Below are 60,948 nucleotides of genomic sequence, written 5' to 3' on the forward strand. Positions count from 1 at the left end.
GTTTAAGCTTTTCTTTAAGCACTCTTTGTGTGTTCTCAAGACTTTTTGACATTGTAAAGTCTGTAATGTATGTAAGACACAAGACTAAATCTATTAATGACATTTATTTAAAGCATAAGAACAAGGTTCTTTAAGTGAAACAGGACTATAGGCAAATTCACAGACAAATAAAAAGGTTTTAATATTGTGGAAACAGAAATGATAAAACAATAGCAAAAATAAAAGCTTATTTTAAATAAACCTGTCATCCATGCCTGACATCTTGGATTTGCTAGTGTGCATGCATGTACATGTATTTGGGCCTTTGTGAAGACCAAAAAGGGCCAGACCACCATGGTGTTATAGTGCCAGATTTTTCTAATGCTAATCTGGAGATTGTTAGCCCAAATGACAGTGATAAGAAGTATATCTATGTATGTAGTTTGTTTGCTCCTTACTGCTCTCACAATGCTGCTATACAAAGTTTGGAAAGATTGGACAAAATGTGTATTAGAGGAAGCAAAATCTTGTTTGGAAAAACATCACACATCTTTTACACATTCCATGGAATTAAGAGAAAGTGGAATCGTGATTGTCAGCTAAATGTTATGAAGTTTTATGTATTTTGGAACAAGGTTCATTGCTTATCTACAATGTTTGGTGAAAATCCTTTACACCATTGCTGAGATATGCCTTCACTGCCTTTTTGGTGACTTTGCAAGTTTGTTTCATTATGGATGAACCATCAATCATACTAAAAATCTGAGAGACAACTTTTGTTTAGGTTGGTCTATTAAATTTCATGTTTATCCTACAAATATTGTGGTAGAAAAAGACTAACACTTTTTTACTGTTGAAAAATCACAAATTCCTTAGTTCAACACTCAGAACCTATGTGAATCAATAGAAAGAAGAAACTTGATTTGATGCTGAACGGTTCGTTACATTACGTTTACAGCAATTGGCAGACGCTCTTATCCAGAGCGACTTACAATTTATTTCATTTTTTTAATACAACTGAGCAATTGAGGGTTAAGGGCCTTGTTCAGGGGCCCCGCAGTGACAGCTTGGTGGACCTGGGATTTGAACTGAAGACCTTCCAATCAGTAGTCCAACACTCTAAGTTGGACTAAGTTACCACATCCACAAAAATGTTAAAGAAAGTTAAAAGCAATTTTGCAAATTTTTAAATAACAGCACTACATAGAGGAAATTTAGGCATGTCCTGAAAACCCTTAGCATGAGGTCCATCAGTTAATCTACAGAGTTTGTAAATATGTAACATTGCTGACATATGCTCTCACTTCCCATTTGGCAGCTTTGCCACTTTTGGTTTGATGCTTTACGGTTAATTTTGTGTGCAGTTTATGGAGATCCATCTGATAGCTTTCAAGTAGATTTTTTCTGAAGATTATGTCAGCCAAATTTAGTGAAGATTGAACAAAAACTGTGGGTTGTAAAAAATGTTTTCATTCAAAATGGCAGGAAAATTTATCAGGTGAAAAATAGCATAGGCTGTGTTTAACACTGCTTCATGATTTACGATGTTGGAAAATTAATTTCAAACCTACATCAAAAATGTTAAAAAGATATAATTATAAATGTACCTTGATGTACATATAAACAATTAAATAAGAACACAGACAAGCAAAATAGGTGCCTGTGTTCCTAGGTGCCTAAATACATTCGGTGCATGGCCCCAATCTGACATATCCTTTAGTCTTTAGCCTCATTTAGTTAAAAATTACTTTGCTGCACTCTGCTGGTCCACCCACAAAATAGCTTGTGTGTGTGTGTGTGTGTGTGTCTGTGTGTGTGTGTGTGTGTGTGTGTGTGCCCACTGATATTTGAAATGTTGGTGATTAATTTCCTGTCAGAGAATACAAATGCATGGGGAGGAGAAGAAAGTGTGTTAGGAGCCATGATTACCTATATTGCAGTTGATTTGTTGCTCTAAAATATCAGTATGGTGCACTTCCTACCTTTTGTTTTGACTCTATTGGTGAATAATTAAAGCTCTTGGAAATACCCATGCCAGGACACTACAGACTATTTCATATATAATATGTGTAATCAAATGTTCCCTCAAAAAAGAATTTAAAACAGGTTTCCTCTTGATTCTTTTGACGCTTAATATCTTCCTGCCTCATTTAACCAATCCAAACTCAGGCAGCTTCTCATGCCTGATGCAGCTCAGCCAATCAGATGGTGAGGAGTAGCCGGAAAGGCTGGAGCAGCCAGAGCTTATGTGCACCAGGCCAATGATTCCGTGGAAAACAGGGACTGCTCAAGCATGACTTGAAGTTGTCATGGCTATGCCTATGTACAGCTGATCCTGCTCAGAGAATGTCAAGAGTGGAAAGGTATGGCCAGAGCCCAAACACCCGGTGTTTTTAATCAGTTCCAAAAGCACACACAATTTCATTAATAATTTTTTTGTAAATTTTCTGTCAGTCTTAATCTTCTGGGTGTTCAATTCAGTTCAATGTATTTGTATAGCACTTTTAATGGACATTGTCTCAAAGCAGCCTTGCAGAAGTATAGAAACATAAAAAGCCTAGTAAATGATGTAAATGTAAATAATGTCCTTTCTTCAACAGTTTATATTTGCATGCAGTTGTGCAACAAAGAGCCTCTGAGGAACTAATAGGTCAGTGTAATTTCTGAGTTTATTATAGACTTAGCACTCACAGGAACCTTCCTGCCAAATGCTGATTGATGCAGCAGTAGTAGTTCAAGGACAGATAGCCTCTGAGAGTTCTATCCATGGCAGTCTATCCTTGGTCATAGGCAGTCCATGCAGGATTAAGCAGGTCTGGTAAGAAGAAGCGGTCACCCTGGAAACTCAGAACACTGAGCGCTCAGGAGTGGGACATATAGTTCAAAAGAGAGAGAGAGAGCATGAAAAATATGATCATTTGATGGTCAAAGACAATGCACATTATGTGCAAAGAGCAGACAGGAACTCCAAGTCTAGCTATAACAGCGTAACTAAAAGGGAGAGCCAGAAGGAGACACAGACATGAGGGCTTCTTGGGACATAAAGTGTCCAACCACTTCACAGTCAGCAAACCTGAGCTGCTTGTGAGAGTGGTAAGGTGACAGCATCCAAACATCCCAGTACACCAGTCTATGCCCATGATCCCTCCAGACCTGTTCCTTTACCTAAGAAAAATGATACATAGAAACCTTGACTAAACAAATATGGTTTCAGCCTGGACTTAAACACTGAGACTCTCTCTGTCTGAATCCCGAACACTAATTGGAAGGCTGTAACATAACTGTGCCCCTGCCCCCTGCTGTAGCCTTTGCTGCTTGTGGTACTACCAAATAGCCTGCACCATTTTGATCGGAAAATAATATCTGCATTATGTGACAAGAGCAGGAGGCTGACAGATGAGCTGGCTGTGGCCTGTAGATGTGGTGATAAATGTTGTATAAGTGGTGGTTGTGTGAATAAAGAATCATGAGGTCAGTGTTGTATCCGTCCTGCTGCAGGTGCTGGTACAATTGATGGATTAGACTTTGGAGAATGGACTGTGTATAAGCAACAACATGCACCCCAGGATGCTCCTTCTGGCCTCTGAGGACTAGAGAAGAAGAGCAGAGTAAGACATACAAATGTTCATTAACACACATTAAATTAATAAGTAAAGAATAGATTGTGTCAAATTCATAATATACGGTATATGGTCAATCGTATGTGGACACCTAACCATATAGTGAAAACAATATTGTAGGTACACATTTGCCCTTTTTCATCAAAATAAGCACATACTTTAGTATGCAACATGACATATGAGGATGCAATCTGTGTAGTCCTTATTTTCCTAATATATGCATGCAGTAAACCTGTATTAAACACACCTTAGTTTAAGCAGGTGTTTGTAAAACTTAGCCAATAAAAGAAAAGCAGACTCAAGTAAAACCTTTCTGATGTACTTTGAATCTTTGTCCTGTTGTATGACAGGTGAAAAAAAAGAAAGAAAAAAAAGCATGATAACATTAAAATGAAAATAAATGAATCTGTGAAACTTATGAAGTAGGAAAATGTTTCATTTAGAAAAATATGAAGCATGAGTACTTTCTCCAAAGGCAAGAATTTATTTTGGTTTACCTTGTTGAGCAAGCTTCAGTCAAAACGCATACTATTATTAGGCAGCATTACACTACACCACTAATATTAACCACTGAGATTAATAATGCTTACAGAACAGCTTTTCTACTCCAAGAGCAGCAGCATTAACCTACACCACCAACAATAACCACTTGAAAATATTATAGACAATGTGAAGTCCAGCAATGGCTAACAGCTACACACACCACTGAACAGATATGATTTCAAGCCCTGTTACAACAGCACCATGCTCCTGACTTTACTTCCTCAGATTTGAGTCGTTATCTTCCAAACTTTTGCCGGTACATCAGTTAGCTGCAATCTAACATGTTCTATGATTTTGATTACTGGTGCTTCAGTTAGCTGGAATCTACATGCTCATTTACATTTCTGGCATCTGGCTCTTATCCAGAGCGACATACATGTTTGGGGAGTTTGTTTTGTTATCTCTTTGAACCAAAAAGTTTTCATTCTCAGGACATGTTTATCTAAGTAAAACTCCCATATGCTCCATGAAAGCCACACTGATTCAGTCTTTTTTGATTGGGCTGTCATGAACATAAATATTTAATATGCTTACAGAGGACTGTAGGTTATATGATGTAGATCTTGGGATTTTTAGGGATTGTATCATTAAAAACGGACATTAAAAATTCCTACCTTGGACTGAATTTGCTGAATATTTGCCCATTCCTGTCTTGAGGAAAGGTATACTTTCTTTTTCACATGATGTGTATATATACTCACTCAGGACTTTATTAGGAACACCTGTACACCTACAGTACTCATTCATGTAATTATCTAATCAGCCATTTGTGTGGCAATAGTGCAATGCATAAATTCATGCTGATACAGACTTGTTAACTATCAATATCTAGCCTATGGCTTTAGCATCTGTGTTACTGTCACCCATACAATATCTATTTATGTAACCTTGCTTTTCAAACGTATGCATGTACTTTATATACTTAGCTCACTTACTAGCTTCCTGTGGTAAGTAGTAAGCCAGATCATATTATAGCATTGACTGTATAAACATACAATAGACAGCATGACAGTACTTGTAGAGTGAAGCTAAAGCTTCTCTGAGGCCCTCCAGTACCTGGTTCAGTCACATTTTATAAATGATCCAAAATGCTGCTGCACGACTTGTTTTCAACCTGCCTAAGTTCTCCCACCCCACCCCACCGCTGCACCGGAAGCTGCACACAGCAGATTCAAAACACTGATGCTTGCCAACAAAGTCAAAAATAGACCAGCACCATCTTATCTCACAGATCTTTTCACTCCTTGCACTGCCCCATGCTCCCTCCGATCTACTAGCACTGCTCGACTGGTCCCACCATCTCTCGGGTAAGAGGTAGGTATACATCAAGACTCTTTTCTGTTCTGGCACTGAGGTGGTGGAATGAACTTCCCCTAAATGTTCAAACAGCTGAGCCACTGGCCATCTTCAAATGATGGGTGAAGACCTACCTCTTTCTGAAACACTTAAACTAGCACTTATTTTTCCCTGCTTGTTTTATGTATTTATGTCCTTTTTTTTTTTTTTTAAAGAAACTGCGCTATAATACCTCCCAACAGTGTTTTAGGCTGATGGTATATTAAGACTGTGACCTAGTGAACCAGCGTTGTTGTATTCACTGATAGAAATTCAAAGTACTTTTGTATGTCACTCTGGATTAGGACATCTGCCAAATGCCATAAATGTAATGTATATGCATGAAATAAAAATCATGAAATCAAGCTGTAGGGTAGGTCAGAAAGGGAAACTTTGAATTTCTTAACATCAATAATTGAATCACTACAAAAATATGCTTGGGCTTTCTTTAAATTCTACTTTTAGCACAGATTCAATAGTATAAAAATGTTAAGATAGGAATACTATATGTGAGAAACACTTTACATGTTTTTTTTTATTATTTTTTTAGAATATATTTTCGACACAATGCAAGTGATAGATAGGAAACTAACAACTTTAGGTGGTTTGGTTTGGCAGGAATTCTCAACATACTTTTCACTGTGACAGAAAAACTGTTGGTCTGAGGATCAGATGGCCATCATTCAGTACAAATACTATTCCATGGCATGCCTTGGGTGCAACAAAGATCACTGTAGGTTTACCTTTATGGAATACTTTAAAAAACAATTAAGTACAAAAGTGGATTAGCCTAGATTCATCTTTCCAACATTCACCAAAGTGTGTAATTCTCCCACTTCCCCAGTTCATTTTTGGAGACACCCATTTCAGTTCTGCATCTTGTTACAGACCTGGAAAGTGGACCTTTAACCTGTTTACAATGGTACGGGGGCAGTCATGGGAATAAATCCTTTCTTAAGTATGCAAAACCTGAATGTACCTACACATGCAGCATACCATAACAGAAAGAAGTTCAGCTATAAGACAAGACCACTTCCACCTAAACAAAACACAACACCAAGTGGCCAAACAAACACTTAAAAATACTTAAAAAATAAGTCATTGAAAAAATACTTAACCATTGTGTAAGAGACAAAACCGTCTTGGTGTAGATTCTGCAGATTCCAACAGTATAAACACGGGCACTCTGTGACCAAATCTCACTGAACCCAAAGCAACCAAAAAAAGGGGATCCCAGGCAGGGCTCTGGGGAACAGTAGCATATGGAACTGTAGCAGATACTCATTTCAGGGTTCAAGTTCATGAGCCCTAAGAATTTTTTTTCTCCAGGACCCAGACCTAAATGTTTTTTGATCTCCAAAATAAACGGAACTACAAAGACATATTGAAAATGTTACTGTTAAAGTATGCAATAAATGTAATATAAATCAGTGAATTTGAGTTCAATGTGGGTTTATTATCAGTAATGAAGGTCATTACTTCATTCAAAATCATTAAAAAAAATATTTTTGTAAAGATATAACCGAATTTTCTTTCATGTCAAGATATTTTGCTTGCTTACACATTAATCAGTGCCTGCCCAGACCTACATACACACTCGTCTGTCTGGCGCCCCGCGCACACACACACACACAAATGAACAAAATACAGTTTTGATATATATATTAACAGTGTAATATATATAATTATTGTTAATGTGTTAAAGTAGCAGCCCCCTCTGGCTAACTTTAAGGTTCCTACTGACGGGCTGCCTCTGCTGGTGCAACAGAAAATCATAGAGTTTGCGGTTTGCGAGTTAAAATTCTGACAATACCAACACGTCTGTGAAAGCATGCCTTCTGGTTGGATGAGGATCATACTTTCTCTCACCTATCATAGCAACATACATGTAAAGTTCATATATGCAGAAGGGCAGACACAACCTTTCTCCAAATATATTGTGTGCTATGATCCAAAGGGAAAAAAAATCTAAAAATCATTTGGTCATTATAATGAAATGATACACATACATATGTAACATAACATAAATATGAAATGTAATTATAACATACATATGAAATGACTTTTAATGAGTGCACAGTCTCCTAAGGCATGTATGCAATTGTCTGGTGTCTTTTGTGTGCGATGTGAATACTAGATATTTGTATACACAGTGGTACTTAAGATTATTTATCCCTTTTTTTTTTTTACACCATTTCCCGCCCCGCGGAAGCACCGAGGAGCAAACGCTTAACTTTCGGCTTCGTCCTGAATGGAGTATCAGTGCACTACAACAGGAACTGCAGCTTTTGCACTCTATCACACTCACTGACATCTAGTGGTCACGCTACACATTACACGCCACACGCCAAGGTTGCCAGGTCGGCGATCTTTCAGCACAGCTAAAAAGAATTTTGTCTTGAAGGATTACATTGAAGGAGTTGTGAAAAATGGAATTAAATGTTTTGTTTTGCAAAATTGCAACTTTTGTTATTGAAACACCACCACTGTGATCAATATATTTACTTTCTCAAAACTGTGAATTGTATAGTCAGTTTTATAGATATAACCTGCAAATATGTGTGTTGATTGATCTAAAGCAAATGCAATTATATACAGCATAACTCGTTAATAAGACAAAAGGTTAAAAAAAATGGTACGTTATTTATTACTGATGATGTGAACACCCGACTCATCAATTTGGGGTAGTTGGGAGCAATAACAAGCAGCTAATATTAGAACGCTAACATTGATTTTCTTTTCACAGTGATTATTAGATTAAGTTAGATTAAGATCAATTTAACAAAATACACTGTCTATAGATGAATTGATCTAAAGCAAGTAGTGCTATAAACTCTACTGTTAGAGTGACGAGCCATATTAATTTGATGTCAATCTCTAAACTGGGAAGGAACTGTTAAAGTTTACCCCAAGTTGATGAGTTAAAAGGGGGTTAAAGGGACTGATTATTGCCTTAACCAGTTTGTTGTAAAGCTACTCGCTATTGTCTGCTGTTGCTGCTGTATTGCAATTTCAGTCCAAAATGTTGCATTAATGTTAAAATTCATACTAGTAAGCATTTAACTATGACTACTATGTACTATTTCCAAAAAGCAACGGGACTCCGGATTTTGGCCTAATTTGCCTGCTGTATTTGGCAACCGCGTCCGCAGGAGTTTACTATACCCACAACAGCCGGAATTCGACGTGCTTGAAGACCGAGCAATAAAGTCAAAGTCAACCGGGTTCTTGCTCATGTAGGTACGCTTCTTGACGTTAAATTCTTTTTCTGCAAAAAAAAGGCAAGCCTGAAAAAAGTAGTCGGTACATACATTACTAACACGTGTTCAGGGTTTTATAAGAGCAATGAAAGCTGTTTTTCCTGTTTTTTGGAAACACACCTGATTCAGGTAGTCCTAAGGGCGTTGAATCGACGCCATAGACATTGTTAAGGTAATTTTACTAGATTTTTTTTGAAGCCGCTGTCGTTTATCGTTATTGTTATTGGTTTTCTTTTGTTTTGTTTTGTTTTTTGGGTTTTTTTTTTTTTTTTTTTACAAAGTACACAACAGAAAGATTATATTTGGTTTGATTTTCAGGGAGAGAGGTGCGGTTTACCTTTAAGTTACAAATGGTTTAGATTTAGTAACTTTAGTACCTGAGATAGGTAACAGTGAAATTATTAAATATATGAAAGTGTGTGTGTGTGTGAGAGAGAGAGAGAGAGAGAGAGAGAGAGAGAGAGAGAGAGAGAAAGTGTGAGGGGAACAATGAGAATGAATAAGAGATGTAATATGGTGGGAATTTTCCAGCGCATTCGCACAGAAACCTAAGTCTGGACATAAAGCCAACTGTCCGATTTAGTAATCTGAAACATTGAGATACAATCACAGCTACATGTTTGCAGATTTCAATCATTTTTCATTCATAAAAGTGCAGTCTAAAGGGCATTGAATTCATAATATTGTAATATATAAGGTTGAAAACCACACATCAGTATTTAATTGTTTTGAATGAACATCTTTGATATTAATTATTAATTAATAATTTTAAGTTTTAAGTTCAGGTTTTCTTTTAAAAATGTACTCTAATATTTAAATTGACTTTTTCAGTCTTTACAAATTTAGATTTAATATTTCAGTTTTTAAACTGAAAAAACAGTTTTGGGCTGTTGATTTCAGCATTCAGATTCAGCCAGTCAAAATCAGATTACAACTACTGTGTTAGGCAAAGGCAATCGAGCCAGGAGCGCTGTTCTGCATCCCCAGCCATTAAATAACTCCCCATCTTAGTTCTACATTTCCCTTCCTTCCAGTGGTTTTATTTTGTAAGTAATTTGTGATTGGTTCCTGCTAAATGACTAACAAACATCTTATACGGCTGACAGCAAAATTGGAATAGGAATAGTAGCTTTACAGAGAGAGAGGGTATTCGGGATGCTTGTGGCCATGTAATAGGTAAGGACAATGTACATTGTGTGCAGAGTGCAAGCAGCTTGACTAACAAATGTGTTTTCAGCTTAGACCTAAACTCTAAGACTGTCTGAGTCCTGAATTGGACAGCTGTAACTGTAGGGATTTTTAAGAGAAAGATTTGCCCCCTGCTATAGCCTTTAATTCTTGAGGTGCCAACAAATAGCCTGCACCATTTGACCGAAGTAGATGTAGCAGATCATAGAAAAACAAAATGTTCTACACAAGACCATTCAGTGCTTTGTAGCCCAATAGTAGTATTTTCTAATCACTGTGAAGTTCAGGAGCAGAGAGTATGTAGTGTCAACGAGATGTGGTGATGTCATATCTTCTTGTTTTAGTTAGGGATCAAGCTGCTGCATTCTCAACTAACTGGAGCTTGATTATGCTCCTATTGGAACATGCAGACAGTAAGGCATTACAGAAATCCAACCTGGAGGTAACAAAAGCATGAACTAGTGTTTCTTCATCGTTTAGTGACATTATATTTCTTATCTTGGCAATATTTCTGAGATGAAAGAAGGCTATCCAAGTGATATTATCTATATGAGTTTCAAATTAAAGTGCAAGTAATCACTCCAAGGTATTCAACTGCTACACATGATTGAACAGAAAGGCCAACTTGCCACCTGGTTGCATGGTCATAGTACAAGTAATTCTGTCTTGTCAGAATTTATAAGGAGGAAGTTAATAAGTATTGACACTTTAATTTAGAATTGAATTGAATTTTATGTCTTGTTAATGGTTTTTAAAGCACTGCATTGCACCAAAATATATTTCCAATCTTTTAATACCCTATCAAAATTCAAGAAACACAAGATCATCTAGCCAAAACAAGGCTAATATCTAAGGGTGATGGGGCTTTTTCAGTGGCTGCTCCATGCTTATAGAACCCTCATTAAATCTGCTACTTCTGTAGATGCTTTTAAGTCAAGCTTGAAGTCTTATCTTTTTAGTGTGGCTTTTAAAACTGGCTAGAGTGTTTATATGTGGCTAGGTTTATATTGTCCTTGTGGTTGTTTATTATTCTATTGTTGTTTATTCTTTCTGTTTCAATGTTGCTTGGAAAGCACTTTGGTCAACAGTTGTTGTTTTAAATGTGCTATAGAAATAAAGTTTGTATTGTATTGTAAATTAGCAACTTTATTCTGAAAATTTGAATTATTGAAGTTGCATCTCTGACCACAGAAAAAATATACACTGTCCGTCCAAAAAAAAGTCACCACCTGGATAAAACTAAGCAAATAGATAAGAGCCTTCCACTGGATAATTACTGCATGGATGATTTATGTTTCAGCTGGCAACAAGTTATTTAACCCTAACTGATGCAAAGAGTAGTTTCTTATTTCTTAAACGACCATGTCGGAAGACACATCCTGTGGTCGTGGAAAAGATGTTAATCTGTTTCAGAAACGTCAAATTATTGGCATGCATCAAGCAAAGAATACATCTAAGGAGATTGCTGATACTAAAATTGGGTTAAGCACTGTCCAACGCATTATTAAAAACTGGAAGGATAGTGGGGAACCATCATCTTCGAGGAAGAAATGTGGTCGGAAAAAAATCTTGAATGATTGTGATCAGCGTTAAACGTTTGGTGAAATCAAATCATAAAAAAAAAAAAAAACATCAGAACTCACGGCTATGTTTAATAGTGAAAGTAAGAGCATTTCCATACTATGGGACTAAACACTGCACCAGAAGGTTGGCAAAAAGAACAGGTAGCGATTTTTTTTATTTATTTTTATTTTTTTGATTGGTAAAGTCTATGATCTAAACAACAGCTATTTGGAAATGTTGCATGAAAGAAGCTCTTCTTGTGAGAAAATGCATGTGAACCAAGCATCATTGGAAGTTCAGTTAGAAGTAAGTGTTGTCAGATGAGCCCACCATAGAACTTATTTGACTATAAAAAATTACCAGCAAAATCCCCAAAAGCCACTGTAACATTTTGGGACAGGTTCTTGGCAAGTGCTCTAAGTGCTTTTTAGATTGTTCTCTCTAATGTTCTATCATGAGCAATGCCATTAAAAATATACAGTTAAATTAAGCACATACTGTACTTCATTAAAATGTATAATCTTACTGGTAAATTTGCACTGATTTGAATAAATGCATATGGTGGAATATGAGAAATGGTTCAGTTTTTGAAATGTTTGATAATTGAGATGAAGAGAGAAAATGCAAAAATTGGAAATGGCACAAGCTTCAAAACTAATTAAGACAGAATATCAGTTTTGTACATGTACATCCCACAACTGTTACTGATTTATCACTGGAACAGTATATGGGAATGTATACATAAAAATACACAAATTCTATTTAATTGCAAAGCAGCTTTACAGGAATATATAAATTCAGGTTTTAAATGTTGTTTTAAATGTATCCAATCCCTAGGTAGTTTAGGCAACACCTGACACTGATCCTACAAAATCCATGACTTTTTGCAAGTGTACAAAGTGTGCAAGATGCTGGTTTGAAGCCAAAGGGTAGTCAGACCAAATACTGATTGGATTTAGATTTTTCTACAATATGCTTACTTTTTTGTAAATTGATAAAAAGTTTTAAAAAATTAAATTAAAAATTAATTAAAAAAATTAAAATCTATATTTTTGAACGCATTCTTACTTTTTCAGAATTTCTTCACACCTGCCTAAAACTTTTGCACAGTTCTCTCTCTCTCTCTCTCTCTCTCTCTCTCTCTCACTCTCTCTCTCTGTGTGTGTGTGTGTGTGTGTGTTAAAAATGGCAATAAGAGGTGTATATAAGATGTTACTACATTTGAGTATACAATGTGTTGAGTATCTATTAGAAAATATTTATTTCAGCTTTATTTGACTATCATCATGGAGTAAGTTTTAAACCAATGTATCTTTCTAATTAGTCTGGAAGATTATTTTTTAGAAGATTTAATAATTTATCACAACTAAGAATTGGAGAGTGCACCTGTTGCTCAAGATAGCTAGTGTTTTTGCCCTTTACAGCACTGCAAAATTCAAAGTACTGATAAGCTAAGATTGTGGACCTTCCCCAGACTGAATCATCCTCAGGAGCAATTTTCCAAACAGCTGGTGGTTCCCTAAACATCTGTACACACAACTGTACGGACAAGACACTGTATTGGTTTAAAAAACTGGTTGGTAAATTGGTAATGGAGACATTGGGGTGGTGACATCATGTTGAAAAAGGACTGGTGCACTTCAGAAATATAGATGGCATGGGGAAGGAGTAATGCTGAAGTTATTTAGAATACTGAAGCAAAACCTCAAGATATCAGCCAGACAGCTGAAACTTTGTCGCTGATGGGTCTTCCAGTAGGACAAAGTGAATTAACCGAATGGCTTAAAGGCAACAAATGAAAATATTGGAATGGCTATCACAAAGCCCTAACTGAATTCCTAGAATAACAAAATTGTAGACTGAAGCATATATGAGCCAGAAGGCTTACAAACCTGACTTTCACCAAATGATGAACAGGCAACAATTCTGGCTGTGTGTGTGTTAAGAATCTTGACGAAGGCTAGTCCAGTTGTTTTTTAGGCATCCCAAAAGATAAACAGTTAAAAGGTAAGGCCAACAAAATACTAACAAAGTGTAGGTAAACTTTTATCCTCTAAAAATTTGATATAGTAAATAAAAGCTGAAATAAATATCTTTAAAAAACATATTTTATTTTGGAAAAAAAAAACCTTCAACTCGTTAAATGTATGGAAAAATAAACTGTGGAGTTGCAAAAAATGAGAATTCAAAATGTCTATGTGCAATAGTGTTTAAAAAATAGTCCATGTTTCCACATGTAGATTGGATAAATAAGTTAACTCTTCACTTTCCTGCTTCATCAGTACCATATGATATTGTCATTCATACATCCAGTACAGCAATGATGCATTTTTATAAGTCATCCCATTTTATCTTTATCATATAATCATTATATAAAATCTTATTTTTCTTATGTTATTATGAAGCTTATTTTATTATTTCCATTAAAATGTTTGCATGGTTTGATTTTTGTCTGTGAACTAACTGACTACTCCTTTTCCACAGGTTCAGACTGTTTTAAACATTCTTCTCTGAGACTACTCTTTGGTGTGGTGCTGTGCCATGTGTTTAAGTGGGCAGCCACTGTGCTCAGGCAGGGGCCGTGTGCGATCTAACTCCTCTAGTGAGGGCAGCAGCTCAAGCTCTCAATATGCATGCTGTGCCCTGGGTGTGGGCCTAGTGGCACTTGGAGTTATCATGATTCTGTGGACTGTGGTGCCACTGGAGGTGCGATCGAATAACACAGGTGTGCAACATGATGACGTTTCCATTGATGAAACTAAGCAGAAGACCTCGTCTGTGGCTTTTGTACTGATTGGTGCTGGACTGGCCTTGCTGCTGTTGGCTGTGTGCCTAGGAGTGAGAAACAAGCACAGGAGAAACAGGGGGGCAACTACGGCCGCTGATACTCAGTACACAGACCGTGTGCCAGGAGAATCAGGAGAGATGTGAGTACATTTTGAGCTTGAATTACATTATTCTAAAAGTGAATTTGCATTGTTCCTCTCTAGTATTGTGATTAATTTGATGTATGCTATGTGTTTTCTGTTTTGTTTGTAATAAGTTTACAAAGTGATAAGTGCTACAAAGTATGATAAGTGCTACAAAGTATAAAAGCCATAATGTATAGCAAATTAATCACACACTACTACATCAAAAACAATATAAATTACGTTTTGTATCTAAAAAAAATTTAATTTATCTATTCTCTACATTTCATAGCTTTTCTCTTGGTTGCACTGCTTCCAGTAGTGTATATTTATGATAGTAGTATTTATCCAATCATATTTCAGCCAGTGGCTGACTTCATGTGTTGCCAGGGTCAAAGAAATCTGCCTTAAGGCCTTCAGAATCAAAAGTGCAGGCGCCCGTAGCTTAAAATAAGTGGCAATGAAATTGTTCCATTAACCAATCAGGTTTCGAGTTGGTGTCACTGGGGCCATCTAGCAGGCATACGATTACGTCAGCAATTTCCCGTCCTTTGATTGGATAATTGGAGTAGTCAGAGGCAGCAAACCACACAAACTAAATCAAATGTATATATTTTAACTGTGGCTGACAGAGGAGAAGAAATTGATTTGGTCGCAGACATCCTTACAAATGCATTTTCAAGGCAGACTGTAATAAAATTGACTATTCCTTGTGAGGTGTGAAATACTATAGCCTAATTTATTTTTTACTTTGCTATTTAACAGTTGATCAGTATTTATTGCCATGGTGTAATAATGGTATAGAGGTGGATTAACACAAGAAAGACACCAGTGAAGGCCTAGGTGTGAAATGCACGGCCAGCCACTGGTATATATACTACATAGAGGATGAGGAGGGAAATGGAATACATAATGCTTAGTTAATGTGCTGTCTGTAGCACCAACATTTTTATAGATCTGACAGTTCATAGATTAGGTAAAGAAGAATGTTACCAATAATGCAGCTTTATTGCTAATTATATTTGCTAATATTTTTAAAAGTTTTTGATTTTATATTATGAACACAGACAACTTGTGAACTGTGTATTTCTCTAACTATATAAAGTCATTTGATTGACCTGTGTGTTTGCCACAGCCCGGCACCTGCACCAAGTTATGATGTGCCTAGCTATGATGAGGCTGTGACTAGTGGGCGTTATCCTGTCCGCCAGAGTAACCTGCGCCAGAGTACCTCACAGCTCCCTTCTTATGAGGACCTGGTTGCTGCAGTGGAGAATGAAGGAGAAGCACAAGGGGCCGTAAACAGTCAAAATGCTTCTTCTCCTGGTCCTCATGTTGGTCCACCAGCAGCAGCAGCTGGTGCAAATGCCAAGCCAGCCCGTAGCAGCAGTCGAGCTAGCTACCTCCTCAGACCCCTCCGTGTGCGCAGGATTAAATCTGAGAAGCTCCATGTCAAAGATATCCGGCTAAAAATCCAGAGTCCTCCACAAGGGGGACGAGTAACCATTGAGCCCCTGACGCCTCCACCACAGTACGAAGACAAAGTGCTCGAGTTCCCCACAGAACCTGTGTGATGGAGTGAGCTGTGTATGAACACTGTCATGGTTGACATCTCTCTCTTAATTTGTGCTGTTGTTGCACTTGCGGTGTGTATGGCTTTGATACAGTGGTATAGGTCTGCTTCAAAGAATTGTTGTAATTGTGAAATGTTATATTTAATACTTCTTTCGAATATGAAAGTGTCCTGTGCTTCTTTTACAACAAAACACTAAAGAGTATTACTTTTTTATCTATATATGTTTATTTGCTTTCAAAAATAGTGCTCTTTGGCATGGTGTAGCTGATTTTGTAATGACTCTTTTGTGATATGTGATTAACTCTGTCATCACATCCGTACTCATACTCAGATGGTGGCTGTCTACCTGCTTATATGTCCTTATAGTGAGCTTTGAAGGACAAGCTTGAATTAACATTTAAGTTAATTTGCGGAACAATGAATGCTATTAGCAAGGTGCCACTTGCATAATGCTTATTGGTGGCTGTTAATCAATGTTAGTAATATTAGCATTTTGGACAGTCATTCATTGAATGGAAAATGGGCAACATGGATAGTTGACTTTTTTGAATCTGTGGAGATGTGCAGTCAGAATTTGAAATAGTAAACAATATTACATGCTGTGGCTATTTTTATAAAGGATCTGAAGGAAATTGAAAAGGGGAAAAAATCGGCAACAATACACAATTATACTAAAATACACACTGTGCTGTCATGTCTGAAGAAACTTCTTTTAGAAAAGTAATATACAATATGTACACCTTCACGTGCGATGAGATTTAAGGACAAAACATTGATTTATTTTAAATGTGGCTGTTTAAATAACGTGTATGTTTCCAATCTGACACTGTGCGGTGGTATGGGGGTTTATGTGACGTCAGTTTTTTTGGGTCTTGTATGTAATAAATGTATGTGTTTTTCTATTGTTCAATAATTGGGGAAAACATACTATAATTGGGGAAAAGATGAGGAAATATAAAATACTGATGATAAAAAAGCAAACAACTCCTATTATGTAGGATAATATAGAATGGATTTTTGTAAAGTCTACACACCCCTGTTAATATGGCAGGATTTTTATCTAAAAACATAATAAACTAAGATGTGTCATGTCAGACCTTTTTTCACCCTCAGTAAAATTACAGTGTATAAAAACATAAGTGAAAAACAATCCAAAAGTTAATTTGGGGAAATGGATGAATGGTGTGATTTGAAAATCGAACCGAGCGACACAGCCTCGGCAGATTTTGCAGATTTTTGTAGGGGAGGCTGAGACGAGCCTGCAAAATCTGGCAAGGCCGCGACACTCGGTTCGTTTTTCAAAACTGCAATAAAATCAAAACTGCATGAATATATTAAAAGTCAAATGTCCTGTTGACTTGTAGCTAGTTATGATTTCACTAAAACATGATGCTGCCACCTCCAGGAGTGGGTGTGGAGTTCTTTTGGTGGTCATCCTGTCCCCTACCACCACCTCTCTCACACACACACACACACACACACTAAACAGATCTTTTGAACTGGTTTAATTAGACCATAACACATTTTGCTGTTTATTATTTAGTTGAGCTTGGATATTTTTGTTTTTTGTGTGTTCCATTCTACATCTCATGTTTCAGAAATTCAATTATACCTTTTCTGGTATATCAATATCTTTCAAGAAGTGAGATATCCTCCATGATTTGTGCATTCTATCTGAGCTTTGGCTTTAAACCAAGAAGATATGAAACAATAATACAGGGACAGTTGATTTTTATTTGGGGTTTATGAGAATAATTTAATTGACAATATGGTTATACAATAACATTTAAAATGATCATCACAATTACTTTGCTCAAGGTTTTAATCATTAACCCTATTACCACCCTATTATTTCAATTATTATTAATTAGCATTAGTACAATTAGCTCAGCAGTGTAATTTGAGCATATGTTTACAGCCTTATCAAAACTTGTTATATATTTAACAGAAATACAATGTCACTATATTCAAAAGTAGAAAATGCAAAATTCTATCCAGTCCAATATGGAAAACAAAATTATTCGTTTGTGAACGAATTCTTGCCAAGTTATAGGCTTTTGGCTTGAGACATAATCTGTCTTTAGGGAAGACCACAAGCAAGAACAATATTCCCCCTGTACTACAGGTCCTCTCTGAAGGGGAACATGTGGCTGGCATGCACAAGTACTTTTTGCCACTTTTGAGATCCTTGGGTAGACCTTTTTGTGTTGCTTCTACTATCCTAGTGGATCCTCCTCACTTTTCAGTCTGTGTGGCTGTAGGTAGGCCTGCAGCTCAAGCTACATTTAGTTCATGGTTTGTTAAGTAGCTTTCAAGAAGCTTCCCAATGACTTCTTGTTCTTTGAAGTGCCTTCAACCTCAGTTGGGATGGCATCTACACTATGAAGCACATACTGTTTCATTACAATTTGGTTTAATGTATACACAACAGCAGATATTAGCATAATAATTATTAGCATCACTGCCACATTCTTTATCAACTCAGATTTCACTATGATCTCATATGTCTTATCGTGTCAGTTCAACTCATCTTAAATCAGGAATCTATAGCAGATTGTATGTACAACAGAGCCTGGGTTTGGTGGTCACTGGTTTCATTTAGGTACTTTAAGATTTTAGACTTTATCACTTCTAATAGGTCATCATCTTAACTTTTAAGACAGATGTGTTGAAAAATGAAGGACTGGGTTTACAATAGACAAGCTGACTCCTCACTAGACAGAACATCTGTAAATACGACTAGCTGGTGCAGGGATTTCTTGATAGCCTCCTGCACTTCAGTGTCTTGCCATTGTGGGTATAAGATTCTGGGTTTCCATTTGTGCTGCCAAAAGTTCCTTCTTTGTTAATTTGTTATATTTTTTTGGTAAATTATAGGTGCATTCAGTGATTTTTGTTGTTGTTGTTAATGTAATGTTTGTTAATGCATTTTAGTGTTAATTAGAACATTATTTTAAAGTACAACTCTATATCAGTCTTTCTTGCCTTATTGTGCTGGGTGTACATACAGTGCCTTGCAAAAGTATTCACCCTCTTGGCATTTTTCATGTTTTGTTGCCTCACAACCTGGAAATAAAATGGATTGAAGGTTTGCATCATTTCATTTACAGAACATGCCTACAACTTTAAAGAAAACTTTTTTTTTTTTAATTGTGAAGCAAACAACAAATAGGACAAAATAACAGAAAACTTCAGCGTGCATAACTATTCACCCCCCTAAAGTCAGTACTTTGTAGAGCCACCTTTTGCGGCAATTACAGCTGCAAGTTACTTTGGATAAGTCTCTATGTGCTTGTCACAGGCATTTTTGCCCATTCCTCAAGGCAAAACTGCTCCAGCTCCTTCATGTTGGATGGTTTCCACTGGTGAACTGCAATCTTCAAGTCTGACCACAGATTCTCAAATGGATTGAGGTCCCGGGCTTTGACTAGGCCATTCCAACACATTTAAATGTTTCCCCTTAAACCACTCAAGTGTTGCTTTAGCAGTATGCTTCGGGTCATTGTCCTGCTGGAAGGTGAACCTCCGTCCCAGTCTCAAATCACAGGCAGACAAACAGGTTTTGCTCAAGAATATCCCTGTATTTAGCACCATCCATCTTTCCCTCGACTCGGATCAGTTTCCCAGTCCCTGCTGCTGAAAAACATCCCCACAGCATGATGCTGCCACCACCATGTTTCACTGTGGGGATGGTGTTCTTGGGGTTACATACATAGCGTTTCCCTTGGTGGCCAAAAAGTGCAATTTTAGTCTCATCTGACCAGAGCACCTTCCTCCATACATTTGGGGACTCGCCCACATGTCTTCTGGCAAACTCAAAACGTGCCTTCTTATTTTTAACACTAAGTAATGGCTTTTTTCTGGCCACTCTTCCATAAAGCCCAGCTCTATGGAGTGTACAGCTTATTGTGATCCCATGCACAGATACACCAGTCTCTGCTGTGGAACTCTGCAGCTCCTTCAGGGTTACCTTTGGTCTCTGTACTGCCTCTCTGATTAATGCCCTCCTTGCCCGGTCTGTGAGTTTTGGTGGGCAGCCCTCTCTTGGCAGGTTTGTTGTGGTACCATGTTCTTTCCATTTGAAGATGATGGATTTGATGGTGCTCCAGGGGATCATCAAACATTTGGATATTTTTTTATAATCCAACCCTGACTTGTACTTCTCAACAACTTTGTCCCTGACTTGTTTGGAGAGCTCCTTGGTCTTCACAGTGTGAAGCCTCTGGGGCCTTTCAGAAAAGGTGTGTTTATACTGACAGATCATGTGACACTTAGATTGCACACAGGTGGACTTCATTTCACTTATTATGTGACTTCTGAAGGTAATTGGTTGCACTAGAACTTTTGAGGGGCTTCATAGCAAAGGGGGTGAATACATATGCACATGCCAATTTTCAGATTTTTAATTTTTAAAAATTATTTTTTATATATATTTTTCTTAATTCACTTCACCAACTTAGACTATTTTGTGCAGATCCATCACATAAAATTCAGATAAAAAAACATTTAAATTACAGGTTATAATGTAACAAAACATGAAAAATGCCAAGGGGGGTGAATACTTTTGCAAGGCATTCTACAGAGCAGAGCAAAAATACTATGTGCACCATTAATAAAACTGGCAAAATATAGAATAAATTACACTACAAGAAAAAAATTCACTAACAGCGAAATGAATGTAGCCTTCTCCAGGTATTCAGAGAGGCTGTCCTAATCATATTAACTGCGTTGTTCTTTGTACTGCAGATGAGTCTTTCCTCAAACAATATCCATGCCGAAATCGCTCCTTTGGTCCTGTGGGGAAATTTTGCGTACATTTGTTTGGTTTTGTTTTACAGTCCAGTGTCACCAAAATGAGGATGGGTTCCCTTCTGAGCCTGGTTCCTCTCAAGGTTTCTTCCTCATCCATCATCACAGGGAGTTTTTCCTTGCCACCATTGCTGCAGGCTTGCTCATTAGGGATAAAATAGATTAATCATTGAGTGTAATATTTTTTTCTCCTTTCTCTTTCTCTACGTTTGTAAAGCTGCTTTGAGACAATGTCCATTGTAAAAGGTGCTATACAAATAAACTGAATTGAATTGAAAAAATTGTTTTGTTTTTTAAACTCGCTGCAAATACAATGAATTGTCAAACCTGGGTACATTTCCACGATTCAAATTGACCGCAAATCGGTTGTGGCAGCAATATTACAGTAAACACTGCAATAATATATTTTGCCATATCAGCGGCACATTCTGCACTCAAGAAGCGGCTGGAGTTACAGAAACTAATGGTGAAATGAAGCTTTGTGTTATACCGAGGCTTTCCCTCAACAGTATCGTGAAATGTTTCGTTACTCAATGCTTTTCACCACGGTGCACACTAGTGACATCTTGTGGTCAAAAGGTTGAAGCTGCCTTCCCAGTGGACCCAATCATTTTTGGATTATTTCACGTAATAAATCGATCACTTTGTACTCTGAAAACCATAAAGGGAATAAAAATTGTGTTTCATGTATCAGTGTTGAGGTACTTACACAATCTATGAATAAATGAGTCTATAAATTAACTTATGAAAGAATTTATTAATGGGGCGAATTAACATGTACTATATCAATTTCATGAATTTTCTTTGATCAATACTTGCAGCCTTATTCACGTAAGGTTTTGTCCTAGTCTACACCTATGCTTGTTAACTGGGGAGTTGACATATCCAAGTGGGGAATGTTAGATTTTTAAGGAACATGTTCAAGAGTTCAGGGGCTGAGTCACTTTTTTAAGTGTAGTACAAAGATTAACATCTGCAAATAAAATTGTTAGCGCAACACTGGCTTCCACCACATAGCCTGTATATGTACAGGTGGTTGATATAACTTCAGGACATTATAATGCTGGAAATATCCACAGCTCAGGTGAACTTGGTTCCAATGTCTACATTAAAGATCTGGACCATAGCTGCTGAGATCTCCAAGTATTGCACAAAACAACAATCATGACTCAGAATAAATGCCTTAATGCTGTCATTTTTTTTTCTTCTCATTTTTGATTGCTGTATTTTGTGTTTTATGATTCCTGTGGCTGTGGTTTTCTGTGAACTCTTCTATCCATTAGCTACCCCATTTTAAAGAGACCGCAGGGGGAGGGGGTGGGGGCCGTTAAATTGATATGTGTTATCATGTTGTAATTCCAGTTTGTATATTGTTGTTAATAAACAAATAATAATAATAATAAAAAGAAAAAACAATATAAAAAATACTCTTTACCGTACTAACAGGACATTTGACATGATACTTACAATAGACAAACATATAACAAGCATTAAGCTTATCAATTAAATATCTAAGAGTAATTTATATCGATTACATGTAGGTGCGTGGAATCAACCATCCTCTCACTTGCTCACGTCCGGTTTAAGCAGTAAACAGCAGAGTTGTGCGGCAGTGAGGCCATCCTATTGATTGCAGGGCTCTCTGTTTAGAACCAGTAGACCAGTGGAGGCTTTTATCCCTACCCTAATCTTCCTAAAATTCTACTTTGTGATTTTTGGAATTCACAATTATAGACAGTTGTTTCCCACTCAGTGTTTCCCACAGCAACTTTCACATTTATGTAGAATCCCTCTGAGCAATTCGCAATAAACATAGTTATCAATAAGACAATGGCTTTCCTAAATGCAAACATTGGCCTAGAACATATGGAAATAGTTATGAATTACAAATATGTGATTTGCATGTATAAAATACATAATTTTCATTTTTGTCAATTAGCATTCCAATTTTCAACACATTTTCACAAATATACTGCAATTATTTTTTTTATAGTCAATACAAATACTGTTTTGTTTGTGATACTCTGTATATAAGTCTATGTCTCATATTTCTTACATTCAATCAAGCAATTCTCCAATGTGACATACATTTGGAAATCATTCAAATACAAGGAAATAGAAGACATTTGTACATGTGCAGTATTTTACATTCCAGGTCTGTAAGAGCTCCCAAAGATGATTGCCAATGACAAATCATACACACTATATGGCCAAAGTTTTGTGGACACTTAACCAATCACACCAATATGTGTTGGTTGAACATTCCATTCAAGATTTTGTCCCACTTTATTTTTACAATGACCTCTATTTCAATTCCATTCCAACATTCCAATTCATCCCAAAGGTGTTTAATAGTTCAACACTTTATGAAATATTCAAACCACCCTTTTGGTTCCAACGTCTATGATGCAATTAAAGGCACAGAGATCACATTTTTTTAATTGTTGTATTTATCCAGTCCCAATTCTGGTGTCTTCTGGTAAATCCCAATCGAGCTACATGATGGTGGGCCATCAGAACCCACTAGAACAACCATATGTCCCACTGGAGGATATCAGGCCCTCATGCCACCCTCATGGAGTCTGTTTCTGACAGTTTTGTCAGAAATAAGGATAAGGAAAGAGCAAATGTCTGTGGCCACCACCTGCAAAGCCATTCCCTTTTTGGGGGTTGTCTTGCTGTCTCCTCTCCAGTACACCTATTGTCACTTTCATTTGGACCAAAGCAGGTGACACTGATTCATAATCACTTATGCTTCCTAAATGGACAGATATCCCTTGATATCCCTGAAGTCAAAAAGCTAAAAAAATGTCACATATATACTGTATAAACAGTTTTGGGCTTGGTGTTATAGTGTAATGAGTAAGTGTTCCCCTAATCCTTTATTTTTTTGCAGTATATATGTATAAATATATATATAAGTATTTTAAAATACAAGAACTTAGAATTAACAATATAGATTAGCTTACATTTTATAGTGGCTTAAACAAAACATTTCAGGTGGAAATGACTTAAATTTATTAGTAAATCTACTTAAAATATTTTGTTGCACCAACCAATAAATTCCAGCAAAAATGTTTGTTGGGATACTCAAAGGTTTAAGCATAGCCTACTAAAGGTTTTTAGTTAAAATTGCTTAAGATCCCATGTGAAAATTACTTAAAAAGGGGCTTGCAAAAATAATGCACTAAATTTTTAAGTAAATCTAGCACATTATTTTTTTGAGTGTTCCACTCACTGCATACTTTATTAAAAACACTTTCACTACACATTCATGCAATTATCTAATAAGTAATTTTAGATAAAGATAATATCTAATATTATCTTGTGTCTGTAGTGCAATGTTTAAAATCATACAGAAAAAGTCTAGCAGCTTCCAGTGTTTCAAGATAACCACTCTTTACAGTTGTGGTAATGAGAAAAGGATCTCAGAATGCACAACACGTCACTGATGGGCTGCAACAGCAGAAGACCATGTCTGGATCTGTAATCCAAGAAATCACCAAAACTGGACAGTTGAAGAGTGGAAAAATCAATCCATGGACCCACCCTGCCTTGTGTCAGCAGTCTAGGCTCATGATGGTGTAATTAGCTCTCTTTGACACACCTGGATCTGTTGATACCAATCAATCATTACTTAAATACCACAACCTATTTCATTAATCTTGACCATGTTCATCCCTTTATGGCCACAATTTACGCATCTTCCAGTATGAAAGTGCAAAATGTCACAAAGCAAATCATCTTAAACTGGTTTCATTAATGTCACAAACTTGAAGGCCTGATGTTTGATCACAGTTTGTATATACCTGATTGAGTACTTATTATAGAGAATGTTATGTCACATATGTTATGTCACATATGTTATGATGGTGTGTTCTACAGAGGGACCATCGAGAGCGTCCTGAGCAGCTGCATCACTGCCTGGTTTGGGAACTGCACCGTCTCGGATCGCAAGACCCTTCAGTGGATAGTGAGGACAGCTGAGAAGATCATCGGAGTCTCTCTCCCCTCTATCACGGACATTTACACCGCACGCTGCATCCGCAAAGCTAACAGCATTGTGGCTGACCCCACACACCCTTCACACACACTCTTCACCCTCCTGCCATCTGGAAAGAGGTACCGGAGCATTCGGGCCCTCACAACCAGACTGTGTAACAGTTTCTTTCCTCAAGCCATCAGGTTCCTCAACACCCGGGACTGAACTGTTCTACACTCTCTCTCACACACACACACACACACACACACACACACTCTCACTCAGGACTGAACTGTATATTAACTCTCTGTCTCTCTCACACACAGATACACACACTCTCTCTTGACTGTGTGGACGCATACACACATAATTTATATTGTTCATTACTTACTGCACTACCTCTACCTGTCATCCGCTGCTATAGTTATATTTATGTTTATTCTGTTTGCACTACCTCAACCGCTGCTGTGTATTTTTGCACAATATTTTTGCACAATACTTTTTTTTCATATCATTTCACTTTATCTATTTTTATTTCACTTACATTCCATTACACATGTTCTTTTCTTTTTTTTTCGGCGCTAAGTGTCCTGTGTTCTTTTGTTTTGTCTTTTTATTGTATTTATTGTCTTTTGCACTGTCTTGTCAATGCTCTGTTTGCACCTAGCTGCACACTGTGCACTTTACGTGGCTAAGACAAACCTCTGTCCTAGCTCTGTGGTGTTGTTTTGTGTTGAACTTGTTGTTGTATGTTTCTGTAGCACCAGGTCCTGGAGAAACGTTGTTTCATTTCACTATGTACTGCGTCAGCTATATGTGGTTGAAATGACAATAAAGCTTCTTGAATTGAATCTTGAATCTTATAGTGACAAATCTGTTTAGTTTATCTATGAATTAATATTTGCCTGAAATTAAGGCATAATATTGAGCCATATGAAAAAATACAAAAACAAAACATATGAGACATTTACTTACCTTTATGCTACCAACAGGACAGACCATGCCTTGAAATAGCTGCATGTAAAATTAAGACTTTAAGTTTACAAATTTTAATCCTGATTTTTAGAACATTTTATATCCTAGCTCACGTCTACTGAAAATGCTAACCTGTACTGAGAATTGTCAAATCACGTTCTGTACCTGTCCCAGAATGTAAGATTGATGCCTAATGTATCAGAAGTCCAAGCTCAAGTTCTTTAAAATATATTAAAATCTGAAACAGATCAGCATCAACAGTGTTCTCCTACATGCTATTTTAATATGTAAAGTAATTGTATGTAAATCTTACATGCATGAATTTTTAAGTAAAATGTGCTTCTTCAATTCTTCATGTAAGAAAACACAGTCTGTGTTACAGATTTCATAGGGTGAAAGTCTGATGAAGCAAACATTTTGTGCTGCATTGTTGTGTTAATCTATGAGTGTTTTTCTACTATTGATCAGATTAGTAAAACACAATGTTTAACCAAGATTGTAGTTCATAGAAACTCCAAACTTGATGGTGATGGTGGTACTGATTGTGGTACTATGGTGCAAAGGTTTTTGTCCTATATCTTGAGAACTGTAACCCAACTTTCTTGGCTTAGTAAAATACCCTCCAGTCTCTTTCTGGCTGGCTACAGTTGAGTTGCAACAACTTATTTTATTCGGCCAAGTTCTAGAATTTTAAAACTTTTTCTCTCTGCTCTTCTCCCTCACCCGGTGTCACTACAACCTGTCCTCCACTGGGAAACCCAGGCAGGTAATTTGTTAGTTCCCTTGTAACATAACCAACAGAACAAGCAAAATCAAATGTCACACATGCTGGGATACAGGCAAAATAATAATGTGCTATGAACAATAATTAAATAATATTCAATTCTAAATTAAAACACATAAATAAATACCTTATGGGTGTACTTCATATGATAATAAATAACATAAATCAATGCACAACTAAGGTTACAAGAACCATAAGACATGCACTGAAAATGATTTATTACACTCATGCATTGGCTTCTGCTGATTTTACTTACACCCTGCCATAATGGAATGTTTGCTATTTTAACTGCCTTTGACAAGATTATATTCAAGATTTTATTTGTCACATACAGTTATATAGAGTATACAAAGTGACGTGAAATGAAAACCCGGCCTACTTCTCCTTAGGCTGTGCATATAAATAACTACATTAAAAATAGATAATGAATAAGAAATATAGATGTAGAATATAGAATGTGCAAAAGGACAAAACATGCAGTTGAGTTACATACAGTAACAGTAAAAAATGCAGTGTCCAGAATGTCTTTGCAGCATGAAGTTCAGAGTCTTTCACACAACTCTCTGCAGGGTTTTGCAGGCCGGAGTTTCTCTATAATGCTGAGATGTACTGGGTTAGTAAACTTCCTATAGCCCCAATATAGAACGTTTTCAGGATCTCTGGAAAGACCCTGAATTTCCTCAGCAGTATCATATGGTATGTCTTTTATCTGGCCCTGTTCACCTGAGCAAGATGTGATGAGTCCAGGTCAGGTCCTCTGATATGTGAACTCTAAGGTACCTGAAGCTGCTCACTCCACAGGGGTTCAGCCAATCTTGAGTTGGGTCAAGTCAAGAAGTTTTTATTTCAACCATATATAGCTGGTGCAATATACAGTGAAATGAAATGTTCCCCAAGGACCATCACATTATATAAAATGCATAGCTACATGAAACAAGACAGAACTATATCCTAAGTATATTAAAACAGTTCTATATGAAGTGCATGTGTACAAACTTGTGCAAAGAGTTCAGACAGTCAGTACAATACACTACAATACAACAGTGTACACAGAGCAGAACCAAATAGTATACAGTTCTGTAGTTGAATAAAGTGCAGATAAAGATGTTATGGTTGTAAACATAAGTCAGTTAGCATCAGATAGTAGCAGCATTAAAATTGATATGCAAAAATTGCAGTGTGAGTGCAGAGATGTACAGTACATTTAAATATGTGTGTCAGTCAGTGTCAGTCCAGTCCAGAGACAATGCAATTCCCAAACCAGTCAGTGATGCTTCTGCTCCCCCTATAGACTGTGGTCTGGATGGGAGTGGGAGATTGGCCCTCCTCAGCCTTTGCAGTAAGACGAGACACTGCTGGGATTTTCCGGTGATGGAGCTAATGTTGAGGGACCAAGTGAGGTTTTTCACCAGGTGAACACCAAGGAATTTAGTGCTTTTGGTGAGGGGATTGAGGGGATCTGTTGTTGTTCAGTGGGGAATAGTAGCTCTGTGCTCAGAAGTCAACAAAAAATTTCTTATGTTGTGTTTATGTTCAGAGACAGGCTGTTGGTGCTACACCAGGCTGTTAGCTGTTGCACCTCCTTTCTGTATGCTAACTCATCGTTCTTGCTGATGAGACCCACCATGGTCATGTCATCACCTGGACTGAGTACACAGCTATGTGGGGCCCCAGTGTTCAGTGTGGTGGTGTTTGAGATGCTGTTCCTAATCCAGACTGAGGTCAGGAAGTCCAGGATCAGGTTGATCAGGGACGTGTTTGGGCCCAGCAGGCTCAGCTTTTTCAATCAGATGCTCAGAAATGATTGTGGTGAATGCTGAACTGAAGTCTATGAACAGGCTATCCAGGGAGGGGAGGATACAAATTTGTGGAATCCTGCCAACTTCCCTAAAACAGAAGAAGCTGCTTGGATTAGTAGTGAAATGTTTCGATCTAACTAGAAAGAAGTCCAATTGACATGACTCAACTTCCAGATAACCTAAACTAGTTGACAGAGAATCTTCACTGCATAGGAAAATGTTGAAGATGTCAGTGATAACAACCACTAGCTGGTCTGCACATCCCCTGACCACTCTGACAAGAATGTTGTCCTGTAATGGTTGTACCTCAACCTAAATGTAGAAGTAGTTCAGCGCATCTGGAAGGGAGCCATCAGTGTCCCATAGTTAGTGATGGCCTGGATGCCCTGCCACATGTACAAGGTATCACCGCTGTCTTGGAAGTGGCTGTAGTTCTGCTGCTACCTCTCCTGAAGTCCACAGGTACAAACATTTCTCAGGCTCTTGGGAAAAGCAATGATTGGGTTTAATTTCAATGGGAAACATTGAAGAATGGGCAGGCTCAGATTCCCAGGACATGTGACTTAATATACAGCAAAAAAAAACCCCGACAGATTTGCCAGTTTATATTAATGTTGATTTTTGTGAATTGGTCATTTTTAAAAATATATTTTTTCATGAAAATCATGTTTTTAAGGATATTATATTTTACAAAAACAAAAAAATCCATGTTAAGAGTTTGGATAATCTGACATTAATCCTCTGTATCCCTGAGGAGAAATATCTTGTACAGGGTTAAAAATAAAGCAGGAATTATCAAAAATAGAGATTTAGAGATTATTGAGTACTGTTCAAAAATCACTACAATTTATTTACATTAATATTACCTAAAGATGACATTTAAGCTATTCAATTACAAACATCAATGCTGTAAAGTAATGACCACAACATTGGAACACAATTATCAAGATGTCTGTCAGAAAAGAGGTATGGAGACAGATGCAAATGCAGTAACAATTTTAATGGGAGAAAAAATAGACAGGTTTAAGGGTAAGAGGCAGGCTTAGGTTAGGCAATGGACAAACAGGAGAAAATAGGCAAAGGCACAATTGATAGTCAAAGACTAAAGGCTCTCTAACATCAGGAATGCAGGACAAACTGATCATATACTTTGCAAACTGTAGAATATGTGTGTGTGTGAATGAGATTGGGCACAGCCACGTGTTTAATCAGAAGTCTGGTGAATGTGAGCAGGGTAGTGTGTGTGAATTCTGGGTATTGTAGTCCAGAGCAACCATGTTTGCAAGACATAGTGTGTGCTGGACCCAGAGTCCACTGAATGGGTTGATCTGAAACTAGATATTAAAATAATTTTAAAATTCTGGATAGTGGTATTTACAGACATTGTCACAAAGCAGCTTTACAGGAACATATAAATTCTAGACAAAAATTATTTTAAATTTATAAATGGTTTTACAAATAAATTATTGCATCATCATACTACATATACATTTTACACACACACACACACACACACGGCTCAACATAGTAGTTCACGGTATCTTCCTTAAATGTTATAAAACACAGAGCCACCTAAAAGCAACCAACAATTGAATGATCTGGTAAGTCTCAATCTGCAGAGTGCAGTATATGTCCTAGTATGCTGTCTCTACCTAGAAAACATACACAGTTCAATTGCATTTGTATGATGCTTTTAACAATGGACATTGTGACAAAGCAACTTCACATAGCTTCTTGCTTTTCCAACCTGAAATTGGGCACATTCGTGTATGTTGCAGAATGAGGGAGAGAGCGAGAGAGAGAGGGAGAGAGAGACAGAGACAGAGAGACTGAATTGTGCACGCAGGTTTTGGGTGCCGCCTGTTTACTCATCATATCAGCTTTGCCTTTTGCAAATCAACTGTGCCATGACTGAGCCTAATCATATACAGGTATTTGTAATTCACCAACATGCATCAAAACAAAGAAAGTCAGTTTTTGTTTAAACTTGATAAATGAGTTTCTGAACTTTTAATATGGCAATGCCGAAAATATTAAAAAAATATGTCAATGTATCATGGGAAATATAAACTGTAAATTTTAAAATAAATACCATATTTTGAAACAAACTGTAGAAATTTTAATTGAAACCTCTACCTCTAAATCCTTACCCCAGTCATGAATTACATCACAGCTTAATGCAATCTCATGCAAAACTGGCAAATGACAGGAGATATTTTTGCTTACAAAAGCAAGCATATCTCTTTGAAAATAACAACCATACTGAAATTTCTCGTTAGTGTTAGTGGGTTGCATAACACATAAATTTGCCATTTTAATCATTTTGCCTCACTCACCAATTTACAATAATTTGCATAATATGCAAAAACCTTGCAAAATAGTAGAGTATCACAAATTTGGTGTCAAAATAAGAGTGTGAAACTTAATAATTATCAAAAACATGATTTGTAACAATATGGTTTACTTAAATATCAGTTCTTTATGAATTCCTGCACATAATTTCACAAAAAATGAAATGCCTGTATGGGAAAGGATTCTGAGATGATGTGCAAAGTCTGAAGCATACCCAATGTAAAGGTGCAGAGTTTAGTTTAAATAGCTATTTCTCTGAAACCAATAGTCCAATCATGGTGAAATTTCGTGTGCTGCCTGATTGTGCAAATCTGTAAATGGATTTTGAATCAGCACTGAATCATGTCAAAAACATGTCCGCCTTTAGCCATTCAGTGTTCAAGTATGTTGACGTATGGTCTCTTTTGTTGTTCTCCATACATTGGCAAGAACTGGCCGCTAGGGGCAATGTTTGCTAAGACTTTCGTGATCCAGCAGCTCACCACTTGGACTTATTATTATTAGTGGTTGAAGTAGTAGTAGTAGTAGTATATCAGTGGTGGCTTGGTGGTTAAGACTGCTGCTGGGGTTCAATTCCCAGTACCACCAAGTTGCCACGTTTGGGCCCTTGTCCCCTGCTCTAGGTGCACCAGATCATGGGTGATACTATGCTCTGACCTCAACTTCCTAACAAGCTGGAATATGTAAAGAAAATAATTCAAATAATTTCACTGTACTGTCATTTATATGTGGCAATAGAAGGTTTCTTTCTTTTTCTTCTCTTTTAACAACAGCAACAACAACAATAATAATAATTATTATTATGTCTAAATCACCTTCAGATAAACAATTTACAGAAAAATGTGGATCTGTAGACTCCTAGAACTTGGCGTCTGCAGTGAACTGTCTGCATGTGCATTGCCATTAAATTCTAATCTGAGCGTGTGCAGTGACTCCACCCTTCCTGTCTGCTCCACTGCGGCGGTTTTCAGCTTTCGGGAAGAGCAGGAGGACCCGCGACTCGAGTCTGCGCTCATACTGCTTTTGCAGCTGCTGGGGCAGCGGAGGGAGGCACAGCTGTTCACAGAACAGCCAGGCCGAAGAGTCAGTCACATTCTTGGCTGGGATTCAATGACTCAACCAGACACAAACAAACACAGAGAGAGAGAGAGAGAGAGAGAGAGAGAGAGAGAGAGAGAGAGAGAGAGACGGACGCTGGTTCAACGAAGGGAGAGGCAAACACTTGAACTATGCACACAAGGTTTTTACACCAGGTACTGGGCGCCGGCCTGTTTTTTCCCTCACTGGAACAAGATTACCTTGTCGAAGGTCCCGGGTTTTTTGTGCCTGGTTTCAGTGCGCTCTGAGGCTTTTTATTGTTTTAATATGAAGCAGTCGCTGGAAAGGCAAAACGTAACCGACTCCGTGGCGCTTTTAGGTTTTGAAAGTGACACGAAATCCCAGACTTGCTACAGACCTTTCTGAATATTTCCACAGATATTCGTTGTCGTTTTTTACTCTGAATTGATCGCAAAAGTTTGAGGTTTTTCTCTGTGTTGGCGCTTGTAACAATAGAGAACATGGAGGCAGTATCAAGCTTCCGACCTCATGCGGGACTTCAGCAAACTCTAAAGCAGTTCCACTTGAGCTCAATGAGCTCGCTCGGCGGCCCGGCGGCTTTTTCGGCTCGCTGGCAGCACGAGCCACCATTCGAGAAGCATGGCAAGAAGAGCACAGATCTGCCACTGCTGCCTAGCCTAAGGACCCAGACACCCTCAGTCCTGCCCGGGCCTCTGCTTATCGCTCCGGATCGCTCCACTGAGCGCTGCGAGACTGTGCTGGAGCGAGAGACCATTTCGTGCTTCGTGGTCGGCGGCGAGAAGCGCCTGTGTCTGCCGCAGATCCTGAACAGCGTGCTGCGTGACTTTACCCTGCAGCAGATCAACGCTGTTTGCGATGAGCTGCACATCTACTGCTCGCGGTGCACGGCCGAACAGCTGGAGATCCTGAAAATAATGGGTATCTTGCCATTCTCGGCACCTTCTTGCGGACTCATCACGCAAACAGACGCCGAGCGCCTGTGCAATTCCTTACTGCATGGCGGTGCTCTGCCGCTGCGCCTCGACAAGGAGCTCGCGTGTTCCTCCTCCTCCGCTGAGCTCGAGTACACCGACCGGGCCTTTAAGGTGTACCACGAATGTTTCGGCAAGTGCAAGGGTCTATTCATGCCAGAGCTCTATACGAGTCCGCATGCGGCGTGCATCCAGTGCCTAGACTGCAGACTGATATTCCCTACGCAAAAGTTCGTGGTGCATAGCCACAAGCGCTTGGAAAACCGGACGTGCCATTGGGGTTTCGACTCTACCAACTGGAGGGCCTACATCCTCTTGGATCAAGATTACGCCGAGAAAGAGGAGAAGGCTACACTGCAGCAACTTCTCAACGAATTAAAGGGGAAATATGACCTCGGAAACAAACACAAGAGCTCATCTTTCAGGGTAAGTTGAATGACATGAATCGACTTTAGATACTTGTGCCTCTATGTTGTAAGAAGTAGTCCAGTGCTCTTACATGATCAGTGACAATTGAGTGCAGAATTTCTATACCATTAGGACAAAACGAACATAAAGTAATGACATTTTCTCCAGAAGGTCTTTAGTGTGTTAGCGTTCACGGTATTTATCCTGTCGGAACCTTTGCTTCTATAACTACCAATAAGCTTTTTCATATCTTTCAAATAGCTTTTGTTAGGTGACGGTTGTAATATTCGCCCTATTTTTTACAGACATAATTGTTCTATCTTCTGGTAATCAGGTCTGGAGACTGAAGGAGTCATGGTGAACCTTCATCTCAAACTGTTTTTCTCTTGGTTTCTCTTTGAATTACAGATTGAACTGTTGTCCTGTTATGGGCTAGACACAGATTGGAATTCTATTTTTTTGTAGATTATTTTTGTAAATAAACCATAGGGAATACAAACTTTTGCACACATCTGTATGTAAACTCTGTTGGACCTTTTGCTGTGTTAGTGTGCATGTATAAACCAGTTTAACTTCTTGACAGACTTTACTAATTACATATTTTAAGCACATCTACCTGATCTTACTTCTTAAATTCCATTGTGCACTTCATAAAGCCGACGTTCACTAACCATCCACTTTAATAGGAACACCCATACAACTGCACAGTGGTGCAGTCATCTAAACAGCCAATCATATGGCAGCAGTACAGTGCATAAAATCCAGCAGATACAGGTCAACAGCTTTAGTTAATGTTCAGATCATGCAGATCAAGCATTGAAATAGAAAAAAAAATGATCTGAGACTTTGCATGGTGTGGTAGTTGATATCAGATGGGCTTTTTAAGTATTTCAGAAACTGCTGATCTGGGAATTTAACACGAAACAGTCTCTAGAGTTTACAGAGAATGGTGCTAAAACATAAAAACATTGAGTGTGCAACAGGTCTGTGGGTGGAAATGCCTTATTGAAAAGAGTGGTAAGAGAAGAATGGCCAGATTGGTTTGAACTGCCAGGAAGTACATAATTTAAATAATCATTTTTTACAACAGTGCTGATCTCAAAAACATCTCGGTATGCAAAAAACAATGTACCTTAAGGTGAATGGGTGACAAAAGCAGAAGACCCCATTGGATTCTAATCATGGGCATATATACTCACCCAAACAGGACAGTTGAAGATTAGAAAAAAAAAAAATCACCTGTTTTTTTTTCTGGTCTTTAGCTGTCCAATTTGTGTGACTCTATGCCTTTGATAGCCTCAGATTTCTGTTCTTGGCTGATAAGAGTTGGCAACCTGGTGTGGTTTATTTGTTGCTGTAACCCATCCACCTTAAGGTTTGAAGGTTGTGCATTCTGAGATGCTTTTCTGTTCACCACGGTGTTAGTGCTTATTTGAGTTACTATAGACTTCGTCAGATCAAACCCTTTTGGCCATTCTCTTCTGATCTCTATTCAACAAGGTGTTTCAGCCTGCCGATCCTCTGCACATGCAATGTTTTTTGTTTTTTTGCACCATTCTGTGTAAACTCTAAAAACTGTTGAATGTGAAAATCCCATGAGGTCAGCAAGCCTGGTACCAACAACCATGCCAGGGATAAAGTCACTAAGATCACACCTATTTCCCCATTCTCATTTGACATTAACTAAATCTCCTGACCTGTATCTGCATGATCTTATGCATTGTGCTGCTGCCATATGCTTAGCTGATTGGATAACTTAATGAATGTGTAGTTGTACAAGTGCTGCAAATAAAATGGTGTGAGTGTAAATGACTTGAACTAAAACATTTTACTGGAATAAAATTATTCTGGGATACTCTTGACACGTGTTTCATTGTTTGCATTTAGGGGTTCATTGCTTGTGGATCTCGTATCATTCTCAAGGGCATCTGCATCTGACCTATGAGTTTTGGAGATGTGTATTATTATAAGATCTAGAGACAGGGAAGATCCAGTACTGATCTATTGGTTGAATGGGGGATGAGAGAGCAATGATGTATTGTGTTCAGAAAACATTGTGTGGTTATATTATGTTGGGGGCAGGGAGAGGTAGAGGTCATAACCCAAAAGCAGTGCAGTAGTGCCTGGAGTCACTGTTGGTCTGGGGGTGTCCCTATGTCTGTGAAACTTTATAGCAAGTTTGCAGATGCAAGGACCACACAATGGTAGAGCAACACTGCTGTGTCTCCACATAGCAGCTGCTGAGTGTGAAAATACTACCAAGACTAAACACTCTTATGTGTGATGTGTGTCACAATGTGTTACCATAATGTTCCTCCAGTATGTTTCGCATAGCTAACAGGCAAAAACTGATTACTATTAATCAGACAAATCTGAACAAAATGTTAATTTAAGGCAAGAGAATTGATATTTCAACCATAGAAGTCAATCTGTTAAAGTTTCGCTTTTGTCCCCTTAAACTCGTGTGTGTGAAACCATTCCAGCTGATTCCTGATAAGCCATTTTTTTCACTTTTTAAATACATTATCTACTGAATGCATAATAAGGGGTTATAAGGGATGGGTTTGTTGTGGTTCATTGTCAGAAGTGTCCCAGGAGGTCATCGAGGTCCCAGGGGAGCAGCATACTTGAGCATCTGTGTATTATTCTGTTGGAGAGCTCTTCTAAAAGAGGGATGCTAGTGACTTGTTTCTGCTCACTCACTTGGTACATACAAGTGGGATACTTGGTACGAACATTCTCACCATGATGCAGTTCACACCTGGGATTTTTCATGTCATTAATATATCTTCACTGACCGCTTTTGATTAGTAGCAGTGATGCCAAATCTGCAAAAACAATCTGGCACTTCAAAACCAGGCCATACAGTAGCTAATACCAAAACCCAAATATTTAGCAGTTAGATGTTATTTGCAAATTAAATTTGGCAACACTGGTTATTGTCTGCATTATATTGCATTGCCACTCACGCTAAAATTGTATTGTGGATGGAAGTTTGAAGCTGCACTGTTATTTTATGTTGTGCATTTCACTTAATTTATAACTACTACTACTTTACTTAAAAGATCCTAAAGACAAAACTGTACATCTAAACTTGTTTACACTTTTACACTTGTTTCACGATTTTCTGAATATCCGTTTTACATTATCACATGAAAGGATGCTACAATGAGTCTCCACTGACACTTTGTCTGGCTTGCTGCATCAGTGGGCAGATGGTTCGGAAAAATGATGGCTCAACGTTCATTATAAAGGGACCTTGAAGGGGCAGTGATATGGACCAATGCAGAGCCAATGCCCTCACCATCCCCCCAAACGTCAGATTGTGCAACCAATCATGTGGCCTTTTGGCCCTCCAATTGAACAGATGGTCCTCTGATAAATGAGGAAAAATGTCAAATAAATTATAGGCAAAATATTTACCACAAACCACATCACCAAATTTAACCTATCTTCAGACATCTTTGGAAAGTAAATGAAATAATTTGGAGGAAGATGCACACAATCCAGCTTTATATTTTCATCTCTAGTATACATTTCGAGTGTGTCAAATGTATCCTGCTGAAGCAAGAAACAGTATTATGCAGCTAATTGAGCTTTTAATTAGAATGGATATTATAATCTAGTTCATTACATAATATTTACATTCAAACATCCAAACAATTAGCTGTCTAACTCTTTGTGGTGAAAGTGCTGGACTATTGATTGGAAGGTTGTGAGTTCGAATCCCAGGTCCACCAAGCTGCCATTGCTGGGCCCCTGAGCAAGGCCCTTAACACTCAATTGCTCAGTTGTATGAAAATGAAGTAAATTGTAAGTTGCTCTGGATAAGAGTGTCTGCCAATTGTCAGAAATGTAAAATGGTCTGCATCTGAAGTGAAGCATAGGTGGCCTTGTGCTTAAAAGCTTGTATGCATAATGCCTTCATCAGTATTGTTTTGGGGTGGAGATGTGGGGGTGGTTGTGGGGGATGGTTTGCATTAATTTGAACTCCCTGTATCTCATCTGTCTGCTGACCTTGCCTATGTGGCCTATGCAATTACATACCAGCATTTGTTCTTTCTATCTCTGTTTAACACCCAAATTGTTAGGTATTAACTTCTTATTTGCTACCTAAAGCATGCCTACTCACCTGAATAGGTTGCAATTTATTTATTAAGGTTTGCAATCCTTCCTGAGCATCTCAATTTAAATGCTTCCAGTTGATGACTCAACTGCCCCTCTCATCCCATCTCTGTTGGGAAGGACACAAGAGGGCGAGCCTCTCTTAGAGGTTGTGCCCTCTATTCTCTGCTCCCTGACCTCATGTTTAAAGGGTGTCAGCTGGAGCTCTTTGCTGCTTGATGTGGGGGTGAGGACCTGCTGTCCCCTTTGTCTCCAACAAACCCTGACGAAGTTAACTGTTTTGGTTTGAATTGTTTGCTCTTACTTTGCCAGCCAAAACATCAACGTGACTGGAAATCTTTTTATTTTTTAAAATTATTTATTTTTTTGGTACAAATGCACATTCTTAAGTTATTTTATCAGCCAATGATTTTGTGGCAGCACAATACAAAAAGAAAAATCATGCAGATACAGGTCAAGAGCTTCGGTTAATGTTCACATCAAACATCAGAATGGGGGAAAATGTGATCTCTGTGACTTCAAGCCTGGCATGGTTGTTGGTTCCAGATGGGCTGGACTGAATATTTTAGAGACTGTTGATCTAAGATTTTTACACAAAATAGCTTCTAGAATTTACACAGAATGTGGTCTTCTGCTATTGTAGCTCATTTGTCTCAAGGTTTGATGTATTGTGCATGCCAAGATACATTTCTGCGCACCACGGTTGTAAACAGTGATTGTTCACTTTACTATGTCCTTCCTGATGGTTTGAATCTGTCAGTTTCTCTCAGACCCTTCTTATCAACAAAATTGTTGCCCATCCAACATTTTTGTACAATACTTTGTAAACTGTAGACAGTGTTATGTGAGAACTGCAGTTTATAAAATAATCAAACCAGCCTTGATTACCAGCACACAAGCCATGATCACAATTTTTTTTCATACTGTTGTTTGATGTAAACATGACATTCACTTTCACTTAACATTCACTTAAGCTCTTGACATGTATCTGCATGTATTTTTGCATTGTGCTGACTTAGATGACTACATGATTGTGCAGGTTTACAGTTGTTTTATTGAAGTGGTTGGTGAGTGTACATCCACCACAGCATAAATATAGATGTATATTTATGCTGTGGAAAGTGAAAAGAGAAGTGAAAAGTGAAGAAATTTAAAGCACGTCTCATATACATCTGTATGCCTTTGGTATGTCATGGATTAAAGCAAAGAAAGTGTGAAAGTGCTTTCTTGAATTAGTTGCATGCCTGTCTTTAATCTTGGAATCAGTCATTTAATTGGAGGAAAGTAGTCACTGTGCTGTTTAGCATCACTGTGTGCACGACACATTATGGAGTAGAAAATTCAAAGAAGAGTTGTCTGAGGAGCACAAAGAAAATTATAGACAAGCATGATAAAGGTAAAAGCTTTCTCCAAGCAGCTTGATGTTTCTGTGACTACAGTTGCAGATATTATTAAGAATGTCTATATTACTGTAGCCAGCCTCCTTGGGCGTGGTCACAAGAGGAAAATCGACCCCAGATTGAACAAAAGAATAGTGTTAATGGTATAAAAAGAGTCAAGGAAAACCTCCAAAGAGATACAAGCTGAACTCCAAGGTCAAGGTACATCAGTGTCTGATCGCACCAATTGTCACTTTTTGCACAACAGTGGGTTCAATGGAAAATGAACCAGGAGGACTCTACATAAAAAAGCCAGACTGGAATTTCCTAAAATGCATATTGGCAAGCCATAATGCTTCTGGGAGAATGTCCTTTGGACAGATGAGACAAACCTGGAGCTTTTTGACAAGTCATATCAGCTCTTTGTTCACAGAAGGGAAAATTAAGCTTTTAAAGAAAAGAGCACTGGTAATAATTTGGGGTTGCTTTGCTGCCTCTGGCATATAGGTTTCTTGAATCTTTGCAGGGTACGAGTCTGTCGCCTCCAACCGGATAATGACCCAAAACACACAGCTAAAAGCACCCAAGAATGGCTAAGAACAGAACACTGGACTATTCTAAATTGGCCTTCTATGAGCGCTGATTTAAATCCTATCGAACTTATGAAAAGTGCTGAAACAAGCAGTCTGGAGCATGAGACAGCTGGGGCAGTTTGCTCCGGGATAGCGGGCCTAACAATCTGTGGACAGGTGCAAATGTCTCATTGAGCACAATGAGAATGACAGTTATTTTGGTCAGATTCAAGTTATTTGAAAGAAAATTGTGGGTTCCTTTTTTTCTTGAAAGAGTACCAACAAATTTGTCCACTTCTCTACATACCATCATTCTATGAACCTACTAGACCTAGATCTTGGAAGTGAAAAGAGCCACAGCCTGGGTTTGCCCAGCTGTGTAGTTTTTTGTTCTTTTAATTAATTAATCGACTCTGATAGAATCTGTTGTCAACAAGTTAAGTGACTAATATTTCAGCTTATCATCATCATCTATAGATACTTCCCTATTCACTTCTGGTGCATATGAAGGTATCTTAATATATTATCACTGGAGCAAAATAGGAATCTAGAAATATGTGCAGATCAGAATGCTATAGGAGGCTACAAAGGTTTTCGCTATAATTACAGAAGTTTGAGCATTTTGCTCTACTGTGTTCAGGCTGCTGCTTAATATACCTTCAGTCTTTTAGTCAAAACCTCTACAAGCTTGAGTTATTGCTGGCTTTCTATGCCATAATTAAATTGCTTATGATGTACTTTATGTTGAGGTGAACAGTCCAGGCTTTTGTGAATGTAATTTGACAAAGCAGCAAGTTGCTCATGCCCACAAACTGCCCAGTGTCTAACCTGAAACTACTTTGAGAATTATCTTAGACGAAACGCTGTGAATACTAGATGGAATTTGACTAAATTTCATGAATTTTGATAGTATGTTTGATATTAATGACTTACTGTTTTAAGAAAACAATGGCTATGTGATGATTATTATTGCTGCATGGCATCACAGATAAAGATGTTATATTTATTTTAAATGGTATTCATTTATTTAATTAATTAAATGTTCATTATATTTTAATATGATAAAATGATATTCACTGCTTTAATGCACACTTTCTGTATTTTGAGTGTGCAACACAGAGCAGATATGCTTAGCCTGAGCCGCCTTCCTCTCCAATAAAAAGAGTGATTTTGTGTTTTTCATCAGTCTTTGGTGTCTCATTCACTCCTCGGAGGCATGCAGACAGCTCCCACTCCACGCCCAGGCTGCATTAGCCACAAAACTTCTGTGATTGGAGAGACAATGTAGTTGCTAAGCAAAGCTTGCTCTTTCTGTGCTAAATAAGAACTCTATGCTTCCTGGCTGGTGGGCTAAGGGGAGTGAGCCAGTTTTCTCCCTTTGCCTCATCCTCTCTTGCTCACTCTTTTTCTTTATAGCTCTTTCGGCTCCTCTATTCACTACTCCTCTGTGCTCTCTTTCTCTCTCCCTGTTTTTTCTTTCTGCTCTTTCAGAGTGGCACATTTGCTTATACTCATTCAGTAATACATACACTTGCACACATTCAACCCTCCTTCATCCACCCAGTGAGTCTGTTATTGAGGAAAGGAAGTCTCCAGAGTTGGCCTGCAAAAAAAAGGATACATTTTATCTGAGTGACCTGATCCACAGCTTCCATTTCCTTGCACGAGAGAGTTGTCTGAATGAAATGAGAAACTGTGGCGAGAGGATTTTTCTTGCACAACCTCTTAGAGCATCTGAGGGTGAAGGCTGATTCACTCCTCCAGACCTCAGACAGCTGGCAAGGCCTCCATTTTCCACTCAATGTGATAGTCCACCACAGCATGGTGTTTCAGAGCTCACTCAGCAAGATGGCTGTTCTGGAAAACAGAAGCAGCCTGCAGGAGGGCATCTGCTCTGGGCTCATGTTAGATTCTATGCTTTGAACCATCTTTTTCCCCCAAAATTTTTATAAAGTACATGGTATATATATTATTAAGCAGTGTTCTGATGATACATATTTTTATTGTTTGTACTGTTTGAAAAGAAAAAGGGAAAAGTTAAAAAAATTCAAATTATATTTTCCATTCAATCTGTCTGCCTGAACATTTTCCATTCTCAAATTTGTGCTTGAGCTATGCACACAGTTTTGGGAAAGCCAAATTAATTTGCAACAGCTTCCAGGATTTGGATTCAGAATTCAGGGTTTTCAATTTTGTATCATTGTCATGTTTTTTCATTATCAGCATATGCTAGATGAACACAGATGAATATTTTTTCATGAAGAACATTTTGAGACAAAGGTTTTGAGACGATAAACAGCTATACATGCAATTTTGCAAGCATGTGCAATAAGTTTAGCTTTTATCTCATTATAACATTCACAAGCATTTTCCCAAAGTGTATTTTACAAACTTGACATGAATCATGTACTATCAACATTTGGTTACAGTCTTGCAAGTCAATACTTCTAGGTTTTCTAACCAAACATGGCAAGAAACAGCTTTTAGGACTATGATGTTGAAAATGGCCAACCAGGATTACTTATATATGCTAGATATGCTAGAGCTTCTGAATATTATAGCAAAAAACATGGAAGCCCACATTCAAATATCTGCACCCAGGACAGTTTAGTCCTAAATGTGTTGGTGCCTTTGAGTTACCTGAACAGGGAGTTCTCCCAATAATTAAAATAGGAAATCTCCTGGAAAAGTTTTTTTTTTTAATGTATTTATTTTTGACTTTGTAGAGTGACTCTTCAAATACACACCAAATTCCTGCTGCCAGAGTTGTGGTAGTGCAGGGCTGAAATATCTGGGGAAGAATCCTGTACCTGTGTGATCATGTACCTGTACAGCCATGCATGACTATACACCATGTAGGATACATAATACCTACTATCTCTGCCTTTACATGGCATGCTGAACTTCTGCTCTTCATGCCTGTTGCTCTATAGCTATATAACTTTATAGTGCTTCAGCAGCCAGAGCCCATGGAAGAGCAGGGATTGAAGAAGTATCCTGACATAGCCTTACCTGTTGCAGACTAGCAACTGTAGTCCAGGAAGCAAGGGAAAAGTATTTGCTAACTTACAGCCTCAAACAGCCCTAAGCTGCTTTTCAGCTTACCATTACAAACCTGGTAATCACCTCCCCATTTGGCTCCAGCACTATTACTTACCCATTAAGGTGCTGGAGCCAATTAAATGAGCCTTTGCCCTTTTAAAGAAGATGACAGAAAATTTTATTTACTTCCCAGCCACTAAAAAGGGCAATTTTATAAATCACCTGCTGTGTTTGGCAGGGCATCAAGGCACGTGTTAAAAATCAAATGAGAATGCTTTTTATAAATGGATTCCACAGCCCTGATAAACATTCTGTCTTAAACCAAGGTCGTATATAGGTAGGTTTCAAGGTCCTGTTGGTACAATTGTACTGTAAAAAAGAGGCCGGCAACAGGACTTATTTAATTGAATATTGTCTGATGATAAAAAGCTTGAGTTTTGACCACACCAGTAACAAGTTGAGCCGTGCAGACCAGAGGATCATCCTAAGTGAGTAACTGCAGCTGTGGTTCAGCTGGTCTCAACACAGCTACAGGTCACTGATTAGTCACCCTATCATCAACCCTAATTTATCTTTCTTTGTTGTGAGACAGCTTGCAGAAAATGGAGTCAAAGATCTTTACTGAATGCAGTGGGTGGAATTGTGCTTTTGTATGGCTGGCAGGTGTGCTGGAGGTTATAGTAACACTTGCATTTGATCATTTAACTGATGGGGAAGAGGGGCTTAGGTGGTCCTTTAGTGCTTTACCTCTGTATAGCAAAGTTCATATAATGGATGAGTGTGTGTGTATACCATCACATAACCCTTCCCATGATAGTAGGAGAAGATTTTGTAGAGGTTATCAGGTGATCTCTAGGTACTAATAATCTAAATATTCTAACAATAATAAATAAATTAATAATCTAGTACTCAAAATTTCAAATAAATGATTTTGAAATAAAACCAGGAAATGTTATTTGTTTTTAATATGTGCAATGCTGCTGTCTTTCATTCATAGAGTACAAGTAAAAGCATTAGACCTGTCTTAATGGTACCTTGAAAAATATGCTAATATATTAAAGTGACAAAGAGCAGCAAGGTTTCATTTAATGGCTACTTTTAATCTTCAGTCTAGAAAATACAGTATTGTGAATCGTACAATACATAAAAACAAAACATGGGCACAAGCAGTGATGCATTTTCTAGGTGTTGAATAGGCACTAGGAAGAGAATTCAGCTTCAATATTTATATTCTCTGAATATAAGTATATATGAAGTAATATGACGTGCAAATAAAATGAATAGGAATTTAAGATTTGCAACAGAAGCTGTTGATTTTATGTGGATGGCATGGAAGAAATTAGAGTAAATAAATTTTAATGAATCTGAAACATTAAACTGTTATTTACAACTACTTAATTCATTGGACCTGCTGGCCTTTGCCATCTACTAGTTAAAGGACCTTTGGAAATCTTGAGAAACCTGGCAGACACTATACTAACTTAATGCTGACTGGATAGTCAGAAGCGTTAATCTGAATGATTCTGTGATGCCTGCTTGTGCAGACTGTGTTTTGAGGATATGTATGCAAGAAAGATCACCAAATTCAGCACAGGTATTTAGTACTTACTTGTACTCAATACAGATACTTACCTGTTTGTTCATTTATTAATGAAATATTGTTACTTCTTTAATTAGGTAGTAGTAGGCACTAATAAATTGTAACATTGCCAACTATGTAGCCTATCTGCTTTAGCAGTGCTGTTGGAAAATGGTTGAGATACCCCAGAAACCTCAGGAACTCCACTTGAACCCCTAATCACAGGCCCTCAGAAGGGCTGGCAGTAAATTCTTTAGTCATTTTTTTCTGTGCTTGTTTCTTAAATTTTCTCTGCCCCACTCCCCTTCTCCTTCCCTCCTCATCTCCCTGCTCACATCTGGTGCACAGCCCTTGACTGCTTTTACTGTGCTGAGGTCATTCTCCTATAGGCAATATGGGAATACATGGCTGGGAATAGTGGGATGCATAATGGGAGTAGATCTGCAGGGGACGTGTGTGGTGCACTCTGTGGCACTACAGCTGAGAATTCAATTCTAAATGAATTTGAGGTATCCCAAAATGATGTTTTTTGAGGAAAGAAGCATTGTGGAACCTACATATTGAGTTTATTAGTTTTCACAGTCACATTTTTACTGAAAATTCCAGCCAAGCCTTAGCCTAGGTTTGCATTCAGGAGGCCTCACTGCAAAAGTTGAGACAGCTGTGGCCAGTGAAATGTTCACATTCAGTAACAAAACCATTTACTGCATATGGAGAATGTAACAGAAAGTTCCTGGAATACACATGTTCTTTTTATTTTAGCATGAGCCAGATAGGCTTTTGATAATTCTGTGCTTCTGATCACAAAATCAGCCTTTATGCCTTTCTTAAGTCATCTTTGCGTTTCTTGAATTCTGTTTTTGCTACGCCTCAATTTGTATTTCTCTCTTTCTCATTACTGTAATTCTCAATGTCTGTTTCATTTATTTCTGGCTTTCCTTTATTTCTGGCACGATGCTAGAAAATACAATAGAATATGACAAATTGTTGAAATGCTGTTTTAGTTCATTTAAGACACATCCTCCTGTACATGCCCTCAGACATCATGTCATACTGCATTGTGGAATTGTTCCAGCATTTTGGTAGTGCTGGTCTTTTGTTTACATGCTATAGACATATTTAAACACACTGCAAAAGATGAAAAAGATTTCTTTGTATTTTTAGTTATTAGGATTTAAAATACAACAAAGGGGTATGTCAAGCAATAGCACATGAAAATTTGTCTTATTGATGTTGTGAATCCATACAAACTCAACAGACTGGAATAATGTACTGGATATGCTGCCTCCTCCTACATCTTTCAGAGCTGGTATGTTGTTAAGCACCTAATCTTTTATATAATTAAGTAAATATACACATATATGATTAAGCATATATTAAAGCATTAACTAACCATATATTAACATTAATAAGTATGTATCAGAGTATTTTGTGCCGTTAAGTATTCCATACTAATACAATGTAATACAAAAAATGTAATAAAACAGTAATACACTGGTCATGGATTAAATGGCAAAAAAATGTTATATTTAATACATTTTCTTTCAAAACCGTTTGAGACCAGACACACCATGATTTAGCCTACCATATTTAAGTCCCAGCTGTAGTGAGGTTATTTAGTAATTAAGCTATGAAAACTTCAGCTGCACTTGTTTGATTGATTATTTTCTATCTTAAAATTTATTTTACACCACCTCTAAGGCAACTTCACTGTAACTATAAAATCTAGACTTTACAATCAGACCAACATGAGTCTGATCATTTAATGCCTCAGGAAGGCCCAGCTGTGGTTTTAGAGAGATCAGGTTGACTCACAAGACATGACCTAAATAACATGAGCCAGCAGGGTAAATGAAAGAGGTGGCAGCTGAGGTGAGGGGGTGTACAAAATGATAGACAAACGGCTAATCTCTTACATTGAGAAACAGGCAATTGAAGCCATTGACAGATTTGTTCTTTTATTCTGGGAGCTGGCAGAAGAGGGGAGGCTTTGCCTTTTTAAACTTGTTTTGGCTTGGTCTGGGATAAGAAATGATGAACCTAAAATATAATATTGAATCAAATGTAGAGCTGGCTGTAGAATGTAGAATTATTAAGTTTTTAAAATTGTGTACAGAAAAATAGCAATTTACTTGTTTTGATTTAAGCCAGTCTCACAGTCCATAATGCAATGTAGCATCCCTGAGTTTGTGGACCATGTTTAACCTTTCCAATCTATATACATTATTATAATAAGCATAATAATAAAGGTATGTTACAAGGAGAGGGATCTGTATTTGATATGTCAGGAAAGTTGTCTAGACATTTTCCAGTATTGCTAAATCACAGTGATTTTTTTTCAATGGCGTGTTAATGATTTGTTAAGTTATAAGGCAATATTTGATTAAATAAAGTCTAGTAAGGAATATGTGCATTCTAATAAATAGAGTCTAAAATCAGGAGGCCTCTGCCTGTCCAAGCCAAGGGGAAAATCAACACACTATGTAAATCAGATCAGTAACAATTGTTGGTATATCAGCACTTGCTGTGTGTTTAGCTACAGTTTTGTTTAAAACATGTCACGGAAATCGGTTATGTAAATGAGGCACAAACATCTTTCATTAATTTGGATGTAACAAAGCTTTTAATTAGTTCTGCTGTTTTTGTGTCCACCTGCCCTCCATTTGGACATCAGTTCCTGTTCCAACACAGTGGTTGCTGCTTACTCTCTTTGGACTGTGCTACTGTTGCTTGTATTACTTGCTTCATACTTACCATTTATTTATAAATGAGGTTTTTTTTATTACTTTTTTATATTATTGATTCTTATTTAGTTAGTTGGTTACTTATTTAATTAATATGGTAGTATGCAGCAAATAAATTGGAACATTGCCTACTATAATGGGTACCACTCATATGGAGCATGTTGCTCAGCAATACTCTTTATTTCAGAGATCTATGGTGTTTTTGTGTTTCACTTGTCAAGCTCTCTTTCTGGATGTCACTTTTGTACTGCCAAGGACAGCTGGTTTTACTTGGGAAGGGCAACAAATGTGATTCGCACAGATGGTACTGAGTTTAATGCATTAAGCATCAACTTTTCACTTTAAAATATTTAGCAAAGGGTCAAGAAAATTTGGGCTCATTAAAGAAGAATTACATGTACAATATGCATAATTTTCAGTTACATACCCAGATTTCAAATAATAAAAAATATTCCTTGAGCTAATTAAAAGGCAAACCAGCTTCCTGTTATAAAATGTGCAGAATAGTATTTCACAAGTAATAACCTGCCCATAATAGAATCATGAATTTGAATTGTTTGCTTTTACCAAAGGTTTTTCCAGCTTTTTTCAGAAAATATATTCTAAAAATTTCTATTTTACTATTTCTGTGGCATGGGCCATAGAGTACTTCATACTTCATAGAGTATTTCATTTCTGTAGTTTAATTCCAGACAAGGTTAGTTTAAATGATTTGTAATTTTCTTCTTCCAGCCTCTTTCTTGGCTGTTTGTTACCCTTGAAATATCGCTCAATGGGGTTGTGTTTTCATTCTCTTTGCCACACTGCACTGTACACAAAAAAGAAAAAAAATGCTGACGCAGGAGAATAAAATAAACATGTTTGGCAGGCACACCCTTGAAGGTTTCTCTGTCGGTCAATCCCATTAAATTTTTAATGATTTCCTCTGTGTCGTATATTGCTATGCTTAACTGGAGCAGCTGGCTCCAACCTGTCTCATAGCTCCAGTGCTAGAGATTGTGTTAAACATTTGTGGTTAAATCTGTCCAAACACCTACTGCAGACAGGTTGGTTCATCAGTGCTCTTTTTGCACCAGGTTCATTCAGTGGCAGACTTGCAGACAAACTGCAATAATGTGTGGGTGAAGAGCATGTGTTGTAACCTACAACTACTATACTATACTATATTGGCCTTGTTTTCTAAAGAGGCTGCAGAACACAGACAGCACTTGAGCTCATTCCAGTTTCTAAGTGCAGTTTTGTTTTTCAGCCTGCTGCACTTAGCATCCAGATCCATTATTATTCCCTGTCCATGCCGACAGCCGTAATACAATCCTTGTTGATTTATGAGCAAAAGCGTAGTCCACATCCCAGCTTGCTGCCAAAAGCTGCCCTCCTCCAACACTGTTTAAGCATGCCTACTGGAATTGCCTCTAATAATGCAAAATGCAAATGCAACTTGCAGAACCTCTGATTATACTCAGCAAGTGACCAAATAGACAAAATGGTGCAGTGCTACAATTTAACCTGAGAGGTTCTTGATGTATTTTAACTTCGGTTTCTAACTCCTTTGCTGTCATGTAGAGTTCTTTCGAAAATGAAAAGAAAAACCAAATGTGGCAAGGGAGAGACAGAAAGGAAAAAGGAGAGAGATCTCTAAGTGAAAGGCTGGAAATAATGAGCACTTCTCTGAGGTGGTGGTTGCATCAACGGGAATGATTCAAGGGAGAAAAATGTAGCTTGTGTGTCTTTAAGAGCACTGGGCTGTCTGCAGAATGCATTAGTCTGGCAGAGCAGACATAGACTTGAGTGGAGGGAGGAGCCTGACCCGGTCGGTGGGGTGGGTGTGGGGGGTGTTAGGAAGGAGGATGGAACAGCCAAAGTCTCAGCCTCCAGCCTCCTGGCTAGACTGCTGAAAGTTATTATTGAGTTCCTGTGCAGGACCTTCCCTCCCTTCAATACTGGTGTCTGTTCAGCCTGTGTTCACTTGCTTGCTCAGTCTTTGTGTGTGTGTGTGTGTGCGCGTGTGTTAGACTAGCATTGAAACATGGACTTACAGTCACTTATACTGTTGTTCTATACTTAGACTTTTCACTTTTACAATCACTTTAACTATATTATATATATAAAACGCATGTTCTGTGCTCCAGTCACAGATCTTGGGTAGCACCATGCAAACATTCTGAGACTATGGGGGCTTTGCTTAGAGGTGAAAATGAGGTAGTAATTTCCAAGAAATTACTGTTGTGTGACCCAAATATGTGCAAATGTAGGTTTATAATGGAAGTCAGCTGCAAAAATGTTCAGGTCTCTATCTGGCTAATGTCAGCCACAGTGGGGTTGCTGGGAGAGGTTTGATTCTGAGGAAAACCCTGGCATGTACATGATAATTTTAGTATTCTTTTGAGTTCTGCCTGTTGAGTCAGAGCTTAGCTGTGCGCAAACTGTTTTGTGGTTGCTATGGAAAAAAAACATGGGCCCCTTTAAAATTAGAGGAGTGTTGAAAAATGGTCCAAGAAAAAGACACTTCCTTGAACTCCATTATGGTCAAAAAGCAGAAAGAACATAAAGTAAATGTTATAATGTCATGCATCAGACTCTCCATGAGACAGATTCATAAAAAATGACTTTTATATTTCATAAATAAGGTGATCCTTTGGCTGTTAGCTAAAGAACAGTTATCATTCTTTTTTAATTTTATTATGGAACAGATGTGTGGAGCCTCTTTCATCTTTTATAGATTAATTCTCCCCCAAGATTAAATGTTCTTCTCTGTAGGTTTATTAATAATTGTAATTTGGATAATAGAAAAGACACTTTCCATAAGTAAACTTACAATATTTGCCATAAGTAAACTCACAATATTTGATCCCATCAGGCATGTTACATTAGTAATTGTAGTATGTTGTATGCTTTGAAGTATTTTGGAGAAATATTCTATCATTAGAAGGTTTTGCCATTCGGCCCTCCTTGTTAGTACTCAGCACTTCGGTACGCATTTACTTTTACATTTATGGCATTTGGCAGATGTCCTTATCCAGAGCAAAAGTCTCCATCAATGAAAGAATGCATCAATACTGGTCACTAGGTCACAGATTATGAATACCATCAGCCTAAAACTCTGTTGGGAGGTATGTTACAAGACAAGCACGCAAAAAAAACAAAAAAAAACAAGTGCGAGTTTTACAGGGTAGGTCTTGACACTTAGTTTAAAGACTACTCAGCTGTTTGGACATCTAGAGGAAGTTAATTGCACCAACTAGGTGCCGGAACACAGAAGAATCTTGATTTGTACTTTCCTCGTACCCTGAGAGATGGGGGGATCAGTCGAGCAGTGCTGGAAGATTAAGGGAGCTTGATGCAGTGGTGCAGTGTGGGATGTGAGGCAAGTGGGCACTGGACCTTTTTTGTCTTTGTAGACAAGCATCAGTGTTTTAAATATGATGCAGGCAGCTACCCGAAGCCAGCGGAGGGAGCGCAGCAATTGGGTGGTGTGAACGTTGAAAACAAGTCATGCAGCTGCATTTTGGATTATTTGCAGAGGTCAAATGGTTAGAATGGTTTTGATGATGTAAAGGAGATACTGACATGAGAATGTCAAATTAGCAGTGTGTAAGGAAAAGGACAGTTGATTGACCATGATTATCCCACAGTTAGCTAGACATCACAATTTGGCCCTTGGCAAAGTCTCTTAGATCCTAATACTTGCCGAATTTGTCCTGCTTTCAACACATTCATTTCTGTATTTTTCTTGTTTTTTCTCAGGTGAAAAAGTACAATCATTTATTTTTTACAGCTTTACATTTTAAAATGGCTTCACTGGAAATGCTTTAAAAATGGACATGTGCAGCAACTTTATTTTTTTTTCCTCATTGAAACCGTCTGAACGAGTCCACCTTACACACCACCTCACAAGTGGTTTGAGTGATTGAATCATAAGATAGATGTTAATACCAGTGTTTCAGTGTTTGGATGCAGACAGGGGGAGGGAGAATGTCAGGCTTAGCCAAATGGAGGCTGTAAATTAAAGACAGGTTTATCACCCAGCCTTGGCCAATTACCTCACATCCCAGGGCAGACCCTGTTCACTGACATCATCTGGGACCTTACATACTGACCCTAACTTCACCTTACCTTCTCACAGTGGGCGTTTACAAGCCTGACAGCCTCTCCATATCCTTCCATCTCTTTTGGTATTCAGATCTGCTTTTATTCTTCAAATAACCAAATACCTAAACAACTCTTGTGACTCTTCTTTAGTCTACATGTTTATGCTGAACACAATAAGCCTAGATACTTAAAAACAGAATTTATTGAGCAATATGAGGATTGACTGAACAGTTAAAACAGGTGTAGACAAACTGCTTCAACATTTGTTGGTAAATGTCACTGTAATGCAGGTCATCTGTAGCACCAACCTGAAATGTGTAAAGTAGGAGTGAAGGCAAGTTTTTATGTATTCAATGTTCAGATAGAACGCAGCAGCAACATTTTACTGTTAGCCGGGGTAAATGGGTGACTGGCATGTAGCTGGCATTATTATGATCAATGATTATTTCTTAATTATTCATTATTTATGTAAGTTATATCAATAAGATTGCTGGAAAAAAACAGCCATCATTGTGAAGCCCAGGATAATGTTTGCTTTTTAGTACCTGTGTGTGAGAGAGAGTTGATTTGGTTATTGACTGCAAGAAATGACAACTGGGCATGTGAATATATCTTGAATATAGTCAAATGTACAATTACATTTGCGTCATTTGGCAGACACTCTTATCCAGAGCAATGTACAAAAGTGCTTTGAAGTCTCAATCAGTGAACACAACACTGGTACACTAGGTACAGACATACATACATACATAAAGCAAACACCCATCGTTTGAAGATGGCCAGTGGCTCAGCTGTTTGGACATCTAGGGGAAGTTCATTCCACCACCCCAGTTCTTTTATGTACGAGTCTTGATGTATGCCTACCTCTTAGTACCTCAGCAGTGTGTATACTTATTGCCAATGTGCTGGCATATCAGTTCATGTGTTTTGACCAGCTGCTTGTTTCAACCTCAGCTATGCAGCTGTGGGTGTGTCATGCATGGTTCCTTTTGATGTGGCCATGAGTGAGAGCAATGTCATGGCTGCCTTGCTCACAGATATTGCAACAGCTTCAGGTCACGTATTAAAAGGGTGTACAGGTACAGGCTATTATGTCTGGGGCTCTGCACTCATGAACAGGAACATGATCAGACAGATTGCCTTTGTTGGGAAAGGCAGCAGCATGAGTCGAGTCAGGTTTTGTTTTTGGCCATCTGCAGTTTAGTGGAGGGGTGGTTTACCTTTTTTACATGTAGGAAGGTATAGGAAGGAATGTGGATTGTTATCAGGAGTCATGCTCATCTTGTGTTCATTTTCCATGGCACTATGTATATATGGTTCATGTAAAAGAGCACATGCTTAGATTAGCTTGGATATTTCTCTCTCCTCAGTCTGACATGTTTGAAGATATTTTAAGTACGTTTAATTATAAACGCTTTAAGTCTACAAAAGGCCCCCGTAAACAGCTAAGCAGCAGAGGAGTTCTTGAAAATGATCCATGCTGAGTTGTTCCGAAAATATGTGTTTGCTCACAATGTGATCTTCAAGGCTATCTACACTATCTAGACTGTATGAAATGTACATGCACCCATACCTCTTGATAACAGAACTAACATATTGGGTTAATGGACGAAAGACGGCATGGTTAGTATTTGGCCTTGGATCAGTGTTCTACTGAGCCATCAGAAACCTAGGCAATATCTCCCCCTTGTGACTGAACATTTGCAAAGTCTCTGGTTCTCACTTCATCAAAAAATCTATCCATCTATTATAATGGTTTTATTCTACTCAGGGGCTAACAAGGCAGGAATAATTGGATGGGATCTGAGACCATTATAGCCCTCAGGACTACAGCACTAACCCCAAAACCACATACCATCTCTCATTTGTATATTTGGTAAATTTATTAATTGTATAAAATTGTCAAATTGTTGAATTAGCCTACACTAATAAAGGCTCTGCTGTAAAAGTTATAAAGCTGTTTGAATTCCTGAGAGTGAAGCAGAGAATTGCAGGTCTAGACATGCCTTAACAGTAAACACATTCAGTGCTGCCATCTGGGAACCTGAGGGCATTATGGATTATTCACTGTTAGCTTTTATGTGTTTTAAAACCTGTCAGCTACAATGAAACCTTTCTGAATGAATGAATACCTGTACCGGCTTCTCCCTTACTCACAGACAGTAGTTTATACCTGTCCTCACAAGCTTTAGGCCTTCTTTAAATATAGCTTAGGTTACCATGACCTTCCAAGACCGAGGTAAGGAATATGCATTCCGCTGCATTTTGTTTAATTGTGACCCTAGATTTGATCAGTAAATCACCTCTTGCAAAAGAAAAAAAATCAGTATTTATCAACTTAAACTATCAGCAAGGTTTTTGTTGATGATACAAAATTTAGCAGTGAAATTACTCACTCACACAAAAGAGAATGCATCCCTGTTTTGATATCCTTCTAGTGACTTTCTGTCTACAGGATCCACTTTTTTATTGTTTGTTTTTTTAAATTCGTAATTACCCCCCTTCTATATCTCTAAGTTGCTGTTCCAATACACTGCTCCCTGTTGGCTGCTCTGTTATCTTGCTGATGAACAGCTTTCCTCTGGACATCAGATGTGCTCCCTCTGTTACAGTTTTTTTAAATAAAAAAAAGTTTTAAAATTAAAATTTGAATTCATTTTTGATTGACATTATATATTCTTTTATTAACTACTATACATATTTTTATATTTTTACTATGCTTCTTTGTGATCTTAACTATGTACAGCACTTCTGTGCATTGGAAATAAATTACTTGTTTGTTTGCATACTTACTATAAGTTTATTTTCTGCAATCTACCTCTACTGTATCCTCCCCTCCCCAGTACCTTTTAACAATTCTGTATAAAGAAATGCTGAAATTGGCAAAAAGGTCAATCATGTCTGTTTTTTAGCTTAATTTCTCTTCAAATAAAAAAAGGTTGGGAAATTGTCCAGCACAAAACACATCTAACTGCAATTAGATGCAGCTTCTACTCATGAAAGCAGTCATTATGAACCTGTTTGTTGTGAAGTTTAATCATGCAGTATTATATTAGAGTAGTGTCTGTACCTATTTGTATAATAGGTTAAATAAATTTATTTCTCATCTTCTGCAGGAATATAGTCCCATTCCTGCCAAGAAGTCCAAACAGGAGCTTACCCCACCTGAGGACCAAGAAAAGCAAGTGGAATGGTTTCAGTGTTTAGCAACATCTGCAAACAAGGTATATGTGCAAAACTACTTCTACTTCTGCCTCAGTATAGCACCACCAGTTTCCCTTCTTAAAATGCCTATAGGACAAATGTGTGGAGATATTTGAAATGTGTGCACCGCACGTTAGCCTAAGAAAATTATCTTACATGGTTAGCGGACTTTTCTCTCTTCTAAGGATCTCAAGCAGCTTCAGATCAAGCAGAGGCCATCAGCCTTTCGGCCATGGTCTCCTAAAGTCCCATCCACCGAGAGAGCAACTCCCAGTCACAAGTATGAGCAGTATGCATCTACTTGGCTAATATGCCATCTTGTTTACATTGTGATTTACTCATCTGGCCTGAGCTCAGGTCTCATTTTATATTCAGATGTTCATGTTTTTTGTGTTTACTTTCAGACCACTACCCAAAAACTCAGAGAACATGGCATTACCCCCAGACACTCTGCAGAAGAAAAAGCAGCCAGAGCAGTCCAGTGCAGGAGGTTCCCAGCCTGTCTATAGCCACAGGTCCAAGACAACCAAGTGCTGGCCATCTGGCGAGGACCAGACACAGCCTGCAGCCTGCATCATTCATCCCACACAGTACGAGTCCAACTCGGATGCAGAGATTGAGGTAGACAACTGTGATGAGGGTGAGTTGCAGACCAGATGCATGAAGAACATTCTGTTGATCTTTGTGTATAATTTCTTTCTGGCACATAATTTTGAAATTTGATAAACAGTGGATGTACAGATTTTCCTCTCTGGTTAGTGTATACAGAAAAACAGAAACAATGATTTATCATTTGCATACATTAGTATGAAATTGTTAAGTAAACAATTCAAATTCTATTTGTCACATACAAAATAGAAAATACAAAATCTAAAATATCAAAACTAAGATTTTTACAGTAGGTAAAATAAAATATTAATAAATTATAAAATTATATATATATATATATATATATATATATATATATATATATATATATATATATATATATATTTATATATATATATATATATATAGAATAAGGTATGGTATAATTCAGTCTTCTTTTCATATGCAAGATTGAACAATATATTGACAATAAGTTAATCAGAATAACAGACAATAGACATAATAGATATCCTGATATTTACCATGTGCTAAAGACCGCTAATTTTATGAGCATTTGTTTACCGAGCATATTGTAAAATTTTACCACGATAGGGCCAGAGGGGCTGATTAAGTTCAAGACTACAGTCCAGTGGTTTATCCATAATAAAAAGTACACAGATCGCTACATCAACTACTTTGTGTAGTGTGAGTAGGTCACAGCAGAGGTTGAATTGGCATAATTCTTGATATTTTTACACTGGAGAACTTGATTGGATGCTTCAAAATATGCAGAAGAGTGACTGATGAACTGCCAAGATTTGTAATGGGTGCAATAAAAATGAAAGGAGTAAAAAGTTCTTTAAATATTTTATTCTAAATGTAATTAATTGTACAAGTATTAAAATTCAATTGAGATTAAATAAGAATAAATAAATAAGTAAAGCAAAAACTCCAAAATAATATTTAATATAATTTTTTTTATCATATATTGTATTGCTTGTTTAGATATAAGCACCAAGCACTGAATTCTGAAATACTGAAGCACTGAAATATTATTGCAAAAGAAATCCTAGCTTTTTTAAAATGTAACTTTATTTACATTTATATTTTATATTACATTGCATTGTGAACACATCCAGAATCTCTTCCACTAGATGAACTCTTGTTCATGTACTTTGAATGCAGTCCATTACATGATCTTCTGCTATATCTTTTCCTGGTACATCATGGGCTTCTTTTGCTAAAAGCATTCTTAAAGGTTATATAAATATACATATATATATATAAAATTTTTCATTCTTAGTTTCTTTATATATATATATATATATATATATATATATATATATATATATATATATATATATATATATATATATATATATATTAGTTTATATTTTATATTAACTAAAACTAAGTATGAAACATTTTGTAAAACAAAAAAAGTACAACTGTTCCCTATGTATGGGACTTGTGGGACTGTAGATATATATTAATCAGCTGTTTAATAAATTGCCTGTTTGTGGTGTTGTTGCAGTGCCTTTCTCCCACTCTCTAACTAATGGAGTGGTTGTGGAGCGGTATGAGGGTAGGCACAGATCTACAGCTGCCCCTAGCTCAGAATTTGAGTCTTTGCAGCAGATGCTGTACAACAACCTGAGTTCCAGAGAGGCCAGAGAGAGGTTCCTGCAGGAAATTGTGCATATGCAAGTTGAACAGGAGGAAAAGCTTTCAGCAGCTTTGCAGGCCAAGCACAACCTTCAGCAGGTACAGCTAGCTCTGCTGGAAAGTTTATAGAGTGACTGAGTGTGGTTTGATGGAAAATATTTTGTACATATTGGTCATTATTAATCAAAGTTGAGTAGAAATGAGAGCAGATTTGAGTACACAGCATGATATGGATAAATCTGTTTCTGATTTATGAAATGAATGACATGCTGTAATTCGAGCACAAATAGTGAATCATCTTGAGCTGTGTGGAAATTAACTCCCACCCTAATTAATGATGGTGTTGCGATAATGAGCCAATAATAATATACAGCTGGGTAGTTTTTCATGATATGATGAAAGAATTAAGTAGAATGGGGAGTACATGTGAGAAAGCTGAATTAAATGAGTGAAAATAAAAATGAGGAAAAGATGGGGAAGTAAGTCTTCAGACTTACTTTTGTGTTTGTTATTGAATATGCTTCCAGTCCATATATCCACTTCAAATAGAAGTACATGTATTTTTAGGTCTGGTCTTATTTATACATGGCCATTTGTCAGGTGACAGAAGATTTAGTGCTCACTTATTATAATTAATATTATATATTATTACATTTATTTCGCCATTGAAGTGAGTCAAAATAATTTCCACTTCTGTCTTTCAGCTTTTACTCTTTTATTTCATGCTTTCAGCTGTCTGTGCCCTTAAACATTTTATGCAAACTTTGGACACAACTTAAACTAAACTGAAAGGTTGATAAATTAACTCAGTTGTGTGTAAATTTGAAGTAAATTTATGCATTTGTGGTATATGAAATAACAAAAACAAAAGTTTGAATGCTAAGTTCCCCTCACTGTGCATGCCTCTTTGGTATATATCACCATTGTGCATAGTATCCTATGTGATATTTCAGAGGCTTTAATTATTATTTTTTTTCGTTGGCCTAGGAGCTGGAGTTTTTACGAGTGAGTAAGAAGGGGCGGTTGCGGGAGGCCATTGAAGCCAAGCGTAACCTGCGAAAGGAGCTTGAGCGGTTGCGCACAGAATGTGAGAGAAAGGTACATGATGCCAGTGAGTCGTGTAGAACACTAAAAAGGGAGCTGGAGCGTGAGCGGCAGATGTACAAATGTGACAAGTGCTATGAGCCAAGCCAACTGAGGGCCAAGTACTCTACCCAGGCAAGACTGAACATGTTCCTCATTATGTTAGACTTTTTTTCCCCATCTCCCCTCCTTAAAGCTGTTTATAGGCTTAAATTTGGCTTTGTCCTGAGCAGATAAAATAAGTAGTGTTTTTGTTACAGAAAAATTTCATTGCTGTGTTTCTACCTTAGTTTTACTTGAACCTTCCATCGCTTGTGATATGTTCCAGGTTGAAGCTCTCCAGTTGAAGCTGCAGCAAGCTGAGACTGATCGTGAGCAGCTGCAAGAGGAGCTGCTGCAAGAGCATGAAGCTCGGCAAAGTCTGGAACAAATGGTGCTCCAGCTTCAGCAGCAGCTCAGCCAAGGCAACCAGAAACAAGGCCACCATTGCCAGCAGCAATCATAGCAAGACACCTGGAAGGATACTGTAGATGTTGAAGACCGTTTGGAAAACAGCATTGCAGGACTTTTGGTGGACTCATTTTATGAACATAATGAGCTTGTGAAAAAAAGTTTTATGGGAGCAAAATATCGAAAAATGTACATGTACATTAGCTTTACATTTATAGACAGATGTGGAGACCACAGAGCTGGTCCCACTCCCCTTACACAAGTCTTAGAGAACAGTCCACGTGGTCTCAGATCAGTGAAGAAGACACTCCAAGAAGGCAGCACCATATGGGACTAATACCCTTTCAGTTAGCTTTTTAAGCTAATCCAATGAATTTATATTGTTATAAGCTATTTAACAAAGATACTTGAAAATGTAACAAAATCTCACGGCCAGGGGAAAAAAGGAGATTTTTTTTCTGGTAGAGAGATTACAGTAGCATATAGATAAATAGATCTATTAAACAAGAAGGCATTACAAAGCCAAATTATACAGAAGAGACACATCACTACATATTATTATGCATCTGATGCTTCTTTATGTTTCATTTTGTTGTATCCAAATAATTAGCATGAACAACTGTACTATGTAAGTCATAGGTGGGCTTCATATAAACATACGAGTAGTTATTTTTTTTCTTTATATATTTGAATATTCTTTTGGTACATTTAAATCCCTTGTACTATTATTTTGGCAATTGTTTTTTGTCAATCCATAATTATTCCTAATTCCATTATCTTTTGCAAGTATTTTATTCTGTACAACTCTTGCATTTGTTGAAATGAACAGTATTGTGTAGAATTCAAAAAGAACTTTCTGAACAGTGTTTCAGCAATCTGCATTTTTAGCAGTCAGAAGAACCAAAACATGTTTTTTCTGGTGCATTATTGGTGATAGCAAATGCTATTCTCGTTCAAGTGTCCATTTTAGTCACTGGTTCTAGGGCTTGTTGAAATATATTTGACAGTAACATTTTTACTTATATACAAAATATGAATATATATTTTTTTACTCTATCAAAAAAATTGCACTTTTGTAAAGAGAAATGTTCTCTTATACAATGCACAATTATACGATTATAAATGTGCATTTATGCCCTCATATGTTGTTTTTCAAATTTGAAGCAAGCGAGAGCTGGTTTAAATTTTTTTCATACTTTTTTTTACTTATTGTAAATAACACTTATTAGACATTAGAGGATAATTATTGTAAATATGCTTGGCTTTACTTGTTAATGCTCACCTATTGCTTTTGCTCTCAACCAATATATCCTATATATGAATCTCACTTTCATTTAAAGGGCATTTAATGTATACAGTTGTTATGTAATGTGGGGGAAATGTTTGGTCAATTTGGAAATCATTTTAACCACCAAAGCAACTGTATGAGGAAAACCCTGCTTTTGTTTTTTTGTTTTTTTTTTTGTTTTTTTTGTATGTTCACACATACAAAAGACTTGTATAAGTTTGTGCAGTTATTTAGTAGATTAAACCTTTATTCGTTTTATTTATTCTCAGTCTTCTTTTTGAATGAACAGTTTTGCCTGTCTCTCACCATTTTTTCAGCTCCATCCTCTTGATTCTTCATTCCAGTGGACTACAAATAGACAGTATTTGTGCTGCTGGCATAGTTTTGGTTTTGAAGTGGCTTTATTTTTCCACTTGTTTTATGTTCTCTGCATTTAATACTCATATAAAAATGACAATAATTGTACCTTTGTCTTTCTTGCAGGTTCTGTTTTTTTCTGTTCTTTTTTTATACTCTATATTCACCTTAATGTGAGTAAATAAGTACATAGATACATAGCATGATAGATGAAACAGGCATTTGTGATCACAATAAGAAATAAATGTAGGATATTTAGGGTTGTTAAAACACAATTATTAACACACACACACACACACACACTCAACAGGTGAATACCATAATTTTGAACCATTTAAGTTAAGTATAAGTAGCGAAAAACGGAGAAAGAAAGTATGCACAAAGGCCCTGAACCTGGGGCATGAAGCCAATTTTACTCAATTTCATAGAGCTCTGTAAGGTCGCAAATTCAGTCCTTGAGCAGAAATCACAGGTTCAACCATAAGGTCACCAAACTCAAATGTAACGTTTTTGTTTTTAAATCAGGGACCCTTATGTTGTGTATGAGGTTGCCTATACGCATTTCAGAAGCATGTGCATACAAATTCTTTATAAAAAAGGCCCAAGGTTTTGTTTTGTTTGCACATAAAAGTAAGCTCTCTTCAACGTCTCATCCCCACTGACTCCTGCCACCACTTCTAATTAATCAATTAAGCACCCACATCAGTTTTCAAGTCTTTCAGAAGAGTGTTGGAAAAGTTGAGATGTGAAGATTAGAGATTTTGATGTCATATTAAAGAGGTTGTAGCACCAAAATTGCATTCAAGTACAAACAAATATATTTGTATGCCTCTTAGGATCAGTTCATACACCTGAGAGCTTTTGTTTGTCCAAGTGAATATTTTTTAAGTTCTCACATCAAAAATACAAGTGCATATTTCATTTTACACATTATTGGCAACAATGGCCACAAATTATTATTAAAAGTATTTAATAATATTATATCTTCTTTGTGTGTGTGTGGTTTTGTTTTTGTTTTCTTGTTTTTTTTTGTTTTTTTGCATGTGGGACTGCAATACTGATAAATACAGGTTACTGAAATAAACAAATTAAGAAAGGTTATTGCTTAGCTGGTTCAGTTAATATATGCATATGCTGAAGTTCATCTGTGTATAAAATCTAATTTTGACCCATTCTATATACTCTCTATTTCTCTACTTGTGTACTTGTGTACTTTGTGTCTCCTTATTTAGGTTGAAACTCTTTCCAGTACAAGATATGCCTAAACTTCATCTTGGATTAGAAATTTACAGATTAATGACACAAATTACTCACTCAAGAACTCGCCTGAACTCAACAATAACAACTCACTATCACACACTATTTTATTATAGTGTGGAATAATTAATAAAAATTCACATTCCACATCTGCAAAAAAAAGATAAACAAAAAATTGGATTGTATTGGGTATGGAAAGTTTGATTGGCATGCTGGTAAGACAGAGAACCATCTGAGGTTTATTAATCAAGCAGCATAGCATTGAATGAATCTCCAGAAGTAGCATGACTGTACTGGTACATGTGTCTATCAAGGGTCTCCCTCTTGGAAGTCCCACAACCCTGGCTGAATACCCTGCTCAACCCATAAGGCACTCACCCAGTCCTTCCTGTC

At 37.4% G+C, this 60,948-nt stretch overlaps 2 protein-coding genes across 5 annotated transcripts; both read left to right on the forward strand.

Moving 5' to 3' along the window:
• The first annotated feature begins 8,591 nt into the window (after nucleotides 1-8,591).
• Nucleotides 8,592-21,118, forward strand: tmem51b (transmembrane protein 51b). Of its 3 annotated transcripts, none has more exons than XM_058374131.1 (3): nucleotides 8,592-8,713; nucleotides 13,973-14,415; nucleotides 15,533-21,118. In XM_058374131.1, the coding sequence occupies exons 2-3, from the start codon at nucleotides 14,030-14,032 to the stop codon at nucleotides 15,969-15,971; spliced, it is 825 nt and encodes a 274-aa protein (XP_058230114.1). In that variant the 5' UTR covers nucleotides 8,592-8,713; nucleotides 13,973-14,029; the 3' UTR covers nucleotides 15,972-21,118. The 3 variants fall into 3 exon arrangements, with proteins under 3 accessions (XP_058230114.1, XP_058230115.1, XP_058230116.1); XM_058374132.1 differs by having other exon boundaries at nucleotides 8,601-8,717; XM_058374133.1 differs by lacking the exon at nucleotides 8,592-8,713 and adding an exon at nucleotides 8,726-8,909.
• A 10,603-nt stretch (nucleotides 21,119-31,721) lies between these two features.
• On the forward strand, nucleotides 31,722-59,406 carry skib (v-ski avian sarcoma viral oncogene homolog b). 2 transcript variants are annotated; one of them, XM_058373693.1, is made up of 7 exons: nucleotides 31,722-33,151; nucleotides 53,780-53,887; nucleotides 54,053-54,147; nucleotides 54,272-54,507; nucleotides 55,990-56,219; nucleotides 57,108-57,218; nucleotides 57,532-59,406. In XM_058373693.1, the coding sequence occupies exons 1-7, from the start codon at nucleotides 32,234-32,236 to the stop codon at nucleotides 57,706-57,708; spliced, it is 1,875 nt and encodes a 624-aa protein (XP_058229676.1). In that variant the 5' UTR covers nucleotides 31,722-32,233; the 3' UTR covers nucleotides 57,709-59,406. The 2 variants fall into 2 exon arrangements, with proteins under 2 accessions (XP_058229676.1, XP_058229675.1); XM_058373692.1 differs by having other exon boundaries at nucleotides 31,734-33,151; nucleotides 57,108-57,338.
• The last annotated feature ends 1,542 nt before the right edge of the window (nucleotides 59,407-60,948 follow it).

The sequence above is a fragment of the Hemibagrus wyckioides genome, linkage group LG21 (assembly GCF_019097595.1).
Source record: "Hemibagrus wyckioides isolate EC202008001 linkage group LG21, SWU_Hwy_1.0, whole genome shotgun sequence".
In the NCBI taxonomy this organism is placed as follows: Eukaryota; Metazoa; Chordata; class Actinopteri; order Siluriformes; family Bagridae; genus Hemibagrus; species Hemibagrus wyckioides.

Excerpts from the sequence above, each read along its gene's own strand:
- tmem51b (XM_058374131.1), top strand. The coding sequence starts at position 14,030 with ATGTGTTTAAGTGGGCAGCCACTGTGCTCAGGCAGGGGCCGTGTGCGA. Across the intron at positions 14,416-15,532 it reads CCAGGAGAATCAGGAGAGAT|CCCGGCACCTGCACCAAGTT; the intron begins GTGAGTACATTT and ends TGTTTGCCACAG.
- skib (XM_058373692.1), top strand. The coding sequence starts at position 32,234 with ATGGAGGCAGTATCAAGCTTCCGACCTCATGCGGGACTTCAGCAAACT. Across the intron at positions 54,508-55,989 it reads GGTAGACAACTGTGATGAGG|TGCCTTTCTCCCACTCTCTA; the intron begins GTGAGTTGCAGA and ends GTGTTGTTGCAG. Across the intron at positions 57,339-57,531 it reads GGGCCAAGTACTCTACCCAG|GTTGAAGCTCTCCAGTTGAA; the intron begins GCAAGACTGAAC and ends GATATGTTCCAG.